This window comes from Notamacropus eugenii, chromosome 3 (genome assembly GCF_028372415.1).
Source record: "Notamacropus eugenii isolate mMacEug1 chromosome 3, mMacEug1.pri_v2, whole genome shotgun sequence".
Lineage (NCBI taxonomy): Eukaryota > Metazoa > Chordata > Mammalia > Diprotodontia > Macropodidae > Notamacropus > Notamacropus eugenii.
The window spans coordinates 310,738,905-310,810,993 of NC_092874.1; the positions used below are offsets into that span (position 1 = coordinate 310,738,905).

The 72,089-nt window shown below is 42.3% G+C and overlaps 1 protein-coding gene and 1 pseudogene across 5 annotated transcripts; both read right to left on the reverse strand.

Annotated features, from left to right (window-relative positions):
• Positions 1–9,800: 9,800 nt before the first annotated feature.
• LOC140496634 (uncharacterized) lies at positions 9,801–23,417 on the reverse strand. 5 transcript variants are annotated; one of them, XM_072596657.1, is made up of 6 exons: positions 23,327–23,417; positions 22,931–23,032; positions 22,590–22,672; positions 19,121–19,247; positions 18,641–18,736; positions 9,801–14,548 (listed from the first exon to the last, which is right to left on the reverse strand). In XM_072596657.1, the coding sequence occupies exons 2-6, from the start codon at positions 23,001–23,003 to the stop codon at positions 12,060–12,062; spliced, it is 2,868 nt and encodes a 955-aa protein (XP_072452758.1). In that variant the 5' UTR covers positions 23,004–23,032; positions 23,327–23,417; the 3' UTR covers positions 9,801–12,059. The 5 variants fall into 5 exon arrangements, with proteins under 5 accessions (XP_072452758.1, XP_072452760.1, XP_072452759.1 ...); XM_072596659.1 differs by having other exon boundaries at positions 23,354–23,410; XM_072596658.1 differs by having other exon boundaries at positions 23,258–23,341.
• Positions 23,418–34,611: 11,194 nt separating this feature from the next.
• LOC140531563 (vomeronasal type-1 receptor 3-like) lies at positions 34,612–35,527 on the reverse strand (annotated as a pseudogene).
• Between the last annotated feature and the right edge of the window lie 36,562 nt (positions 35,528–72,089).

Sequence of the window (72,089 nt, forward strand, 5' to 3'; positions counted from 1 at the left end):
AGCAGAAAAAGATATTGTTATTTGGCGTTTATGATTGTAAAGCGTAGGCAAGGATAGGCATATGTTAGATGCAATACTAATGTAATGTAATTATCTTGGATTTTATTATATATAGATGGAGGTTTTAAGAGGATGTGAGAGAAATTTGATAATTTGAAACATATTTGATTGTGAAACAAGGACATAAATCCATCAGCCTGTAAGGTTAACCATTTATCTTTTTGCTTTGTTTAAGCTGGAATGGGATTCCAGTGTAGAGAGTTAAAAAATAATAACTTATGAGCTATCTTGTCCTATGGTTAATTTGATTTAATAGTTAATAGCTCAATGAAATTGGAGATGACTCTATCTGAAAGGATGCCAAGCTATTTAAGACTTTATGGGACTGTAATTTACATTGTCCCTTTTTCTTTTATAGCAAATTTTTATAATAAAAAAATTATATTAAATGATTATCAGGTGATAGTGTGTGTCCACGTGGTAGGAAGGAGATGAATTTCTGTGCAAGTGATGTAGAAATGCATTCACCTGAATGGATAATGGGTTGCTTCAAGTTTTAAATATATAATGTACATTGCTGAAAAAGTAATTTATCTAAACATTGTTATATTATGAGTTGCATTGTTAAATTAATGACGAATTGGTTAAGAAGCTGTTATGAATGCTGTGTGAGAGTTTCTGTGTTGTAGAATTCCTATTGAAAAAATGAGAATCCTTGAAAATATAAGTATCTATATCTATATATCTATGTCTGTAAATCTCTACATATATTTTTATATATGCATGTGATTTTCAAGCCTGTTCCATCTAGGGATGTATTAAATATGTTAAAAGTTTATTTCTGCTATTATGAAGGAATTTTTAACTAAAATTGTTTTTGCTATAAATCAAGCATTTACAAAAGTATGTCTGTGAAAGGAAACTCGGTAATTATGCAAAGGCCTTGGTTTTAGATTTTTTCTTGTAAATTTTGTCAGTTAGGTTCAACAAGATTTTGTGATAAATCATAAATTGTTTTTAACAGAGCAAAATATTGTAAGAAATGTTTTGTTAAATCTTTTGTATGATTTTTGGAAGGACTGTGTTTGTAAGCTAATTTGTCATATAAAGGTTTTATGGGGGTTGGAAGATAAGGGACAAGATAAAGGAGACCAGGAATTTTACGGGTCCAGGAAGTTCTGTGATAAATTTAAGACACCCTCATGGTGGTCTCCTCATTCACCTTCAAAGTCCAGTCATTATTACAGAAGGACTTCTTAAGATCTAATCTGAACTCAGAGCTTCTCAGAGAAAAGATGTTAACGCTTTCCTATTGTCAAAGGAAAGGAGGGATGCCAGCCCCACCCTGGGCTCCTAAGACTAGAAAAGCCTGAAAGCATCACCCAAGTGACTATAGCGTCTGAGGCTAGAAAGCAGTGGCACACTTGCTTTGTTAAAACTATAATAGTCTCTATACAAAGTGTAAACTTTTTGTATGTAAAGCTCCTAAATAAGGAACTTGTTTTGGTGACAAATGATCTCTAGTGACTGGCTTTTAGGACAAATTTAAGATCTAAGATGTAAGTCCTAGTAACATTTTTGATTAGTAAACCTGCCATCATCAGCAAAGTCTCTGGGACCACTACTAATTGTGTTCTACTACTCAGAGAGGAATGTGACTGTTACAGGCAGAAGTTTGCCTCAGGGGACAATCCTGTCCTCAGCCTGGAATGGGATGCTACTGGCTTAGTTTCCCCATTGTGTTCCTCTGAAATGGAATGTTTTCACACTTGACTATTTCTGAGTCTGGCTATAAGGTGGAGATGATATCCAATTAGGTCCTTGCTTTTCATCTTCATCACATATTTCTATAATGAAAGCAGATAGTTTACGATGTAAGCACAATGCAAGTAGTGTAATTTTGCTCTTTTCAGTTAATTGGGTAAATGGGTACTCTGTTATGGTCTTGTGAAAGATAAAATCCCTGGGGGCGGAGCCAAGATGGTGGACTAGAAAGACCCACTTACACAGGGTCTCCCCACACAGCCCATAAAATACCTGCAGAGAGGGACTCTCAAAAAATTCTGGAGCAGCAGAAGTGGAGAACAACAGAGTGGAGGAGATTTCCAGCCCAGGGTGACTTGAAAGGCCCACGGGAAACATCAGTTGCACCAGACGCAGAGCAGAGTGCAGAGCCTAGTCCAGCCTTGGCTTCCTGGCATGCGAGACTCTGGTAGGAGGCCACCTCAGGGGTGGAATCTCCAGTCACAGCAGCTGGTCCTCAGATCCCTCAACCCACAGGTGCCAAAGGTCAGTGATGGGGTTTTTTCCGCTGGCCAGGAAGGCAGAAGGGCCTTCCCATAGCTCCGGCAGCAGGCAGCAGCCACAGAGGCTGCACAGCAGCCTGTACAGACTGCTCCATTGTTGGAGCATAAAACGCCCTGGGGGCATTGAAGAGCTGAGTCTTACCTCAGCCCTGTGTAGACACCCTGAGGCAACTGGTCTTTGTCTCACACTGAATGGTGGCCTTGCCCCCACAGCTTGACTGAATCCCAGCCCCCTAGTGCTGGCTTGGTGGAACTGGAGGCCAGGTGGCTGTGGAGAGGATATTCTGCTAAGATTCTGGGCACAAAAATCCTTCCCTACGCCTAGACCAGTACATGCTTCATTGTGCCACCTTGGAGGAACTGAGATTTTACAGATTCCCAGACTATACCCTACTCTTGACAAAGGACCCAAAAGTCATGTAACTGGTAGGGAAAATGCTCCCAAAAGGGAAAAAAATAAGACCATAGAAGGTTACTTTCTTGGTGAACAGATATCTCTTCCCATCCTTTCAGATGAGGAAGAACAATGCTTGCCATCAGGGAAAGACATAAAAGGCAAGGCTTCTGTATCCCAAACATCCAAAATAAAATTCAATGGTCTCAGGCCATGGAAGAGCTCAAAAAGGATTTTGAAAATCAAGTAAGAGAGGGGGAGGAAAAACTGGGAAGAGAAATGAGAGAGATGTAAGAAAAGCATGAAAAGCAAGTCAAGGGCAGAACCAAGATGGTGGAGTAGAAAGACGCATATACATATAGCTCTGAACCCACAACCCATAGAACATTGGTAAAAAGGAACTCACGGCGAATTCTGGAGTAGTAGAGGCCACAGCACAGTGGAGCAAAGGAGATTTCTGTTCCAGAGGGACCTGCAAACCTCTCGCAAAAGGTCCCTCGCACTGCCGACACGGAGCCCAGCCCAGCCTTGCCGCGGCCGCGGCACGGAGAGAGGCAGATCTGAGCGGGCTTCAGGGACGGGATCTCCAGCGGCCGTGCGGGTCCCTCCACCCACAGGTGATGGGGGTCAGTGAGAGGGTCATCTTGGCAGGTTGAGAGGGGAGTGGGGTGCCCCCATAACTCAGGCCCCCTCGGGACGCAGCGGCAGACCAGGGCTCCCCAAGCAGGCAGGAGCCTGGATCCATTGTTGAAGGTCTGTGCATAAACCCCCTCAGGGATCTGAGCCTGAGAGGCGGCCCTGCCCCGACCTGAGCACCTGAACTTAATCTCACACTGAATAGCAGCCCTGCCCCTGCCGAAGCCCTGAGGCTGGGGAGCAGCATTTGAATCTCAGACCCCAAACGCTGGCTGGGAGGATCAGGAGGCGAGGTGGGTGTGAGGAGAATATTCAGAGGCCAAGTCACTGGCTGGGAAAATGCCCAGAAAAGGGAAAAGAAATAAGACTATAGAAGGTTACTTTCTTGGTGAACAGGCATCTCCTCCCTTCCCTTCTGATGAAGAAGAACAATGCTAACCATTAGGCAAAGACATAGAAGTCAAGGCCTCTGTATCCCAAACATCCAGACTAAATATTCTGTGGGCTCAGGCCATGGAAGAGCTCAAAAAGGATTTTGAAAATCAACTTAGAGAGGTGGAGGAAAAGCTGGGAAGAGATATGAGAGATATGCAGTCAAAGCATGAACAGCAGGTCAGCACCCTGCTAAAGGAGACCCAAAAAAATGCTGAAGAAAATAACACCTTGAAAAACAGGCTAACTCAATTGGCAAAAGAGGTTCAAAAAGCCAATGAGGAGAAGAATGCTTTCAAAAGCAGAATTAGCCAAATGGAAAAGGAGATTCAAAAGCTCACTGAAGAAAATAGTTCTTTCAAAATTAGAATGGAACAGATGGAGGCTAATGACTTTATGAGAAACCAAGAAATCACAAAACAAAACCAAAAGAATGAAAAAATGGAAGATAATATGAAATATCTCATTGGAAAAACAACTGACCTGGAAAATAGATCCAGGAGAGACAATTTAAAAATTATGGGACTACCTGAAAGCCATGTTCAAAAAAAGAGCGTAGACATCATCTTTCATGAAATTATCAAGGAAAACTGCCCTGAGATTCTAGAACCAGAGGGCAAAATAAGTATTCAAGGAATCCACTGATCACCTCCTGAAAGAGATCCAAAAAGAGAAACTCCTAGGAACATTGTGGCCAAATTCCAGAGTTCCCTGATCAAGGAGAAAATATTGCAAGCAGCTAGAAAGAAACAATTCAAGTATTATGGAAATACAATCAGGATAATACAAGATCTAGCAGCTTCTACATTAAGGGATTGAAGGGCATGGAATAGGATATTCCAGAAGTCAAAGGAACTAGGACTAAAACCATGAAAAGCAGGTCAACACCTTGCTAAAGGAGACCCAAAAAATGCTGAAGAAAATAATACCTTGAAATATAGGCTAACTAAACTGGCAAAAGAGGTTCAAAAAGCCAATGAAGAGAAGAATGCTTTAAAAGGCAGAATTAGCCAAATGGAAAAGGAGATTCAAAAGCTCACTGAAGAAAATAGTTCTTTAACAATTAGAATGGAAAAGATGGAGCTAATGACTTTACGAGAACTAAGAAATCACAAAACAAAACCAAAAAAATGAAAAAATGGAAGAGAATGTGAAATATCTCATTGGAAAAACAACTGACCTGGAAAATAGATCCAGGAGAGACAATTTAAAAATTATGGGACTACCTGAAAGCCATGATCAAAAAAAGAGAGTAGACATCATCTTTCATGAAATTATCAAGGAAAACTGCCCTCATATTCCAGAACCAAGGGGCAAGATAAATATTGAAAAAATCCACTGATCACCTCCTGAAAGAGATCCAAAAAGAGAAATTCCTAGGAACAGTGTGGCCAAATTCCAGAGTTCCCTGGTCAAGGAGAAAATATTGCAAGCAGCTAGCAAGAAACAATTCAATATTTTGGAAATACAATCAGGATAACACAAGATCTAGCAGCTTCTACATTAAGGGACTGAAGGGCTTGGAATATGATATTCCCAACGTCAAAGGAACTAGGACTAAAACCAAGAATCACCTACCCAGCAAAACTGAGTATAATACTTCAGGGGAAAAAAAAAGTCATTCAATGAAATAGATGACTTTCAAGCATTCTTGATGAAAAGACCAGAGCTGAAAAGAAAATTTGACTTTCAGACATAAGAATGAAGAGAAGCATGAAAAGGTAAACAGCAAAGAAGTCATAAGGGTCTTACTAAAGTTGAACTGTTTACATTCCTACATGGAAAGACAATATTTGTAACTCTTGAAACTTTTTTCAGTATCTGGGTAGTTGGTGGGATTACACACACACACACACACACACACACACACACACACACAGAAAGAGAGCACAGAGTGAGTTGAATAGGATGGAATCGAATCTTGAAAAAATGAAATTAAGCGGTGAGAGAGAAATATATTGGGAGGAGAAAGGGAGAAATGGAATGGGGCAAATTATCTCTCATAAAAGAGGAAAGCAAAAGACTTTTCAGTGGAGGGAAAAAGAGGGGAGGTGAGAGAAAAACATGAAGTTTACTCTCATCACCTTCCACTAAAGGAAGGAATAAAATGCACACTCATTTTGGTACGAAAACCTATCTTACAATACAGGAAAGTGGGGGACAAGGGGATAAGCAGCATGGGGGGATGATGGAAGGGAGGGCAGTGGGAGGAGGAAGCAATTTGAAGGCAACACTCTTGGGGAGGGAGAGGAACAAAAGCGAGAATAGAAGCAACGGGGGGCAGGATAGGATGGAGGGAAATATAGTTAGTCTTACACAACGTGAGTATTATGGATGTCATTTGCAAAACTACACAGATATGGCCTATATTGAATTGCTTGCCTTCCCAAAGGGAATGGGTGGGGAGGGAGTGATGAAGAGAAGTTGAAACTCAAAGTTTTAGGGACAACTGTTGAGTATTGTTCTTGCAACTAGGCAATAAGAAATACAGGTAATGGGGTATAGAAAGTTATCTTGCCCTACAGGACAAAAGAGAAGATGGGGATAAGGAAAGGGAGGGATGTTAGGAGAGGGCAGACTGGTGATAGGGGCAATTAGAATGCTCGGTGTTTTGGGGTGGGGGGAGGAGAGAAATGGGGAGAAAATTTGGAACCCAACATTTTGTGAAAATGAATGTTAAAAGTTAAATAAACAAATAAAAATTAAAAAAAAAAACAAAGAAAGATAAAATCCTTGAAATAGAACATTCTTTCTGAATGTTATGGGAATAATTAAAGGAAAAGAAACCAATGTATATATGTGGTATTGAATCAGTGTTCCATAGAATAAGACTGCTATTTAAAGTTAACTCTAATTGTATGGAATTGTTGAGGTTAGGGGTGCTTGGGACCCAAATGTACTGACACACTGGGTTCTGCTAAAATGAATTCAACCTATACCGTCTTTCAACTAGAGAAGGTCAAAGTTTGTCAAGGTTTCTCAATATTGGGTAAACTTTTAGGGAAACTGAGCATTTGTATTGCTCATGTAAGTGGTTTGGATGGAATCTGAGCACTTTCATGGAAACAAGATGTATCTTATCTATAGAGGGACTGGGGAAGGAGTTCGGGGGTGACCCAAGGTGGTCTGTGGGTTCCAGGCATGGTCTTGATGAGAGTGGTGAGTAGCCTGGAAAATTGGATCGAAAGGACATAGTGATAGGAAAAAAGCTTATGGACCTCAAGAGAGCCAGTTCAAGTGGGGAAATCCAAGGAGCTTTCAGGGTGAGGTTTTCCAGGGTTCTTTTAGATAAATGGGACTAAAACTCAGTTGGGGTAAGGGACAAAGGTCCTGACTTGGGATAAGGTCTTTACATGTTACAAAGCGATGTAAACACAACTGCATATTAATACAATTGATTGAATTAGTTAGTGAGACTAAATCAGAGACATCTTCAGTTTCGGGAAAAGAATTTCAGTGTAGTTTCTTAGAGGCCGGTAAGCTCTGCCAATATTTTGTATTGATGGAAAAGTTAAATGTTTTTGTTTTGATTTTAATTCATTTCATGAACATGAGTTGAAATTAGTGTTCAAACTTATCATATGTATAATTCATTCTTTTAGACTACACATGGTTAGAAAGGGATAGAGAAGCTTGGGAAGCAGATGTAAATCTATTAGAGAAATAACTTATGGTTTTAATGGTAAATTTGATTTTATGATTGTTATTTAATCAGGAACTAGAACAAGTATAGAAAGGAATGCAAGCTACTTAAGACTTGCTTTAGAAGATGTTCCTCAGCCAATGTGAAATTATAGTCACATCTGAAATTGATTATTGGAGCCTAAGATTCTATGGGATTAGCTGACTGTTATTCTGAGTCTAACTTCAAGTGTGGATAGTAAGAAAAGCTGTCTGAGCCACTGATCAATGATACCAGTGAACTTATGAGATGCTGGTATGAATTGCAAAAAGGTAATCTCATTGGATGGTTGGGAGAATGGCTGCTCTGCCTGAGCTGGGGTAAGATTCTCCTGATTAAATTTCGCTACTGACACCTGGCAGACTTTAAGCTTGGCTAAATGCCAGTTGACAATCTACTCCTGTCTGGAATTGACATGAAGTTAGGGAGATATTGTTTTCCTGAAACGTCCCTACTCTTAATGGCAATTTCCTATTATCAAAAGTTTTGTAAGCATAATACCAGATCTATTAAATAATAGATTGTTGTTAGGGGAACATCTGGGGTTAAGTCTAAAATTAAGCTATTAGGATTAGGATTTTAGACCAACAGCAATAAGTTAGGGTCCTTTAATTCTTAGTAATAACAGAGGAACAGTTAGATTGAGGGCACATGAGGTTAGTATACTTAGTTAATATTATTTTTGTACCAGTTGGTTAATGTTAAAAGAAATGTAAATGCTTTAAAAAAAAAGCATCACATGACCAGAAGTTGGAATTTTATGATGTGATATATGCTATGTTAAAAATGATTACTTTGCTGAGTGAAAGGAGCAGAACCAGGAGAACTTTATGCACAGCAACGACCACAGTGTGTGAGAGTTTTTTCTGGTAGACTTAGATTTTTGTAATAACACAAGAACTTCTTACCAAAAAAAAAAAAAAAAAAATCCCAATGGAGGATCTCAAGGCAAAATGCCTGCCACACTCAGAGAGAGAAATATGGAAGTCACTCACATATTGTAGCAGATCATGTTTGTGTATGTGTATGTGTTTGTGCATCATGTTCTGATTTGTTATACGATTTCTTTCATTTATCTTAGTCTGACTACATAGCATGACTATCGTGGAAATATACTCAATAGGAAAGTATATGTAGAATCTATACAGAATTGTATGCAGTCGTGGGGAGGGAGGGGGGTAGTGGGGAGTAGGTGGGGAGGGATAAAATCGCAATTGTATGGCAGTGATTGTTAAACATTACAAAATAAAAAAAAAATGAGAGTAATAAAAAAAAATAAAAATGATTACTTGTATTTATGTATATACTGGAGCCTGTTATTAATTACTTAGTGAAATCTCATCCTCCTGATGGGGGAAATGAATGGTAAATTAATGTAAAATGTAAAAATTGGGTTCTAATGTGAATTTCTTAAACATGACAATTGGTCAAAGTTCCAAATTTGATTTTGTAAGAGTGGTAAGATTATAAAGCTCAGGAATGGTAATCTAAAATTGTATCAAGGTCAGTTTTGTAGGAGAGTGGATATCTGGATTTCCACAAGAAGATAAAGGGAAGAAAATAATGAGATGCTGTGTTGAAGACAGCTTGAATGAGCATCCAGACCAGAAAACTGCATCAGATGATGTTCCTCCTCAGACTGATGAATGAGATGAAACTTCTAAAATGACAATTTGTTGATTTGCCTTTTTCTTCTGAGTCTCTGTATCTGTACTTATGAAAGGGATCTGCCCCCTTGTAACTTGTCAATGCATGGGTCAACTCTGCTCCCTTCCCATATTCATATAGGGGAGATAGATGAAGGGAAGAATTCATACGGGAAAAAAAGTGAGGAGATATTGATTGGATTTAGATGTGAATACAGAAATGTTAATAAAGAGAAAAGGGGGAAGTTTGTAGGAAACAAGGAAGAGGTTCTGTTTCCACAGTTTTACGTGACCAGATTTGTGACCTAGCACAGTCAGCTTAGAGGTCAGAAACTTGTACACAGGCTTGACGAGGTATTTGAGGGAAAGCCTATCAGAGAGGAGAACATTAGTCATGTGGCAACAGATGGTGAGGTGGTAGGTCCAAAATTCGCAGCAGTAGAAGCTTCCATTAGTCTGAACATACTTGGAAGCCACGCGTTCATTCAAGGGGAACAAATGTAAAGATTAATCAAAGCTTTCCTGATTTCACAACAGGCACTGTTTTTTGTTTAAGGTAAGCATGTTTCTCCTTAACGTCTGTACATGTTACAACTTGTTAGTTGGACACATTTCTCACAGTCTCAGATGAAATCTTTTTGAATTATTAAACTTAATTGGAAATACTAATACAACTAATTGAATTTGCACAGAAACCTTTCACATTTAATTTTAAAATAATTTTATTGATTGTGTGCATTTATATCACTTACATTCCCCAATGTATCCTTCCCTGAACTACTCCCAGAGAACCACTCCTTATAACAAAGAGAAAAGGAAAAAAAGAAACAGTTCAGCAAAACCAACCAACAAATTGAAACCTGCCAGAGTTTATATACACCATTCCACACCCATAATACCCTAACTCTGCAAAGTGGTGGGTGTGTTGAAAGAAATAATCCTTAGTTGATACTGATTATTCTGTTGATTTATTTTAACATATAAGACTTAAATTCAGATAGCTTTTAGATTAAGAAATATATAATTGTCATCAGAGATCAAGTTCCTCGTTTTGGTAGAGCTGAGCAGTTGAGCTAAGCTCCTGCAGAATTGAGCTGGGATGAACATTTCCCCATTTCACGGAAGTCCAAGTTTCCTTTTGGAGTTAGCTAAGTCTCACCTGCACTTATTGCAAGTAACATCACTTTTCAGTTAGCAAAGTAATCCCATTGTAACAAGAGTGATTGATATAAAGCTATAACCAAATAGGCAGACTGACATTTATCACTCTCCGTTATGCTCCAACATGTCTACACCCCAAATATTGGCAATAGTCCCTAGCTAACCTCAGATTATTCCAGGATGTACCTAGCTTAACCTCAAGTCAAGTGTCAAGTGCACCATCCAATCAGAATTCAATCAAGTTTCCCAAGAATCTGTAATTTTTCCATTCCTTTTTTCATGATTATAAAAATAAACTCTATAAACACCCAGTTTGTCTACGGCTACTGAGAAGCCACTGACCTCATTTAATGGCAAATGTTAGCTTTGCTAATAAATTTATTTTGGGCAGAACTTTTTGCCCCAGTTTCTCTTTATTATAGATTTCCATCGCGACAGTGTATGAGTCTCAATTGACTTCTTTGGAGCCAAGCTTCGTCATTATACTTTCACAGCATTTAATTTTTTTTTAACATTTGGTTGTTGGGTTATTTCCATTTCCATTGCAGTTACTGTGAATCTGTGTTTTTTCCAGTTCTGCTTAATTAACTTTGCACCAGCTCATTTAAGTTTTCACATGCACCTCTGTATTCACCATACGTATTACTTCTTACAGAACAGTGACACTACACAGCCACTTACATTGAAAGAATCTGAATATGCGCTTTCCAGTTACTCCACAAATCTCCCTCACATTCTCATCCTTTCACTTCAATCATTCTTACATGTTAGTAGCTATTCTGACCTTTATTTTGTTTGTCACAAAGACCCTCATTAAATTTCATCATATTCCTCAGAGTTATCTGTTTTAATTACATAATGGGATTTCACTGTATGAATGTCTCACAATTTGCTTAACAAATACCTTACTGCTAAATACTTCAGGTGCTTGCTTCTAGCTCTTTTTTTTATACTATAAATGAATATAAAATATTAAAATTTTTGACCAGATGACTGTTTTGTTTTTGATAACACTTTCAGAGTATATAATTATCAATGCAATGACTAACAAAAGTATATGATTTTTTTTGGAGACATTTACTGTGTACTGAGAAATTGTGTTCTAAAAAGTCTGTAACTTTCTCCCATCAATATCTCTATCCAATTCCACAAATATGGTTTCTAATTTTTCTTGAAAATTTGATGAGTATCTCAATTATAATGTATATAATTTTGATTAAGACTGAACACTTTCTATGTAATTAGCAATTTGTTTCCTCATTTGAAAATGATCTCTTCACACCCACTGACCATTTCTCTATTATGGACTAAGAACTACCTTTGTAGATTTTTAGTAGTTCTTTTCACATTTATCATATTTGCTATCAATATTTTTTACTTTGATTATATTGCTTTCATACCTTTCCATTTTTTGTCCTTAAATACATCTTAACTTAACCCTTCTAATTATTAAATGCATTTTCTTAATTCAACAATTGAAATAGCTGTATAATCCCATCCCTTCCACTTTTAGCTCATTTTACAGATATATCTGAGGCTACAAATCAAGGGGAATCATGAGGTATGAGATACAATTCTATATCCATTTTCTGCCATTTTGCTAACCAATTTTCCCTAGTAAATTTCTTAAATACTTCTTTTGCTAGTTACCTTTTCTGTAAGTTTATAAATGATTAATATTTTGTTAGATAGATGGTATCCCTATTCTATCTCCTTACCCTCCTGCCAGTACCAGATTATTTTGATTAAAAGAAGTTTGTAATATATTTTAATGTCTAGGAATACACTTTTACTTTTAATTTCTAGGGTTTATTCCTAGTATGAATTTTCTGATGCTGAATAAGTGTTGTACACCGAGTGAAGGCCTTACCACATGTAGTGCATTCATAAGGTTTCTCACCACTATGTATTCTCTGATGTTGAGTTAGGTATAGTTTCCTGCCAAAAGCTTTTCCGCATTCTCCGCAATGATAGGGTTTTTCTCCACTATGAATTCTCTGATGTAGAGTAAGACAATGGCCATTTCGAAAGGCTTTGCTACATTCACTACATGGATAGCACTTTTCCCCAGTATGAACTGTTTGGTGACGGCTAAGGTACAAATTGCGGCTGAAGGCTTTTCCACATTCACTACATTTATAAGGTTTCTCTACAGAATGAGTTTTCTGATGTTCACTGAGGCTCCCTGGACGACTAAATGCTTGTTCACATTCGTTACATTTGTATGGTTTCTCTCCTGTATGTATTCTGTAATGAAGAGTGACCTGTGAGCTGTTGCTGAAGGCTTTACCACAGTCTTTACATTTGTATGGTTTCTCCCCACTATGGACTCTCTTATGTTCAGTAAGGTGTCCCCTTTGGGTGAAAGCTTTTCCACAATCACTACATTTATAAGGTTTCTCTCCATTATGAATTTTCTGATGTCGAGAAAGGTCTCCCCGCTGGCTGAAGGCTTTTTCACATATATCACATTTATATGGTTTTTCTCCAGTATGAATTCTCTGATGTAAACTAAGACCTATACCTTGGAGAAAGGCTTTCCCACATTCAAGACATACATGGGATTTCACACCACTATGAATTTTCTGATGTACATGGAGTGCTGAGCTATTGTTGAAGGCTTTCTCACATTCATTGCATTTATATGGTTTCTCTCCAGTATGAATTCTCTCATGCCGACTAAGATATGTAATTTGGCTGAAGGCCTTTCCACATTCAGTACATTTATGAGGCTTTTCTCCATTATGAATTCTGTAATGTTCAGTAAGACGTCCTTTCTGGATGAAGGCTTTTTCACATAGATTACATTTATAGGGCTTCTCTCCAGTATGAATTCTTTCATGCATATTGAGCTGTGAGCTGATGCTAAAGGCTTTACCACATTTATTACATTTATAAGGTTTCTCACCACTATGAATTCTTTGATGTTTGGTAAGGTCTCCCTTCTGGCTGAAAGCTTTTCCACATTCACTGCAATCATAAGGTTTCTCTCCATTATGAATTTTCTGATGTCGAAAAAGGTCTCCCCGTTGGCTAAAGGCCTTCTTGCATATATTACAGTTATAGGGCTTCTCTCTAGTATGAATTCTCTGATGTTCAGACAGATGGCCCTTCTGGCTGAAGGCTTTTTCACATACATTACATTTATAGGGCTTCTCACCAGTATGAATTCTCTGATGTACAATGAGGCCTGCATGATTACTGAAAGGCTTGCCACATTCAGGACATTCATAGGGTTTCTCTCCACTGTGAATTCTGTGATGCAGAATAAGGGATGAGCTATTGCTAAAGGCTTTTCCACATTCATTACATTTATATGGTTTGTCTCCATTATGAATTCGCTGATGTGCAGTAAGATGTCCTTGCTGGCTAAAAGTTTTTTCACATACATTACACTTATAAGGTTTCTCTCCTGTATGAATTTTCTGGTGTCGAGAAAGGTCTCCTTTTTGGCTAAAGGCTTTTTTACATATGTTACACTGAAAGGGTTTCTCTCCAGTATGAATTCTCAGATGTACAAATAGTCCTGTTCGATTGCTGAAGAGCTTCCTACATTCGTGACATTCATAGGGTTTCTCTCCACTGTGAATTATGTGATGTAGAATAAGTGATGAACTATTGGTGAAGGCTTTTCCACAGTCACTACATTTATAGGGTCTCTCCCCATCGTGAATTCCCTGATGTTGAATAAGGTATGTGATCTGGCTGAAGGTTTTTCCACAGTCTCTACAGATATATGGTTTCCCAGAGGAACGACTTCTGTGACATTGAGTAAGGTGTCGCCTGTGGTGGAAAGTATTGCCAAATTCAGTACATGGATAGGATTTCTCTTTAGTAGCTATTTTTTTATCTCCATTAAGGTCTGAGGGGTCACTGAAGGCTTTATTGCATCCGTGATCCTCATGGGATTTCATTCCTGGGGAGATTCCACTGTGATCACTCAGGTCTGAAGAAAGTATGAAGTTATTTCTATGTGTATCATATTTACAGAGACTCTTTTCTAAAGAAACATTGCTTTGTGTATCAAGGACTGACTTTGGATCAAAACTTTTCACAAACTGATTACCTTTATGGCCTTTGGCCTTATTAAAATTTTTATCCTTACTTCCTTGCATCAGATCTCTTGCCTGGATATTAGTTTGATGCCTGTCAGGGATGTTTCTACAACTTCCAACTTCTCCAAATTTACAGTCCCAGGGACCACCTTTTGTGAGTCTTTCCTGGGATGTGTCTTCCAGGGAAATGCACTGTATAAGGGTTGTATTCTTGGTTTCTGACTGAGTCTCCCAATCTGAAATACCGAGAAGAGAAAGGAAAAGAAAAGAGAAAAGGAGGAAAAATGAAAGAACAGAGAAAACATTTTTTTTTCCTATTTTCTGAGCAGGGAGGAAGGTATCAAATCCTCATTATTCTTTAAGGATCCATTTCATAGCATGAGAATTTTGAAATATACCAAACACTTTCTACCCAATCTAGAGGTTTCCAGTATAGCATCTCTTCTCCACTCAAGGGAAAGATTGAGGTTGGGTGGTTTGGGGGGTGGGTCCAGTAGGATTAGGGTTAGCAGAAGAAGATAAGCTCCTATCTCTACTTTGGAAACAGATACTGAGGGGGAATATAGATTCCTACCCTCTTTGTTTCCTCCACTAAGGGACATTACCCCTCAAATTTAGGAGCGATTTTTCTTCTTCCTTTGAAAGAGGTAGTGTTAATTTTCATGTCTGTCAATTTAAAGAGCATACAAAGCACTATGAGGAGCTAACATGTTCAAAGGGATATAAAGATCATTTGTTCCAGATGATGAAGTAGTCAAAGTATGAGATGAATGATTAAGGAAGGATCACAAATAGAGGGGATGGGACTGCGTAGCTACAGGCTGAGGAGCAGACAGAAGACACTGATATCACTAAACCCACTGTGATCATCACTGTTAACACAGACTCCTAACTAGTCTCCCTCCCTCAGCTTTTCCCCTTCCAGTTTGCTAAGAACACAATCATTGAATTAATGTCTGTGCCATGCATTCAGACCCTGTAATTCTACTGCTCTACACTTCACTCATCTGTTTCCTACTCTGAGGTTTCACCTTCCTAAACAGATCACAAATTCAAGAGGTCAGTGGATGGGTTTCACAATGACAGGTAGCCAAAGCCCTCAGTGAACAAAGTATAGAACTCCCTCTTCTATAGAACTCTGCTCCAGAACAGGGGAGGCCAACATCCAGCCTAGCACAAGGTGAAAACTTCTGGGGGGCCCAGGTCTTCCTGCCACAGTTCTGAGACAACACAGATGGCTGAACAGGTTTCCCAGGCACAAAAACATGAATCAAGGAAGCCCAAGAGGGCTAGAGAAATGGGGCATGGGAGTGAAATGCTTTGGGCAACTGAAACATGAGAAGCAAAAAGTAAAAGCTGTTGTTGCACACACTGGTAACTTAAAGAACTGATGACCACAGGTGGTAGCTGGATGGGCTTGTAGACAGACTACCAGCTTCTAGTCAGGAAGACACATATTCAGATCTTGCCTCAGATGTGTCCTAGCTGGGAGACCCTGGAAGGTCACTGAATATCTCTGCCTCAATTTCCTCTTCTGTAATAACATTATAGCTATCATTAACAGTGTGCTTTAGAGCTAGCAAAGTGCTGTACAGATGTTATCTTACAGAGGAGGAAATGAAGATGAACAGAGGTAAAGTTACTACTCAGGTCTTGCACCCTGCCCCACCATGCTTGTTTCTGTAAAACAAAGCCAAGTCAAAGCTATGATCCTATGGAGGCCTCTGTTGCAGAGTCATGATCACAGAATCAGTCTCCTCAAGCTGGAAGATTAATTACACCCATTAAGTGGAGCTGACTCCGAAGCTGGAATCATTCCAATGATGTCCCAGACCAGCTTCCCCATGACAAAGAATTGCACTAGAGTTAGACTACTCCCACCTGTAGGAAAGTTTTTACATTTCAAACTAAAATCTCCTTCTTCCAACAATAAGGACTACTTTTGTCCTACCAAACTGAACCAAATGTTCCAGGACATGAAGATGGCCCTCCACCTTCTCTTTTCCAAAGTCAACATCCCCAGTTCCTTGAACCCATCTGCCAGTCCCCAAGCCAGCCTGGGTCCTCTCCTCTCTGCATGGTCCACATTTACAAAATAGGGCACATAATTACTTAACAGAGCAGAGAGCAGAGCTGGGTCCAGCAGGGCTATCCTCACACATTTTATTTCATCCTCATTTTCCACTGACGTGCATTCACTGTGGACCTGGTTTCGCTTCTTCACTAAGCCTCCAGTAAACTTGTCATTGGGAAATTTCATCATCTCTCAAGATCCAGTCACCCTTTGTTCCTCTCATTAGAGGGGGAGCCATAACTCCTCCATTTCAGGGGACTGACAGCTCAGCTTTTGTGTAAGGACTTTCCTTTTCTGTATTTTTATCACCAGTACTTGAGGGGCAGCTAGGTGATGCAGTTGATAGAGCACCAATACAGGAGTCAGAAAGACCTGAGTTCAAATCTCACCTCAGACACTTGACACTTACTAGCTGTGTAACCTTGGCAAGTCACTTAACCCCAATTGCCTCATCCTGGGTCATCTCTAATCATCCTGATGAATATCTGGTCACTGGATTCAGATGGCTCTAGAGGAGAAGTGAGGCAGATAACCTACACAGCCCTGCCTCACTCAAAACAAAGTCAAGTACAAGTCATGTCATCATTTCTCTGATGGCATAGTCTTCTTTGGCAATGAAGAACGAATACACATCACCAGTACTTAGCACAGTACCTGGTACTTGGTGCTTAATAAATGTTTACTGCCGCTTGACTAGCCCCACTCTTTATTCTGGACCTTTGAACAAGGGTGCCCCTCCCCCCCCAAGTCTGGAATGTGCTACCTGCTCACACTTCCCTCAGGGAATCAGTTTCCTTTCAAAGCCCAGCACAGGTGCCCCCCTCTTTCCTGAGGCCTTTCTGGATACCTCCAGTTGACACTGCTCTCTCTTCCCTGCCCTCCCCCCTTCCTTCCTTTCTCAGAATGATCTTGGGTCTGAGTCTAGGTGGTAAACACCAGGACCTGATTCATTTTTGGTCTTTCTGACTCCATTGCCTTGCACGGAGAATAGACTTTACTTTTGTTTGTTCACTGTTTCCTGCTGGGCTTCTCTCTGTGTAGACCTAGAGCTATGTGCTGCTCTGGCTGCCCTGTCCCACTGCTGACTAGCTGCATCTGGAGCCCACTCACACTCAGATCATAAATCAAGGGAGACTTCCCTTGTGTCTGTGATCAAGATTAGGATCAAGTGAGAAAACATAGGCAAAGCACTTTGCAAACCTCAAACTTTCCTATGAAAATGCTCATCACTCTCATGGTTACCAGCCTCCTCCTCACCATCATCTTCCTCCTCACCATCATCCCTCTCATCCTCCTCCCTATCATCCTCACCATTCTCCTCATCCTCACCACGTTCACCCTAATGATCATCACCCTCTTCCTCACCACCATCATCCTCATCCTTACCATCCACAATGTCAGTTAGGGAAATGGGCAGAAGGTTCAGGCTGGATTTATGGCTCAGTGGTGGCCCTAGGACTGCTGTCCATAGAGTAAATGACCCAACACCATAAGAGAAGGGAGAGGCCAGGAGATGGGCACGAGTGTATCTCAGCCCAGTTCATCCAACCTTTCTAAGCACCTGCCACATGCAGGTATGACAGGTGCTAGGGACAAAAAGATAGTCTCTGGCCACAGCCCCTTATGTTCTTCTAGGGTGGGGAGAGATAAGGGTCCAATGGAGCAGGGAGATATGGGGGCAGAGGGCCTACACCAAGCACTTGGGAATATCTGTGGAAGGGAGAAAACAGTATCAGCTAGGGAGGCTGGAAAAGGCTTTGGGGATTCCTGGCAGTGTGTAGACTTTGTCAGGGCAGGGGTTATTTCCTTTCAGCCTTTCTATTTCCAGTGCCGAGGGCAGTGCTTGGTACCCATCTGGCATGGAACCTGAGCTGTGTCCTCCAGGAGCAGACAAGGGAGGGGAAAGGCCAAGGTGGCATCTTGTCACTGGGGAGTTGCAGGAAATCCAGGACCAAAGAGAGAGCAAAGCCTTGGAGGTGGAAGGGTATGGGGCTCAGAGCCCATCCCTCAGCTGTTGAGGGACCCTGGCCAACACCCTTCACCTTTTAGAGGTGCCTCCATTTCTTCCTCTGTATGTTGGGGATTAAAAACATGTGGAGATGTGAGGCAGGTAATGGCCCCTGTGTGTGAGCCACCTTTATACCTCACAGAGCCTGGGAGAAGGGGGGAAGCATGGAATAGTTTGAGGAGGCCCCTCAGTGCCAGCCTGGGATGGGCCAGGACACCTGCTTGCCTGCTGGTGACCCTCTCTCACCTGCATGGGGGCTTCTTGGCTCTTCCTCCAACACCTTCCATGGGCCTTCCCCACACTCCAGCTGAGAGATCAGCTCTGGCTTGGAAACTGGAAGTCCTGCTCATGGGAAAGAAGGGAGAGCACCCTCCTGAGTCCATCCCTGCTCCCTCCTCTTCAGGAAGAGGCTGGCACTCTGGCAGTGCCCATGGGGTGGGATGAGGTGAAGCCTCTGCTGGACACTGTCCTGGGACCAGAGGGAGTCAGTCTGGGGCTGCACGTACACTGTGAGAGCTTAATAAATGCTGGTCATGGGGACTGTGGGGCTGAATTTGGGAAGTCTCTACTTGCAGACCTTCTCCTAGGAAAAGGGGCACAAAGAGTCTCTCTGAAGGTCAGTCACATCCAGAATGAGGGGAGCAGCCCTTCAAAAGCCCACAAGTGAGGAACTCTGTCCCCGGGAAGGTCAGATTGTGAGACCCCATGCATGTTCTGACTTCTTACCCAGGGAGACAAAGTTCTCATAATTCTCCAGCATGACCTCCTGGTACAGGCTCTTCTGGGCATGGGTCAGCTGCCTCCATTCCCTCTGAGTAAAGTCTACAGTCACATCCTGAAACGTCACGGACTCCTGAAATAGCCAATCCATTTCTGCTTACACCTGGATCATCCTGTACTGGGTCCAGAGGCCAGGGAAGGGGGGCATAATGTGTGGAGTGGGCACAGATGATTCTGAACCCCAGTATCTGTCACCCCTTCTCCATCCTAACCCTCCTTTGATCCCTAGCTCCTTTGGGTCCTCTAGGTCACCCTCTCTGAAGTCTTCCCTTCCTGTATTTATTTCCTGGCTAGCCTGTTCCCTGTTGGACCACTCTGCTCCTTGGCCCTTGAAGTTTGAGTGGGTCCCAGGGCGCTGGGCCTGGGTCCTCTCCTCTTCACTCTCTATACATTTTCTTTGTGCCTCCAACATCTCTGGCAGGCTTCACTATTATCTACATCTCATCCCATTTATAGTCAGCTTGGTCACAGTTGTGCCCATGTCTTCACCCCTGCTACATTATGAGCTCCTAGTTTCTGCTTTTCTGTGTATCCCTAGTTCTTAGGACAGAGCCAGTACACATCAGGTACTTAATGGATGCTCACTGGCTTGACTTGAATATTCTCCTGATATCTGCTAGGTCAGTAGGCTAGTCCTGACCAAAGGGACAACAGAGCTGGATCAGGTCCCCAAGAAAAGGCAAAGAGGCTCATGAGAAGCCAGACTCAGAGGAAGATCAAGACATGGAGTTACTACTGTGTGCAGAATGCTGGTGGGATACCAGAAGGCCACTTTTTCTGCCTCTGGGAAGTTGAGAGTCTACCAGGTAGAACTGTGAGTCTACCAGGGGAGTGCTTTTACCTGGAGTGATGGTGCAAGGGAGTGATGCAGATCAAGGCTTCCAGGACACACTTAGGTGGGGGAATTACAGAGCCTCTCCCCAAGGAGGGAGCATGGGAGCCGGGTTGACAGGGCTAGGAAGATGGGGAGGCAGGGAAGCTGGCCTTGAACCTGAAATGTGTGACCATGGGTGACAGAGAGTCTGGAAACCAACTGTAGAGGACCTTCCCCAAGTCAGGCCATGGGATCTACATTTGATGGTCTAGAAAATGGGATCTTTGAATGTTTGTGAGCAGGGGAGTGGGGTGAAGGAGATGATGTCTGCAGCTCTGTGGAGGAGGAACTGCAGAGACCCAAAGGCTGGTCTAGTAATAACATTTTTAGACTTCAACTTACAAGACAATAGAGTTATCATCAAAACTATTTGGTCCTGGTTAAAGACCAGACCAGTAAAAGAGGTCATAGGAACAAAATGGATTAGGAAGAATCAGAAAAAAATCAAAGTCAATAACCCAGTATGTGATAAACCCCAAATTTCAAATTACCTTGTGAAATGGCCTCTATTTGGGGGAACTCCTGGGAAAACTGGGGAGCAGTTTAGTAAAAATTAGGGTTAGATAAAAGTCTGAAACCATATGCCAGAATAATATCAACATGGATATGAGACCTCAACGTTAAAGGTCACACTACTAAAAAATGAGAAGAGAGCCAGGTCAATTCACTTTCAAAGCTAGGGTTAGGGGGCAGTAGACTTCTGTTTGGCATTGTTGTTTTTGGTATCATCAACATTTCCACTGTTTCCCTTCTCCCAGATAGAGAATTGTAAGGCAAATAGAGACTACCAAAAAATAAAGTAGGTTATCTGACTACAGGAAATCCAAATGCTTCTATGCTTCGTGCCAAAATGGTGCAGCTACAACACAGCAGAAAATGTCAAGCTCAATACAAATGGGAGTCAGAAATCCTACATAGTGACCCCCAAGGCTAGGCGGTGACTTAGAAAACCCCAGATTACCATGATCTGTGATCTACTGTAGTTTTGTTCATTTTGTTAAACATTTCTCAATTATATTTTAATCTCACCACTGATAGCTAACAGACAAGTTATACTCGTATTGACACAGTATCTATGAAGAAAGTCATTCCCCAATGGAAAGGAGGCCAACTGCAAATGAATGACAAGCCAATCACAAATAATCAAAGATTTATGAATCAAAACAAGCCCCAGGGTTCACCTCAACACCCAAAAGATGGGAATAATCGCTACAAAGTGGTATAAACCATCCTGGGAAGGACAAGACATCCATATCCTGTGACCCAGAGATCTCATGGTCAAAGAGGTCAAAGGGAGACCAGGGCTCCTAGCTATACCAGAATATTCATAAGCTGGAGAAACTAGAAACAAAGTAGATGCCCATGGACAAACCAAGGCTCTTGACTGTAAAGAGAAGCCTGGGAAGACTTTCAGGATTGATGAGCAGAACCAGAAAAAGCAGAACCATGACTACCTGGTTCTGGAGAAGGGTTAGGCGCTGGGGGCAGGGATCAGCCTGAGAAAGGCCTCTCTCTCCTCTGTTCTCCTAGCTCATTGTTACAAGGGTGGCTCCTGATCTGAGAGGTAGGAGAGGAGGGGCATGGGTAGAAAGACCTGACACAACAAATCTATCCCAGCAATTGGGTGAAAGGTGATGAGTACTATAGACACAGAGAGACCTCATCTCAACGAGGGTTATGATTTGTCTCTGTGGGTGTGTGCATGTATGTGACTATATGTGCATGTGGGTGTAATGGGTGTCACTGTGTGAGCATGTCTATGTACATACGACTATATGTGTAAATTGTGCATGTGTGTGATTGCGTAAGGGAGTGTAACTGGATTGTACATATGTGCAATTTTGCATGTGTGTCTATGTACATGTGTGTGATTATGTAATTGAGTGTGACTGTGTGTACATGTCTATGTGTGTGGGATTTGTGTAACTGAGTATGCATATGTCCCTGGATGCCTGTGTGCATAAATGACTGTACATGTGTGAATGTGCATGTCTATATGTGTAACTGTGTAACTGTATATGTGTGATTGTGATTGTGTACACATATATAATTGTGTACCTGTCTATTCATGTGTATGACTATGTAGAACTGAGTGTGATTGTGTGTTTGTGTATAATTGTGTGTACATGTCCATGTATGTGTGTGTATGTCTCTGTATGTGCACATTAATGCATGTGACTGTATATGCCTGTGTGTGTGAGGTGGGGTGAGAGCATGCGGGTGTGCACATCCCTGGAGGCAGCTCTTGATCCCTTCACTCACTGGGGAGCTCACAGGGGACTTGAAGTTGGAGGGAAGATGGAAAGAATGAAGTGGGGGATGAAGGAGAGAAGGGAGGAGATAGGCAGACCTCCTGCTGTGGGTCCCAGGCTAGGCGACCCCGTTTCTGGTCCTGATCTGTCAGTGGGGTCTCCCTCGGCTGGCTGACCCCCGAGCACCCTCCCAGTTTCAGGGTGTTGTGGACTCTGTAGCCAGCCCACTTTGGGGCAGGGGCTCATGGACCCCAGGGGGCCCATGCTCCCCCAAGCACAGTCCACTCACCAGGGAACCGGGGGCCACCGCGAGCCTGGAGGTTGCTCCTTCCTGTCTCCGACTTCTGCTCATTTGTCGGTGGAGGGTAGCATCTGGGGGAACAGAAGGGGGTCAGGAGGGGATTCTGCACCCCGCCCCCTGCCCGGGGCCCTCCTGCCTCGAAGTGCACCCCCTTCCCTCCCCGCCCCCTCCGCCCCAGTCCCTGCAGACGGTGGGGCCCTGCAGGTGGGCCCAGAGGTCTGGACACCTGGTCTGAGTGGAGAGGATCACTACCTGGGAGGTCGCTCACATCTTCGTGTCTCAATTTCCCCCTCTGCCCAAGGCGGAGGGCGTTCGCCATCGTCTCTTACCTCGGTCCGCAGGCGTCCTGCAGGGCAGTCCCTTCCCTCTCTGCCACTGCGGGGTCGCTGAGGCCGGCTCCATCCCGGGGAGGGGGCCTCTGGCGCAGGACCCTAGGGAGAGAGCCAGAGTCATTCCCCACCCCCTTCCCAGATGAGTGCCCACCCAGGGGGAGGCAGGCGGTCCTGGGTTCAAGTCCCAACCTCCCCACTTCCCTTCCCCGGGACAGGGGCCACCACACCGGCCATCGCTCAGGTCTGGGGGCGGAGGCACCCCCGAGGGGGAGGTGAGGATGGGGCTGGGGTAGAGACAGCCGAGACAGAGACGTGCAGAGGCACCAAGGCAGGTTTGGGGAGACAAGCAGACGCAGAGGGAAAACAACCACGATGGCACACTCAAGCAGCGACCTGGGGCCCCGACTCTCGTTTACGCACGTTCCGGACCGCGCGCACGCGCACTCCTCCCGCGCGGCTAACTTGCCTGCCCCAGTAGGGCCTGTGCAGCCCGAGTCTCGGAACTACCTTTCCCATAATGCAGCGGGCGGCGCAGATAGGTGGGGTTCCCCGGCTCAAAGAATTCTGGGAAGGGAAGGGAGTGCGTGACCTTCCGTTCCGAACGCCCAGGCCCCTCCCTCCAGGCCCCTCCCTGTCCCACGTGACCTAAGCCGCAACCCCCGTACTTGTTGACCTTCTGGAGTCCAAGACGTGATCCTTGGGGTGGCTCGGCCTGCTGTCTCTCCGCCTCAGACTCTGAGACCGGAGGGGAGCAGGGGCAGACACAGGGACTCCAAGAAGCTTCATGGCGGCGAGGTGTTGTACAGTTACCACTGACCTTACTCTGGCCCAACCTCTCCAGTCTCGCTCCTGCCGCCCGGGGAAGACCCTTCTTCGCAGCAATTTGATATGGAGGAAGCCTCGGAGTAGGGAGGGTAGGGGGTCTGACCTAGGGAGCTTGGTCTGGGACCTGTGCTCAGGAAGGGAAACTAAGGCAGGAGGTGAAGCTGTCAATCGACGTTGAGTGTGCCAGTAAACACAGGATGTGCAAATTTGAGATATCCACCGCAAATATTCACAGGGACTATCTGTACCCAACCTGTGGTAGAGCATTCCAGGCCTATTGATGAGGGTCAAGAAAGGTACAGGAAACACTAGACAGCCCAGGCAGCCTAATCTGGAAAGAATTCACTGGACTCAAGCAATTTTAAGACAAGTAGGCAAAAAAGTTTATTATTATGCTTTTCAGCAGACAAGAGTTCCTGCAATTTAAAAGAGTTATAGCTAAAGTTTATATAGATTATTCTATAGTAAGAAGTGTGCCAAATATGCTAAGTAGGTGCTTTGGGGTATGATTAGGGAGTGGTTTAGGAGTGGTCACTTCTTTTTTTTTATTTAACTTTTAACATTCATTTTCACAAAATTTTGGGTTACAAATTTTCTCCCCTTTTATCCCCTCCCCCCCCAAACACCAAGCATTCTAATTGCCCCTATGACCAATCTGCTCTCTCTTCTGTCATCCCTCTCTGCCCTTGTCTCTGTCTTCTCTTTTGTTCTGTAGGGCCAGATAGTTTTCTATACCCCTTTACGTGTATTTCTTATTTCCTAGTGGCAAGAACAGTACTTGACAGTTGATCCTAACACTTTGAGTTCCACCTTCTTTACCTCCCTCCCTCTCCACCCCTTCCCTTTGGAAAGCAAGCAATTCAATATAGGCCAAATCTGTGTAGTTTTGCAAATGACTTCCATAATAGTCGTGTTGTATAAGACTAACTATATTTCCCTCCATCCTATCCTGTCCCCCATTACTTCTATTCTCTTTTGATCCTATCCCTCCCCATGAGTGTTGACCTCAAATTGCACTCTCCTCCCCATGCCCTCCCTTCTATCATCCCCCCCACCCTGCTTATCCCCTTCTCCCCCACTTTCCTGTATTGTAAGATAGGTTTTCATACCAAAATGAGTGTGCATTTTATTCTTTCCTTTAGTGGAATGTGATGAGAGTAGACTTCATGTTTTTCTCTCACCTCCTCTCTTTATCCCTCCACTAATGAGTCTTTTGCTTGCCTCTTTTATGAGAGATAATTTGCCCCATTCAATTTCTCCCTTTCTCCTCCCAATATCTTTCTCTCTCACTGCTTGATTTCATTTTTTTTTAAGATATGATCCCATCCTCTTCAATTCACTCTGTGCAATCTGTCTCTATGTATGTGTGCATGTGTGTGTGTGTAATCCCACCCAGTACCCAGATACTGAAATGTTTCAAGAGTTACAAATATTGTCTTTCCATGTAGGAAAGTAAATAGTTCAACTTTAGTAAGTCCCTTATGACTTCTCCTTGCTGTTCACCTTTTCATGGTTCTCTTCATTCTTGTGTTTGAAAGTCAAATTTTCTTTTCAGCTCTGGTCTTTTCATCAAGAATGCTTGAAAATCCTCTATTTCATTGAAAGACCAATTTTTCCCCTGAAGTATTATACTCAGTTTTGCTGGGCAGGTGATTCTTGGTTTTAGTCCTAGTTCCTTTGACTTTGGGAATATCATATTCCAAGCCCTTCAATCCCTTAATGTAGAAGCTGCTAGATCTTGTGTTATCCTGTTTGTATTTCCACAGTACTTGAATTATTTCTTTCTAGCTGCTTGCAATATTTTCTCCTTGACCTGGGAACTCTGGAGTTTGGCCACAATGTTCCTAGGAGTTTCTCTTTTTGGATCCCTTTCAGGTGGTGTTCTGTGGATTCCTTGAATATTTATTTTGCCCTCTGGTTCTAGAATCTCAGGGCAGTTTTCCTTGATAATTTCATGAAAGATGATGTCTAGGCTCTTTTTTTGATCATGGCTTTCAGGTAGGCCCAGAAATTTTAAATTGTCTCTCCTGGATCTATTTTCCAGGTCAGTTGTTTTTCCAATGAGATATTTCACATTATCTTCCATTTTTCCATTCTTCTCTCTTTGTTCTGTGATATCTTGCTTTCTCATAAAGTCATTAGCCTCCATCTGTGCCATTTTAATTTTGAAAGAACTATTTTCTTCAGTGAGCTTTTGAATTTCCTTTTCCAGTTGGCTAATTCTGCCTTTGAAAGCATTCTTCTCCTCATTGGCTCTTTGAACCTCTTTTGCCAATTGAGTTAGGCTAGTTTTCAAGGTGTTATTTTCTTCAACATTTTTTTGGGTCTCCTTTAGCAGGGAGCTGATTTGCTGTTCATGCTTTGACTTCATGTCTCTCATTTCTCTTCCCAGCTTTTCCTCCACCTCTCTAACTTGATTTTCAAAATTCTTTTTGAGCTCTTCCATGGCCTGAGCCCATTGGGTGGGCTGGGACACAGAAGCCTTGATTTCTGTGTCTTTGCCTGATGGTAAGCATTGTTTTTCCTCATCAGAAAGGCAGGGAGGAAATGCCTGTTCACCAAGAAAGTAACCTTCTATAGTCTTATTTCTTTTCCCTTTTCTGGGCGTTTTCCCAGCCAGTGACTTGGCCTCTGAATATTCTCCTCACACCCACCTCGCCTCCTGATCCTCCCAGCCAGCGTTTGGGGTCTGAGATTCAAATGCTGCTCCCCAGCCTCAGGGCTTTGGGCGGGGGCAGGGCTGCTATTCAGTGTGAGATTAAGTTCAGGTGCTCAGGTCGGGGGCAGGGCCGCCTCTCAGGCTCAGTTCCCTCAGGGAGTTTATGCACAGACCTTCAACAATGGATCCAGGCTCCTGCCTGCTTGGGGAGCCCTGGTCTGCCGCTGCCCCTCAGCTTCTGTCTCCCGAGGGGGCCCAAGCCATGGGGGCACCCCACTCCCCCCTCGACCTGCCAAAGAGACTCTCTCACTGACCCCCGTCACCTGTGGGTGGAGGGACTTGTGCGGCCGCTGGAGATCCCGTCCCTGAAGCCCGCTCAGATCTTTTCCTCTCGGTGCCGCGGCAGATCTGGGCTGGGCTCCACGTTGGCAGTGCGAGGGACCTTTTGCGAGAGGTTTGCAGGTCCCTCTGTGGGTGGAGGGACTTGTGCGGCCGGCCGCTGGAGATCCTGTCCCTGAAGCCCGCTCGGATCTGTTCCTCTCAGTGCTGCGGCCATGGCAGGGCTGCATTCAGCTCCCAGTCCTGGCGCCCAGTCCGCAGCGCGAAGGACCTTTTATGAGAGGTTTGCAGGTCTCTCTGGAACAGAAATCTCCCTCGCTCCAATGTTCTGTGGCCTCTGGGTGCAGAATTCGCCGTGAGTTACTTCTTTGTAGTTGTTCTATGGGTTGTGGGTTCGGAGCTATGTGTATGTGTGTCTTTCTATTCCGCCATCTTGGCTCCGCCCTGGAGTGGTCTGTTCTTAAAGGAACACGCACTTTTGGTATCTACTGCACAGGTATTTTACCCAAAATTCATCGGGAAATAACCCAAGGAGGGCTACATGGGGGTGTGGTTTTAGGCCTGAAAGTCACTAAGTCAACCAATGGTCAGGGTTGACCAGAAAAAATCAAACTTCTCTCATCAATGTCTTGTTAGACAAGATGAATGTAAGGGAGTACACATACATCTAAGCAGAAGATACATATGATTGGTCAGTTACTAGTAAATGTCATTATGACCCAGTGCACAGCTAGCTTAGTCAGTATGCAGCTGGCTCTAAGTGATAAATTCTATAGGTGCAGCTGGTTACTATGGCAGGAAGGGAGATAACAGTTCCTGTTGGGGCAGGCTGTCCTTGAGCTGGAGGGAGACTGCCTGAGATAGTGTTTGGAGGTTAGAGAGAAATGTGACTTTTAAGAGACATGTTATTTTAGAATTGAGGTCCAAACACATGCACCCAAGCACCCCATCAGTATTGCTCTAATCAGCCACAGTTGGACCCACTGAAATTTCGCTTTGTCATGGTGATGTCATTTTGGTCCTCTTCGAAGATGAAGGAGAACAACTGTGTGGCAGCTTGACTAGGTGCTTGGGATCCAGAGGGAGGTGAAGGCCAGGACAGCCCAGGAGGTGCCTCCAGTCCAGTGCAGGACAGAGCCCACTCCAGATAGGCCAAACAGAGAGGATACCTGCAGGAAGCCACCCCCTCCAAGCTGCTGGCCCAGATGTCGTTTTCTGCCCCCTCCCTGTCCCCCCTTCCCCAACCTTGGCATTTCTTGGAGTCCATGTCTGCCCCTGTTGCCCTCCGGTCTCAGAGTCTGAGGCAGAGAGACAGCACGCCGAACCAATGAAAGACACATGTCTAAGACTCCAGATGGGCGAAAAGGCAGCCCTCGAACCAAAGTCCATCCCTCTGATTCTCCAGGTGAGCCCCCTTGGAGTCTCCCTTCCTGACGGTTCTGAAGCATGGACTGTCTTCAGGTGGATCCAGGACTCCCTCCACCCAAGTAGAGCTCCAGGCTCCACTAACATTCCAAGAAAGAGGCACTACTGCCTTCCATTCTACAAGGCCTCCTGGGGTTCCAGGGGTGCCTAGGGCTGTTTCACTTACTGACATCAAACAGCTTTTACAAAGGGATGTTAACTGTGAATCCTAAACATTACCAGAGGGCACACTCACCCTTCCACCTCTTTGGTGACTGGGGAGCCTCAAACTTAATACAGTTGTTTCTACATATCATTTGCCCTGTCAGGTAATCTTCCAAATGTGGCATCATGGATCATTCTTAGCCATCTTCGGCACTACTGGGTTTGCCCTGGGCATTCGTTAGACTGGACAGTCACAAAAGCTGGCATCAACTTCATTTTGCAGTGGCTACAGAAGAATGAAGACCTACCCCAAAAAAGTTGGACATGGAATCATGGGAACACAGAGCCTACTGAGTCCTCTCCTCATCTCCCTTCCTCCCCCCTCCCCCATCCTGCTCCATAGGGGATGTGGCTCCTATCATCAGGGATGAAGTAGGATAACTAGACTCTCTCTGTCTCTAAGGAGAAACTCTAGCAATTGAGGCCCCAAAGCCTCCAAACCTAGCAGTGATTCCCTTTGGGTTGAAGGCCCAGGTGTGCACCCCACTCTTCCTAGACCTACATGGGGCCATCACCACTCCTTAACTGTGTTTTCTCTGCTTCTGTGAATTTACCACCATCAGGATCTCAGGAGAGGAAATGTCAGGGTAAGAAGCCTTCTGAGATAAGCAAAAACTAATTAGGTAAGTGAAGGACTGGAGTGGTGTTTTCACTCAAGTTCGCAAGCCTTTATTAAGCACTTACTTAATACATAGGGTACCATGCTAAGCATTAGGGGCACAAAGGCATAGCCCTCAAACCCCACCACCTACCACAGTGCCTGCCTTTGATGAGCTCTTAAACCAGTGAGGGAGACAATGTGCCAACACTTAGGTAGGAACAAGCTAGAGATGGGGAATTAGAGATGACTGAAAAAGGGGAGGGCCAGACTAAATGACTTGGGGAGTCAGAAAAGGCCTCTAGGACGAGGCTGTGCTTGAGCTGAACCTTGAAGAGAGCTAAGGTTCCCAGGAGGTTGTGTTAAGGCACAAGGGTGCTCCAGATACAGGATATGGCCTGTACAAAGGTACATAGATGAGACAATTGAAGAGTGACTGAGGCTTTGTCAGTCCCAGGGAAATCATGCTGAGCTCAGGGTTGGAAGATAAAATCCTGACTCTGCTCCTTCTTTACTGTGACCTGGGTCAGTGACTCCATCTTGATGAGGCTTAGTTTCTTCTTCATCTGTAAAAATCAGTTAGGATCTTTCAGCTTTAAATCTATGATCATAAGTTGGCCAGTTTGATCAGAGGGTTACAGCGTGTAAGGGAGAGTGGGCAGTCACCTTGCAGAGATTGGCCAAAGCCAGAGGATTAAGAACTGTAAATTCCAAGCAGAGGACAATGTATTCAAGACTGGGGGAACTGAAATGAAGTCTATCAGGAAGGGAGCTTGGTGAACAGGCAAGTGGTGTGTGTGTTGGCTCCCATAAACAGAGAAACACATGGAGCATTCATGTGGACCACAAAACCTGCCCTTGGAAGGGATGAGTAGTAATGTCCTGTGCTTATACTTCCCACAAAAGTCAGAGGTACTGTGGGAACTGATGACCAGGCAAATGTCTTCCCGTTGGACCTGCACTTGGACCAGACATTCAGGCAATGTGGCCAGAAGCAGTGCGAAGAGTGGTAGTGGAGGGAGATCCAGCAGGGAGGCCAGAGATGGAACTGGTGACTGGGGAGTCATTGACCCAGAAGCAAAAAGTGAATTAATTAGAGTGACTGGAATCTAGCTGGGTCATCTCATTACATTCGCTGTAGCAAAATTAAACAGATAATTTCTCATAACCTCCAAAATGTCATAAAGACACCCCAATTCTTCAAGAAAGATGTGGAGAGAAGACAGATATGTGCTGTGGAAGGAGAGATCGGTAGGGTCAATTAGTAAGGATAGGTCAAGGTGGAGAATGAAGACTGAGATAAAAGCATTGGGTCTGGGTACCAGCAACTGTGGGAGAAGTATTTTCAGGAGAGTAGTGGGATGAGAGAAGGGGAAGGGAGAGGGGAGATAGAAGAGACAGAGAAAAACAGGGAGACAGAGAAAATGTCCAAGAGTGGACAAATTTGTACAAATGAGCATGTGATCTGTATGTCAAGGAGTGCCTTCCAAGATATGTAAAGGACGGGATCCCTGTGCTTTGGCTCTGTAAGTCTGGACAAAGGACAGAGCTGGACTGGTCTCCATTGGTCCTCTCCATCCTGATCCATTGATTCTAAGGGGCTACTCATTGGGAGAGAGGGCACTACCCCCCGCTTGCTCTGAGTTGGTTCTGTTACTCCCATCCCTCCATTTCTGTCACCGTTCCCCTTCAGGGTCATGAGCAGAATAAATTGGACCAGTGCTTCTGAGGTCCTCCTCCTGGGGCTCTATGAGAAGCTCATTCACCAACCATTGCTCTTTGGCCTATTTTTGTCCATGTACATGGTCACAATGACTGTCAACATCCTCATGGTCCTGGCTATCACCTCCAGTGCTCGCCTCCACACTCCCATGTATTTCTTCCTTACCAACCTCTCCTTGACTGACATAGCCTGTATCTCTACCATGGTTCCCAAGATGCTAGAATATATTTGGTCTGAGAATCAGAATATCTCCTACACTGAGTGCTTAATTTCTTAATTTCTCTATTGTCTTTGTCATGGTGGATAACTTCCTTTTGGCCAAGATGGCCTATGACTGTTATGCCTCTGACTGCCAGCCTCTCCACTATGTCATAGCCATGAGCTCGGGTCTTTGTGCTCTACTGGCTGCCATAGCTTGGGCCTCACCAACTTGATTGTTTTGGTTCACATTCTGTGGCTGGCCCAGCTGCAGTTCCTTAGGGGTCATACTGTCCCCCATTTCTTCTGTGACATACCCCTGCACAGTTTGCCTGCTGTGAGACCTCAATTAGCACTTGATCTTGGTCTTGGGAGGCTCTGCCATCCTTCTCCCATTTGGACTCATTCTGGCATCCTGTGTCCACATCATCATGGTGATCTTCAAGATCCCAAAAGCCAACAGCCAAAGGAAAGTTCTGTTCTGTGGGACCATCATTAGCATTTAGATCATTGACACACTTTGCTGGGGAGACAGAGTAACCACTGTGACGTTCACTGTGGTGACTCCCATGCAGAATCTCTTCATATGCAGTCTTAGAAACCAGGATATAAAGAGGGCCCTGGGGACAGTGAGATGCTAGAGGAGGCTGTTTACCTTGGGCAGGTGTAATGTTAATTAGAGTTAAAGATCATCCCCATCCATTAATATACCTCAGATACCTTTTGTTAATTTCTAATAAGGCACTGGGTCAGGCGGGTCATAATGCCCACCAGCTCTGAAAAGTGTATATATACCCTGAGGTATATATTCTCTGGTGCTTGCTCTTTGGAATAAGGTTTATGTTCCAGATGAGATTCTGTGTAGCCATTAAGAAGCTCCCTGACTTTGAAAACTCAGATGTTGGTGATTTTCTCTCTGGTAACTATGTATGTATGTAATGGTCAGGCAGTTGAATCTGTCTGTTGATCTGTGATGTATGTACTGCTTATGGTCAGACAGTTAGAAGCCCTGTCTTCTGGTCTTTATTTCTCTGCTGGTATGTAATGAAAGAAGATTGTTGACTCCTCAAAAGTTGATTTCCTTTTAAAAAAATCAGATCTAAGAACTTGTACAGCAGGTCCTCCTGTGTATGCTGGAGCCCTTGCTGTTACTGTAGGAAATACTGTGAACTGGGCAACGACTAGTGTTGGTGCATGCCCATCATCAGGGACAACTTTCCTGAAGCGGCATCTCCAGGTGATAGAATCTAGGACTTATGCTAACTCTAGAAGCTGCTATAAAGATTTCTTGGTTTGATCTTCCCCCTGCCAGATGATCTGTGTTCTCTAATCTCAATGGGCCTTCCCTTCAGAAAGGTAACCCTCTTCCTTCTCCTTTCTGATAGATTCTCTATCCTCTCACCCCATGAATGTTCCCAGCTTTCTCCCATCTCCTTAAGCCTGCCACCCTCTCGGCTGAGGAATCTGCCTCAAATAGCATTGAAAAAAATGAAAGGAGTATGTATTTGAAGCTATTGCCTTTTGTGACAGGATTATTAACCTTGTCGATGAAGAGAATGCTATGAACAAAATTTGCCTAGACTTTAGCAAAACTTTTGATAAAGCATTTCTTACTCTTCTAGTGGAGAAGATGGAGAAATGTGGAGTAGGAGATAGTATTATTGAAGTTGGATGGCTGGACTTCAAGAGTTATTGTAAATGGTTCAATGTCAGTGTGGCAGGAGGTCTCTAGGGGAGTGCCACAGGGATTTAGATGTGGTCCTGCACTCTTTAATATTTGTATCAATGACATTGATATTATTTTCATAACATTTGCAGTTGACTCAAAGCAAGTTGAGACACTAAATGGTGGAGTGCCCTTGGTAGGCAGGTATTGGACCACATTTGATATCATGATATTCAGTAGAAACAAATATAAAATCTTGCATTTGGACACAAAAGCATCAACTTCAGGAGTACCAGATGGTTTAGGCATCATTAAACAAACACCAGTTGTTCTGTAAAAGATCCAGGGGTTTCAGGGAACTTCAAGCTCAACATGCATTAGCACTGTGATGTGGTAGTCAGAGAGCTAAGGCATCTTAGGCTGGAGTAAGAGAGAGTCATGAGAATCCCATGGTATTCCACCCTGTTTGGACCTGATGTCTTCCTCCTTCTGGCCTTGTTCCTGATTTCCCCTGCTTTCAAAACCACACCTCCTCTACTGCTGCCTCATCCTAGCATTTTCCTCAGTGTTTGGGACCTCTGGGGCCTGGAATGACTTCCAATGCCCTTGGCTCCCTATTCCTGAATATCCCTCTGCAAGACCTGCCCCATTGATGAACTCCTCCTGCAGCCTTAATTTTGTGGCTGACCTCACTCCATACTCCTCCTGGCCTCATTCCTGACTGCTCCAAGGCTTCAGTCATGCCCCCATGGAGCCAAGTTCCTTCATCTCCCATTCCCTACTCTCTCTGCTTTTCACTTCCCTTTCATATATTGTTTCCTCTCATTAGAAAGTAAGCTATTGGAGTCTAGACCGGTCCTTCTTTTGGTCTATATCTGGATCCCTAGCACCTATCAAAGTGGCCAGCACACAGGAAGAACACCATGAATTTAGAAGAGAAGACTTTTAAAGGAGAAACTAGCAGCTATTTTCAGATATGTGAAGAGTACAAGTTAGGAGGAGGAATTGTCCTGGTTCTAGTTATCACCAGAGGCCAGGACCAGGATCAATGAAGGAAAGGGGGAAGGAGAGAAACGGAGGTTTATGTGATGAAAATCTTCCCGAGCCAAAGAGCTCTGTGGGGACTTTCTCTCCTTGTGGTTCTTTAAGCAGAGATCGAATGACTATTGGTCAAAGTAAGGTATAAGGGTGAACTTTTACATGTATGGGATGGAGCATATGGTTACGAAGGCCCATTCCAGTGCTTTAATTCTGTACATTATTAACTACTCTGCTTATGAGGGGTGGTGTGGGGAGAAAGAGAGACAGAGACAGGCAGAGACAGAGAGACAGACAGTGAAAAAAGGAGATAGAGACAGGCAGAGAGAGAGACAGAGACAGAGAGAGATAGAGATGACTACAGCAGATGTTGATATATTTAAAACTTCCTCTCAGAACAGAACTTTACCACTGTAATGTTCCACTGTGATTGTTGTTGCTCAGTCATTTTTCAGTCATGTCTGACCCTATGATCCTATTTGGGTTTTTCTTGGGAGAGACACTGGAACGGTTTGCTATTTCCTTCTCTAGCTTGAGGCAGATAGGATTAAGTGACTTGCCCAGGGTCAAACAGAGAAGCAGTAAGAACTGCACGGAGGGGACACCATGTCATGTTTCTTGAGGGGGTGTTCCCAGATGACACAAGACTTCTGGACTGAGCTCCAGGCTCTTGCCATTCTGGGATGCTATCTGTAAACAGCAAGTCTGTTCCACTATTGATTATGAGGGTAAGAAAAGTGTTGTGGGGAGGATGGCAGAAGGAAGTGACCTTTGAAATTTAGTCCTGGAACTTGGATCCACAGGGGCCATGGGCCCCCTTGGAGTCCCAGTTTCCCTTTGTTCCCTAAATCATAAAGGGTTTTGGGCAATGATCACCAGCCTCAGATCCTGGTATATTTTGGTACCTTTGTGTGGGGTCCATCAGGCACTGTCTTCCCTGGACCTCATCAAGAAGGATCCTTATTAAATATGAGCCTAAGGCTGGGTTCCTCAACTCTCAACATTAAGCGGGAGGTCAGGGCTTGTGTCTGCCTCTGGTAGGACAACAGGCCCTACCTACTTCGCTGTTCTTAGAGATCAGGAAGAAGGGGCTGATGGTTGGGAAACATAGCACCAGAAATGCAGACACATTTATCAGCCAGGAACTGGAATGAAGAAAGTAGTTTTGGTAGAAAGTAAGGATGCCATTGACCAAGTAAAAGGAGACAAAGGTGCTCACCAACAGCAGGATGGACACAGTGACCCGGATCTCTGGGGAGGCTCTGGGATAATGGTTGGTCCTATGCAGATATTGGACTTGCTGGTGGTGTTTCCTGAGAAGAATCACCTTGTAGCCACTCATGCATACCATCAGTGCCACACAGGCCACATCTCGGAAGGTAGTTAACAACACAAAATTGCTACTTGGCTCTTTCCAGGTACAGATCATGAAGTCAATTGTTACCATGAAGTTGGTATTGTGGTTCCATAGGCCTGTTATGCCTATAGCTGTGCCAACTTCTATAAGCAGATTGAAGAGCCAGCAGAAGAGACAGGAAGAGATGACATAGTTGGAGACTCTGACTTTCACCCCTTCCCATGGAGAGCTGATGGGGCTGATGATAATTGCCTGGAAGCCACTCAGCAGGCACGTATTACAGAGAGAAAGACCCCGGCCCTACTCTCTGAAGGTAAAAATCAATTTTACATGAGGTGTCATCTAGAAAATCTTTCACCCCAAATGCAGATATTGTCATTGGGATGCCCCTGGAGAGCAGGAAAATGAAGTTGCCTAAAGTCAGCTGGCTAACGATTTGGTCTGTGGGCCTCAGCTTGCGGCTAGTGAAGATGAAAAAGGACAGGAGGATGGAGTTCCCCAGGACACCAAGCCCTGTCTGAGAAAGGCAAAGAGTTCCCAGGATCACATCATGTGGAATCATTCCCTCAGTGTTTAGGGTAGAAGAATGATGATCAGTGTCAGGAGGACCTTCATAGAAAAGAAGATATATAAAACTTTAGTGTAGCAAATGTTCTGAGGGGACTTTTTTACTTTCCACTTGCACTGGCAAATTCATGCTGGGTCCCTAGAATGTGACTACTACATCTGCTCACAGATCCAGAAGTAATCCTGAGATTTTGGAAGGGTTTTTGTAATGTTACAGCTCATGAGACACCACTAGTGATCTTCTTGTCATGATATTTAGTCATCAAATAAGTAGCTTTCAGAAAAGGGCATCTATTTATTTATCTATCTGTCTGTGTATTAACATTGTATTGTTTTTATTCTGAATTTAACGTACCCTAAACAAAATGGGTATTGCCATATGCATAGTAGAAAATTGGCAGAAGCAGCTAGGTGGCTCAATGGAGAAAACATGGGTATTGAAGTCAGGAAGATCTGAGTTCACATCTGTCCTCAGACACATATTAGCAGTGTGGCACTGGGCAAGTCGCTGAAGTTCTTGAGGTATAGTGTGGTGCATCCAGCCTATCCTTGCACTTACAGCAGATGCTACAATTAACTGATCTGGGTCTGCTACTAGGGTGCTAATGGGGAGATGGGAAGTTTGCAAGACACACCTTGGGTCAAGGCATGGGAGCGAGGAGGCCATCAAAGCAAGGCTGAAGCCACTCCTGCTCATCATCCTTTTCAGTCATTCTCTTCCTTTCTCCCACCAGCTGATCACTTGACTGTATCTTTGAATCTATCAATAAACATTTACTAAGCACCTACTATGTGGCAGGCACTGTGCTAAGAGCTGAGGATACAAAAAGAGGGAAAAGACAGTTGTTGCCCTCAAGCACCTCAAGATGTTTACAGTCTACTGGGAGAGACAACATGGAAACATATAGACAAAGCAAGTTCTAGATGGGATAAATGAGAAATAATTGACTGAGATAAGGGAACGCTTCCTGTAGAAGGCAGGGGATTTTAGTTGAGATTTAAAGTAGTCAGAGAGGAGGAGGGAAAGTGTTCCAGACATGGGGGACAGCAAAAGAAAAAGCCTGGAGCCAAGAGGTAGAGGGTTTTGTTCCTGGAACAGCCAGGAGTCCCTGAATCAAAGTCAATATTTCAGGGAATAGGGTGTCAGAGGACTGGAAATGTAGGAGGGGTCAGGTAAGGAGGGGCTTTGGATGGCAAGTAAAGCTTTTTTATTTGCTCTTGGAGGCACCTGTGAGTATATGAATAGATGCTGAAAAGATATTTGCCAAAATCTAATTCCTACTTTTCTTAAAATCTCTGAAAGGCACAGGAGTAAATGAATCTTTACTTAGTATAGTAAACACTATCTAAATACAAGAGCAAATCTTGTATGCAATGGAGAAAACTTAGAAGCTCTTCCAATAAGATGAGGGGTGAAACGAGAATGCCCATTATTATCATTGGTACTTCACATACTTCTGAAAGTGCACAGTATAGCAATGAGACAATATAGGGGAATATAGGGGATAAGCATAAGCAAAGAGGAAATAGCATTCATTCTTTTTCAGGTGATATGATGATTTACTTAGAAAACCCCAAAGAGTCAAAATGAATTGAAATAATAAATAAATAATAAATGCCCTGAACTTGCGGGCTATAAAATGTATATATATATGTTTATATAACTATATTTAATACATATAAATATATTTATATATGATTCTTTGGCATTCCTATATGTTACCAAAATCTAGTGAGAAAAACTGGAAAGAGAAATTCTATTCAGAATGAGTACAGATGATATAAAACATTTAGAAACATCTACCAGTAGGCACACAGTAAGAGCTTTATGGATCCAAATACACAACACTTTTCAGAAACAAAGATAGATGTGAATAATTGGAGAAACGTGGATAGCCAGACAGAGATAAGGAGCAGCTTGTAAGGAAGTGGGAACTACAGAGTGAAGTTTCTTGACATAAGGAGGTGAGAGCTCATGTGCTTTATCTACATAAGCTTCACCCAGAGGATGCAGAAAGGGGGCAAACTCATCCTTATGAGAATAAGGGCTAAGATACTAAATGGAATAGCTATCTAGCCATGTCAGGTGCCCTCATGTTGAGAACTGAGATGATCATTACTGTGGACAAACTCAGCCAACATCATCTATTACAAATGATTGTCAGGCACTCCTGCCAGACTCAGTAGATAATTTAAGCCTGTTCTGTACTATCATTCATTGCTGGGATACCTTAGCAGAACTAGCACAACCTTTATGAGAATATCAGTGCCATATAGGAGAGACTGGGGAAGTGGACAATAGGTAAGGTTTGGAGAAAGTAGGAGGGACTTGACTTGAATGGTCTTGGACTTGGTCAGTCTTCCTTTTTTGGGGGTGGCTCTAGTTGTACGCATGAGAAGGCATGTGGTTAGCTTAAATGGTGTGTCTACATTTCCTTGAGAGTGCTATGTTTTCTGCAGTCAAATCTGATGTTAATTCAGAGTACATCAAAGATATGATCTGAGCCTTTAGATTCAGCTCCAGAGAGTCAAATTGGGTTTCTCATGATTGAACTTGAGTTCAATCTTATTTCATTGGGATAGACTGGTGACATATCTGTGACAGGTTGTGCTCATCAGATGCCAGATATGACTCTCCTCAAATGACCTAGACACCAGGAGACCCTCTAGGCAATTGATAGTCCCCATTTCTGTAACTCAGCTAAGTAAGTGCTATGACTTGCTTATTCCAAAGCTGCCTCATCTGTAACTGGTTTTCGTCATAATCTCAAACTATGTCTCGAATCCTTGACCTCTACCACTACTTGCTGAAGGACAGCAACAATTAATTGTTTAGAGCACCCTTGACTCACAGGGATAATGGTTCTGTCTCCATTAGCTAGTCAACTGTTCAGGGCAGGGATCTGAGTAAAGGATGTGGGGAAGAGCCCACAACGTGTAAAATCCAGATTTAGTAGAGTCCTTCCACTAGTGCCATTCCACCACGTCTTTGTCCTTGACATTTGGGGAGATATTCTTCACCCACCAGAGATGGATGTTGCATAGTTGCACATTCTGGTGGACTTTGCCCCTAATAAATGTGTTGAAATTGGTGTTGGATGGAGGGGAAGAAGCTTCAGCAGGAATCATACCTGAACTGAACTTTTTTGGAGACCAGTTGGTCAAGAAAAATGATTATCTTTTCAATACTATTTTTGTTTCCAGTTCACAAAGGGACATCTTTTCTCTGTCATGTTTCATTATTGGTTTTCTGGAATTATGGATAGCTATTGCATTGATCAAATTTCTCACAGTTTTTAATTTGTTTTTAAAGTGTTAGTATTTTAGAAATTGTTCTTCCAGCTCTGCTCATTTCATTCATCATCAATTTATGTAAGCCTGACAAAGTTTCCACTTTTATAATATTGATTCTATACCCCATCTTTTTCTGGTTCTGCTCATTTCATGCTCTATCAGTTCTTGCAGGTAATTTCAAGGTTTTTCTCTAGTCATCTATTTCATAATTTCTTACATCACAATAACTCCCCATTACATTCATTCATGACCATTCCACTATTGTTATGCATCCTCTGACATTTTCAGTGTTGGTTTTTGTTGCTGTTATGCTTCCATAAATACTTTTATATATCAATGACCTTTTCCCCCTTCTGTGATTTCTTTTTGGGTAAAAACAAGCAGGTTACTAATATGAATAAACATTTCAGTCATGCCTGGTGATCCACAATTTTCCACACCCATAGCTCCTTACCTCTGCAAAGAAGGTTAGGAGGTACATTTTTTCAGTTCTTCTCTAGGTTCAGCCTTAGTCATTATAATTAAAATGTTCAGTTTCTGTGTTTTGATCTTCTCCTTTAGGAAACATCCTACACATGTGTATATGATAGTACAGGATTCAATCAATTCAAGGTTCCCAGTTACTGGGGGAAAGACTCATTTGACAAAAATTCCTCAGAAACCTGCATAGCAGGATAGAAATTAGAAGCATCTTGTGTGCGTTCGTCCTTTGTTGCCAAAGAAGACCATGCCATCAGAGAAATAATGACATGACTTCCACTTGACTTTGTTTTGAGTGAGCGAGGACTGAAGGCAATTGGGATTAAGTGACTTTCCCAAGGTCACACAGCTAGTAACAGTCAAGTGTCTGAGGCTGGATTTGAACTCAGTTCCTTCTGACTCTAGGGCTGGTGCTCTACTGACTGTACCACCTATCTGCCCCTAAGAGCAGCTTGTATGAAAGTGGGAACAGCAGAATTAAGTTTCTTGACAGAAGGAGGTATGATCTCATGTGTTTTAACTGCATAAGCTTCACCCAGAGAATGCAGAAAGGGGGCAGACTCATCCTTACGAGAATGAGGGCTATGATACTAAATGGAATAGCAATCTTGGCATGTCAACTGCCCTCGTGTTGAGAACTGAGATGATCATTACTGTGGACAAACTCAGCCAACATCATCCATTAGAAATGATTGTCAGACACTCTTGCTAAACTCAATAGATATTTAAGCCTATTTTGTACTACCTTATCAGAACTATCCCAATCCTCATGAGAATGTCAGTGCCATATTGCTATAGTCATTTTGTCTGTTGGTTCCCTGGCTCTGCTGACTTCGCTCTGCATTAAGTCATGTAAATATTCCCACATTTCTCTGATTTTTTCATAGTTACTTTTTCTTAAAATCTATTAATATTTTTTTTGGCAATATCCCACCATTTATTTATCCATTCCCCAACTGATAGGCAGCTATTTTATTGTTGTCTGTTTCCATCAAAGTGTTGCTGTAAATACTTTGTTGTATATGGGACCTTTCTTTCTGTCTTTGACTACTATGAGTTATCTGCCTAGAAAGAGGATCTTTGAGTGAGAGAGTCTAGTCATTTTAGTAACTTTGAAAAACAATTCCCAAACTGCTTTCTGGAGTGGTTTGACTATTTCACTGTGCTAGCTACAGTCTATCAGTATACTTAACTTCTGGTTGTCCCTCCCACACTCAATATTTCCATGTTTTGCTTATTTGAGAATGTAGTAGGCATGAGGTATAATCTCAGAGATTCAGTTTTCAGTTCTCATATTATTAGTGACATGCCTCAGTCTTTTATAGGGTCATTAATAGTTTCTTCTTTTGAGAATTGTTTGTACCCTTTGATCACTTATCCTTTGGGAATGAAGCTTGTTCTTATATGTCACCCCTTTTAAAGGCTATTTGATAGAAAGATTTCCCTTTCCCCCTAAGCTCTCTCCAGTTTTCCTTTCAGTAAAAAGGACATGACTTTGTTCATGCAAGAGATGTTCAAATTCATGTGATCAAACATCTCTTTTGCCTTTTCTAACTACTTCATTCCTTTATTTGGTTCAGAACTCTCTCCCTAGACATGAATGTAAATGGCATCTGATCATGACTCATTTTCAAGCTGTGTATCTGTTTTGAGCTTCTACTGTATGGCCTGAGTTATATGCTATTAGTCTAAAAATAATTTCTACCAAACTATTTTAAGGTTTTTCCAGAACTTCATATCAAATAAAAGAAGTTTCCAAGTAATTTATGTTTTCACATTTTTTGAACACAGAGCTATCCAGTTAAAGAACTTAAATGAATCCAATTCATCTTTACAGCCTGACTTCAACTGTCTTTTTAGTCTTCCTGTGCATTGCTCCCTTCACCCCTCTGTGATCCAGCCAAAATAACTTGTTTGCTAGCCTCTGAACTTCATACTGGCTGTGTCTCATACCTGAAGTGCCCTCCCTCCTTACCTCTGTCTTTAGAATCCCTGCCTTCCTTCCAAACTCAACTCCAAGGCCACCATCTATGTGAAGCTTTTCCTCATCTTTCCAGGATCTCTTCCTCCCCAAATAGCATGTATAGATTTTATAGGTAAATGTTTCCTTCTCTAAATAACTGGAAGCCCCATGAGGAGAGGAACAGCTTCATCAGAAGCTGCCTGATGGGCAGTCCGTTCTGAAGCAGTGGTTGCCAATTGATTGCTTTTTTCTAATTCTTCCTGTTTTTGACTTAACCCTGAGCAGCCTGGCAGTTCAGTCTCAGGGGCAGAGTAGGATGATGCCCTCTTGGACCATGAAATATGGAAGAAAGGGAAGTTTCCTCAACCTTGAAAAGGATTGAGAAGGATCCAGCTCACTTGTTCCAATGGGGGTTACTCTCCTTGACTTCTCCTCATGGTGGCAAAGACATCCATCCCACAGAGCAGTAGGATAGCAAACCCTAAATATGCCCCTAATGGTCCATGTGAAAACTCATAAACATTCCAGAAAGTCATTCCAAAGGTTGAGATAAGATCTGTAAAGCACTTGGTAGGGTGCCTGGCACTAGTAAACATTTATTAAAGCCTTGTTCCCACTCTTTTATCAATGGTGTATGTCTTTATACTGAGGCACCACCAAATTCTGAGGATCATCTACTTGTTCTCTTTAAAGGAAACCAGCTCAGTCTGGAATACAAGCTCTGTTCCTACTACATCTCATTCCTTGGTGGGAGGATCTCACAATCCTCCATTGTTGTTCACTCATATCCAACTGCTTGTGACCCCATTTGGGGTTTTCTTGGCAGAGGTACTGGAATGGTTTGCCATTTCCTTCTCCAGATCATTTAACAGATGAAGAATCTGAGACAGACAGGGTGAAGTGACTTGTTCAGGGTCACAGAGCTAGTACGTGTCTGAGGATGTATTTGAAGTCAGGTCTTCCTGGACCTCAGGCCCAGAGCTCTATCCCTGAATCACTCAGCAGTCCCTCAGAATCTTCCTGGGTACCTTAATCCACTTATATTACTTTAAGACTCTACATAAACAACTCTCGCCTTGGGGATGTGAGTAGCCATATAGGTAGAGGACATGAGTACCAATAAAAGAATGATACAAACATCAGACAATATAGAAGTACTCTAAAAGGGCACAGTGCATTCAGTGGGGGTAATATCAGGGGCAGTACACAGTGGGTCTCCCAATGTGCAACAGCATTGATGAACAGGAGCATTGCCAGGAACATCAGGACCACAGAGCAGATGATGACACCTCCAACACAGTCACCAATCCTCAACCTGGGTCAGGATTACCTGTAGCAAGGTAACCAAGAGGTCATGGGCCTCTTGAGTGCAGCCTACCTCTGAACCACTTCCCACTTGGCATTCCCCAGTCTGATGGCAAGAATTTCCCCTGTATTTTTCCCGATAACCCCATTCTTTGATTCCAGAAACCATTCCTAGGATGAGTTGTGTTAATCATCCCTGGGGAAAGGGGATTTGATAATTTCTGGGGTCTAAGTGTAGAGGTGAAGTAGAAGTTTCTGGAGCCATCCAGGAGGCCTGGGTGACTCTGTATAGAGCATGGAATAAGGAAGGGTGAGAGAAGACCCACTGGAACTCAGTCTAAAAACAGCCCATGCCTAAGTCTTTGTGGAGGCTGGAGGCAAGTAATCACTAGACTTCCACACTCTTACTAGAGTGGTGGCACCACTAAATCAGGAGATAATCTCCTTACCTCTCCCTCTGGCCTAGGGCTACAACCTATTGATGACCATGACTGGCAACTCTACCTAATCCTAATCTCTTTAAATTACTCTACTGAGCCTGTCCTGTTATGGTGCCCATCATCCTCTCTTCAGAGTCTGTTTTGGGGTGGAGCTTTTGCCCTCTCCTAGCACCTGCTTCCAGGACCCATGATGCTGCTCACTTTCTTAAAGCCTACATTGCTACTAGGGCTCATTTCTGTGGTCTCCCATGTGATGGTTCCAGGTTATACCTAGAAGTATCTGAGATCTCCCCACCCATAGTACTCTCCCAAATGAACCATGGAGTTGGGCCCTGGGCTTTCTTAGGTATGATTTCTTACCCTTTGTTACTCTTATGGGCGGTCATCTGACCCAGGGCCTCTGGCCTGTGTCTTGGTCTACATTCCACCATCAATATAATGGTGGACATAATGCCCTTAGGAAGTGAGGCCTCCTTTAGGCATATCAGAAACCACCTTCCAGACTGTGGCAAGATAGAGGAAATCTCAAGTAACACTAAGGAGGGACAGTGAAGGTAGACTGAAAGCCTTGCTTGTGAAGGCCAGTTGCTCCTGACTAGTCTCAGCCATGAGAATGGATTAAAAAAATAAAGCAGCGATGGAACCACTATCTCTGTGACCCTTCTCTGGTCAGTCCCCTTTGTCACTAAATATCCTCTGTATTACATACTAGTCACACAATATTGGTTTTAATGCATTTAGGGTTAAGAAAACATAAAGAAAACTAGACTAGTGAAGAGCTCCAGCTCCCTTCATCACCATGACTAAGCAGGAAATCCTTCCTGGGAGCAGGCCTTACTTGATGTCAACAACATCAGATGGCATAACCAACTTCCAAGGTTCCCATTTGACTTTGCCCACAGGAAACTGCATAGCAGTGATGACAAACCGCACCCCCTCCTGCCCCCCTGCCCCTGCAGCTAACTTCTAAGAGCTCATAGTGTTCCTTGTCCCAGTGGGCTACATTTCCAGATTCACCATAGAAACTGGGTACCCTTGTGAACCCAACAGGGATCCCCTGAATAATGACTGGCATTATTCAGAAGTCTTTTTTTATCTGTATAGGTGTCACCTTTAGAGGGTACCTTAGGTTCACCTGGGGCAGCATGTACTCTTACATGGTTTTGTTATTACTGTTACTAGACTGTTGATGACTCAGACAGAGGTGGTGATTTTGATGGATGCTGAGATATCTAGTCCCACCCTCAGTACTTTGCCTCGTCTGCAAGTCCAGTGACTTCAACAAGAGGCACTCTCCTCCACTTGCCTACCTACTCCCAATGACAGAGATGTGCAAACTGGACCTTGGTGGGGTGGGGGAGCATAAATCCAGTAACTAGAGCCAAATAACCTGAGATATAGAGGACCAAGTTCAAGTCTTGGTCCCAGGGACCAATGAAATCCTGAGTGTGACCTCCTTGTGTCATTAAATGAAAACCAGCCCAACCTATGCTAAGCAAATCCTATTCCTACCACACTTCCCTCCCTACTCTGCTGATCTCTTTTGCTATTTTTATTTTATTTTTTCTTTTTTAAAATTTTTATTTATTTATTTATTTTATTTTCAATTTATTTATTTAACTTTTAGCATTTATTTTCACAAAATTTTGGGTTCCAATTTTTCTCCCCATTTCTCTCCTCCCCCCACCCCAAAACACCGAGCATTCTAATTGCCCCTATTACCAGTCTGCCCTCTCCTAACATCCCTCCCTTCCCTTATCCCCATCTTCTCTTTTGTCCTGTAGGGCAAGATAACTTTCTATACCCCATTACCTGTATTTCTTATTGCCTAGTTGCAAGAACAATACTCAACAGTTGTCCCTAAAACTTTGAGTTTCAACTTCTCTTCATTCCTCCCTCCCCACCCATTCCCTTTGGGAAGGCAAGCAATTCAATATAGGCCATATCTTTGTAGTTTTACAAATGACTTCCATAATGGTCATGTTGTTTAAGACTAACTATATTTCCCTCCATCCTATCCTGCCCCTCATTGCTTCTATTTTCTCTTTTGATCCTGTCCCTCCCCAAAAGTGCTGACTTCAAATTGCTCCCTCCTCCCATTGCCCTCCCTTCCATCATCCTCCCCACCCTGCTTATCCCCTTCTCCTCCACTTTCCTGTATTGTAAGATAGGTTTTCGTACCAAAATGAGTGTGCATTTTATTCCTTCCTTTAGTGGAAGGTGATGAGAGTAAACTTCATGTTTTTCTCTCACCTCCCCTCTTTTTCCCTCCACTGAAAAGTCTTTTGCTTTCCTCTTTTATGAGAGATAATTTGCCCCATTCCATTTCTCCCTTTCTCCTCCCAATATATTTCTCTCTCACCGCTTAATTTCATTTTTTCAAGATTCGATTCCATCCTATTCAACTCACTCTGTGCTCTCTTTCTGTGTGTGTGTGTGTGTGTGTGTGTGTGTGTGTGTGTGTGTGTAATCCCACCCAGTACCCAGATACTGAAAAGTTTCAGGAGTTACAAATATTGTCTTTCCATGTAGGAATGTAAACAGTTCAACTTTAGTAAGTCCCTTATGACTTCTCTTTGCTGTTTACCTTTTCATGCTTCTCTTCATTCTTGTGTTTGAAAGTCAAATTTTCTTTTCAGCTCTGGTCTTTTCATCAAGGATGCTTGAAAGTCCTTGATTTTGTTGAAAGACCATTTTCCCCCCTGAAATATTATACTCAGTTGTGCTGGGTAGGTGATTCTTGGTTTTAGTCCTAGTTCCTTTGACTTCTGGAATATCATATTCCACACCCTTTCATCCCTTAATGTAGAAGTTGCTAGATCTTGTGTTATCCTGATTGTATTTCCACAATACTTGCATTGTTTCTTTCTAGCTGCTTGCAATATTTTCTCCTTGACCTGGGAACTCTGGAATTTGGCCACAATGTTCCTAGGAGTTTCTCTTTTTGGATCTCTTTCAGGTGGTGATCAGTGGATTCCCTGAATACTTATTTTGCCCTCTGATTCTAGAATCTCAGGGCAGTTTTCCTTGATAATTTCATGAAAGATGATGTCTAGGCTCTCTTTTTGATCATGGCTTTCAGGTAGTCCCATAATTTTTAAATTGTCTCTCCTGGATCTATTCTCCAGGTCAGTTTTTCCAATGAGATATTTCACATTATCTTCCATTTTTTCATTCTTTTGGTTTTGTTTTGTGATATCTTGGTTTCTCATAAAGTCATTGGCCTCCATCTGTTCCATTCTAATTTTGAAAGAACTATTTTCTTCAGTGAGCTTTTGAACCTCCTTTTCCATTTGGCTAATTCTGCTTTTGAAAGCATTCTTCTCCTCATTGGCTTTTTGAACCTCTTTTTCCAATTGAGTTAGCCTATTTTTCAAGGTGTTATTTTCTTCAGCATTTTTTTGGGTCTCCTTTAGCAAGGTGTTGACCTGCTTTTCATGCTTTTCTTGCATCTCTCTCATTTCTCTTCCCAGTTTTTCCTCCACCTTTCTAACTTGATTTTCAAAATCGTTTTTGAGCTCTTCCATGGCCTGAGCCTATTGAATATTTATTTTGGATGTTTGGGATACAGAAGCCTTGACGTTTATGTCTTTCCCTGATGGTAAGCAGTGTTCTTCCTCATCAGAAAGGATGGGAGGAGATATCTGTTCATCAAGAAAGTAACCTTCTATAGTCTTATTTTTTTTCCCTTTTCTGGGCATTTTCCCAGCCTTGACTTCTGAGTTTCCTCCCCACACCCACCTGGCCTCCAGATCTGCCCAGCTAGCACTTAGGGGCTGAGATTCAAGTGCTGCTTCCCAGCCTCAGAGCTTTTGGCAGGGGTGGGGCTGCTATTCAGTGTGAGATTAAGTTCATGTGCTCAGGTGGGGACAGGGCTGCCACTTGGGGCTTAGTTCCCTCAGGGGGTTTATGTGGAGACCTTCAACAATGGATCTGGGCTCCTTCCTGCTCTGGGAGCCCTTGTCTGCTCCTGCCTCCGCTGCTGCCTCCTGAGGGGTTATGGAGTTATGGAGACACCCCGCACCCCCCTCAGCGAACTAAAAAGCCCCTCTCACTGACCTTTGGCACCTGTGGGTGGAGGGACCTGCATGGCTGCTGAAGATTCTTTCCCTGAAGCCTGCTCGGATCTGCTCCTCTCAGTGCTGCGAGGCCAAGGCAGGGCTGAGCTCTGCTCCTGGGTCCGGTGTTTGATGGACCTTTCGTGTCAGTTTTTCAGGTCTCTCTGGAACGGAAATCTCCACCAGTCCATTGTTCTGTGTCTTCTGCTGCTCCAGAATTTGTTGGGAGTTCTTCTTTACAGGTATTTTATGGGTTGTGGGTTTGGAGCTAGCATACGTGTATCTTTCTACTCTGCCATCTTGGCTCCTCCCCCCTCTTTTGCTCTTTTTAACAACTCCAAAATCATTTTTGATGATCATGGCTTTAAAAAAGTTTGAGCTTTACAAGTGTCTTCCTCCCTCCTCCTCCTCACCCATTCCTATTTTTCACTTTATTTCCCTTGAGACTTTTCACTTTAGTTCCTCCAAATCTGTTTTGTCATTCTTTTGTCTACCTGAATAAAATATCCCCTTGGTAGTGTGACTGCTGTGGTCTCCATTTTGTTTATTCATTTACTTAATATCACCTCTTTCCTTGTATTTGTTTAACTCAAATATAGGCAGTGAATAGTCCACCAGTGGTAAAGGTTCTTATTCTTGAAGGAGCATTTTGTCATTGTATTCATCCATTTGAAGGGTTTTGGTAGATTGACTTTCACATATTTTGTACATTATAGTCTTTTTGAATAGAAATTTTCTTTGTGTTTTTCAATTGATTGTATTCCTTTTTTTACTTTTTTACAGAAATGCTGCTGATTTTTTCTTAATTTATTTTGTATGTAAATATTGTAGGGAAACTAATTATCTCAGTTATTTTTCCTGATTCTTTGGGAATTGTCTGGTAAACCACGACATTATCAACAATTAAGGAGAATTCGGTCTTCAATTTGCCAATTTTTATATCTTTAATTTCTTGAACTTTTGTCAAAACTGTACTTAAACCATATTTCTAAAATTAAGCAAAATTGTAGAATGGAAAGACAGCAGTTATCACTTTATATAGTCATTGGGAAAGCTTCTGGTGTTTTGCTTCTAGGAATAGTTCTCATTTTTAATAGATAAGTACTTATGGATATGTACGTTTAGCATATTAAAAAGTACATCTTTTGATTTCTTGCTTTGCTTTGTGGGTTTTTTTTTAAAACACAAATGAGCATTGGACTATGTCAACAGTTTTTTGAGCATCAATTTAATCATGTGGTTAGGAATCTTTTTACATGATTATTTTAAATTGCTTTTCTAATGTTGAATGATCCTTGCATCTGTTGTGATAAATCCAACTTGGCCATGGGGAATAATTGGAGATATTATCATTTTGTTCCTAATATTTTGTTTAAAATAATTGCCTTTCATGAGTGATTGTGGGTTGAGTGATATTGGTATGTAGTTCTCTTTCATTGCTTTATCCTTCTCTGGTATGGACTTATATCTAATCCTTGAGTCATTTTTTCCAGCCCAGTCTAGTTTAATTGTCTTCTGACAGTTTGATGGCATGTACCTCAATATGTAAACACGAGAGACACTGGCACAGGATCACTGAGCATGGTGTGCCCACATCAGAAAGGGTGTTGTGCTCTATGAGCAAAGCAGTATTGAGACAGCACAAGGTAAACATAAGATGCGCAAATTTGGAGTATCCACTCCAAATGTTCATATGGCCTATATGTGCCCAACCTGTGTGGTAGAGCATTCTGAGCTCATATTGGTCTGATAAGGCACATTCAGACAGACTGAAACTTCACTTTAACATGGTGATGTCATTTTGGTCCTCTTCGAAAATGAAGGACAACAACCAACCAGTTTTATTCTCTGCCCTCAGAGACCAGCTTGTTTGTATGAGGATACAGACAAACAGACAGGCAGGCAGGCAGATGGGTAGGTAGACAGACAGGCAAGCTGACAGGTATACAAGCAGAAAGACAGGCAGTTAGACAGACTGGCAGGTAGACAACAGATCCAAATGGCAGATAGACAAGCAGGTAGATTTGTGGGCAAACATCTATACAGACAGACAGACTGGTAGGCAGACAGAAAGATGGGTAGGCAGACAAGTAAGCAGACAGATGGGCAAACAGACAGGATGACAGAAAGCAGACAGATAGACAAGCAGTGAAACAGACTGAAATGTAGGCAGAGAGATGTGCAGACAGACAGAGAAGTAGGAAAACAGGAATCAAATGGGTAAGCAAACAAGGAGACAGGCACACAGATGAGGAACTAGGTAGATAGCCAAGGAGGCAGAAATATGGAAAGGCAGACTGGTTGGCAGGCAGGCAAGCAGACAGGCAGCTAGACAGGCTGGCAGACAGGTGACTAGACTTGAGCCATTGTAAGGTACAGCAGACTCAGAAACCTGAAGCATCACCTTGAAGAAGAAACATCAGGACCTAGCAATATTCCACAACATATGCACCTAGAGACACACGCAAAGTTTATATCATAAGTTTTTAAACCTCTTAATGTCCCTGGACTTGGAAGAGAGAGGGAACTCCGTATTGCATTAGGAACAGCCTGAGTGAGTTTGGTTTCTCACCATGAACAGGTCAGACAACTGAGGAGTCCAGACACTCAATCTCAACTCCAAGCCACAAGCATACTGTGGACCCAGCCAAGTAAAAGTCCTTACCTGCTCTCCTTTGGGCTTGGACTGACTGGAAAATCCTCCCTGGCCACTGGATATTGTAAACGATAAGATCCCTCCTTCCCCAGATAACTGCCCCTGTCTCAAACAAGGCCCCCTGTAGTATGGTGTGGTACATGCAGTTTGTCCTTGGCACTTAAGGCAGATGCTGCCTTTGGCTGGCCTGTGTCTGCTGCTAGGATGGTGATGGTGAGATGGGAAGTTTGCAAGACATTGGGAGTGAGGATGCCAGCATGGCAAGCCTGAATCCACTCCTCTTCCTCACCGTTTTCAGTCATTCTCTTCCTTTCTACCCCCAAATGATCACTTAACTCCAAATTTCTAAATCAGTCAATAAACATTTACTAAGCACCTACTATGTGCCAGGCAAGAGCTGAGGATAGAAAAAGAAGGAAAAGAGAGTTCTTGCCCTCAAGGACCTTACAATCTACTGGGGGAGACAACATGGAAACATATACAAACAAGTTCTAGATAGGTTAAATGAGAAATAATTGACTGAGAGAAGGCCTTGGAATTGAGAGGAGTTGGGGGATGCTTCCTGAAGAAGGCAGGGGATTTTGGTTGGGATTTAAAGGAGGATAGGGAGGTGAGTAATCAGAGAGGAGGAGGGAAAGTGTTCCAGACATGGTGGACAGTCAAAGAAAATGCCTGGAGCCAAGAGATGGATGGTTTTGTTCCTGGAACAGCCAGGAGTTCCTGAATTGAAGAGAATATATCAGGGAGTAGGGTGAGAGAGGACCAGAAAGGTAGGAGTGTGCAGGTTAGGAGGGACTTTGAATCGTAAGTACAGCACTTTTACCTGCACTTGGAGGTACCTGTGAGTATATCAACAGATGCTGAAAATATAATTTGCCAAAATCTGATACCTATGTTTCTTAAAAACTCTATAAGGCATAGAAATAAATGAATCCTTAATATATTATATATATAGACTATATAATAATATGCATTATATATAATGTATTATAACATTTTATATTTATTATTAATTATATATAAATATAGTATATATGATATATTATATAATATAATAAAATATATTATCATATATAAATGTATATTTCTATATGATAATATAATAATTATAATATATATAATATAGTAAATACTATCTAAATACAAGAGTAAGCCTTATATCAATGGAGAAAACTTAGAAGCTCTTACAATAAGATGAGGGGTAAAACAAGAATACCCGTTATCGTCATTAGTATTTAACATACTTCTAGATATGCTAGCTATAGCAACAAGACAATAAAGATCAACATAGGGCATAAGTATAAGCAAAGAGGGAATAGAATTCATTCTTTTTCAGGTGATATGAGGATTTACTTAGAAAACCCTAAAGAGTTAAAATTAATTAAAATAATAAATGCTTGTGTGGAGCCAGGATGGTGGAGAGAAGCTAGGAAGTTTTCTGATCTGTCCAGTTTCCTTTAGAAACAACATTAAATAAAGCTTATCAAAGAAGTCTGCTGTGACAGAATGCAAAAAAAGACAGAGTGAAACAATTTTTCCAGCCCAAGAGAACTTAGCTTGACTTCAGGAAAGGTGTAGCTCACTTGTGTAAAGAGGGAACAGAGCCCAGAGCATGCAGTGTCTGGGCAAACTAGCGGGAGCCTCTTAACTACAGCACAGATCAGCAGTTGGGGCCCCCCAGTACTAGCTCAGTAGGCCAGTGGCACAGCAGGCTAGGTGTGAGATCTCCAGCCCCAGTAGTGTAGGCAAATTGCCAGGCTTCAAACCCAGGACACAAAAGGCAGGACTAGGCTTGCCTACTTCAGTGCAGTGGCCAAGCCAACAGCAACCTCAGGTCTGGCAGCAGAAGGTCAATGACCAGTCCCCTGGCCCACAGAGCAAGAAGCTTGGGTCAGTCCCCTCTATGACCCAGGAGCAGAGCTCACTTTTTTTTAATGAGCAAAAAATAGAAAAAAATTGTGACCATAGAAAGGTACTTTAATGAGAGGGAAAATCAAAACACAAGCTCAGAAGAGGACAAGAACGTCAAAATGCCTGAGTGAGAAACCTCAGGGAGGAAGATGAGCTGTTCTGAAGTTCACAAAGCCTTCCTGGAAGGGCTCAAGAGGGATTTAAAAATCAAATAAGAGAAGAGACAAAAATTGGACAAAGAAATGAGAGATATCCAAGAGAGAGTCAACAACTTGGAAAGGGAAGGACAAAAATTGACTGAAGAAAGCAATTCCTTAAGAAATTCAGTTGGCAAAATGGGGGAAAAATTCACTTACGTAAAAAGTAGAATTGGCCAAATGGAAAAAGAGGTCCAAAAGCTAACTGAAGAAAATAATTTCTTAAAAATTAGAATCTGGCCAAAAGAACCTAATGAATCTATGAGACATTAACCTAACCCTAACATAATTCTAATCCTAAATCAGTCCAAAGGACTGAATCGAAGGAATGAAAAAAAAATAGAAGAAAATGTAAAATACCTCATTGGAAAAAACTACTGACCTGGAAAATGGATCCAGAAGAGAGAATTCAAGAATTATTGGGCTAGCTAAAAGCCATGATCAGAAGAAAAGCCTGGACAGCATCTTTCAAGAAGTTATCGAGAACAACTGCTCTGATATCCTAGAACCAGAGGGTTACTGAAAAAATTCACTGATCACCTCCTGAAAGAGATCCCCAAAGGAAAACTCCAGGGAATATTATAGTCAAATTCTAGAATTGAGGTCTTGGCTTCTCATCACTGTTCTAGAATTGAGTGGCATCAGGACACCACAAGCTCCATTCTCTGTCTTCAAAGCCCACCTTATCATGGCCGGAATTTGTATGAGATCGCTGAGAAACAGGCATGCAGAAAGGTAGACAGACAGGCTTACAGATGAGTAGGCAGACAGATAGGAAGGCAGGCAGGCAGATGAGCAAACAGACAGTCGGATAGGTAGGTAGGCAGATGGGCAGGTAAACAAACAAGCAGGGAAAAAAAGACAGATGGGCAGGCAAACAAGCAGGCAGCCACACAGATGGCCAGACAGGCAGATAGGCAGGCAGAAAGATGAGCAGTCAGATAGACTGGCAGGTAGACAAGAAGGCAGGGAGATGGGGAGGCAGGCACACTGGCACATGGGCAGACAGACTGGCAGGCAGGCAAACAGATGAGTAAGCATACAGGAGACAGACAGATGGGTAGGCAGACAGGCAGGCAGACGGGCAGACAGACAGGTTATCAGATAGACAGATGGGCAGAAAGACAAATGGGTAGACAGGCAGATGGGTAGACTGGCAGGCAAGCACACAGGCAGACAGACAGATGGGTAGGCAAACAGGCAATTAGGCAGACAAATGGGCAGACAGATGAGTAAGCAAACAGGCAGGCAGGCAGGTAGCCAGACTAGAGCCATGGTAAGGTAGAGTAGACTCAGAGATCTGAAGAAGAAACAGCAAGATCTAGCAAGATTCCACAACACATGCACCTAGAGACACATGCAAAGTTTATATCATAATTTTTTAAACCTCTAAGTGCCTCTGGACTTGGAAGAGAGGGAATTCCATGCTGTATTAGGAACAGCCTGAGTGAGTTTGGTTTCTCACCATGAACAGGTCAGAGAACTAAGGAGTCTGGACACCCAATCTCAACTCCAAGCCATAAACATACTGTAGACCCAGCCAAGTAAAAGTCCTTCCCTGGTCTTCTTTGGTCTTGGACTGACTGGAAAATCATCCCTGGAAACTGGATATTATAAACATCAAGATCCCTCCTTCCCCCAGACAGTTGCCCCTGAGCTCATCCTGCCTCAAACAAGGCCCCTTGTCCTTGTGAGGGAAAGGAGAGTGGTGGGTGCCTGTCTCAGAGCAGGAACAGCACTGTTCCCAGGGTGTCCACAGGTCTTGGGTTCATGTATTTGCCCCATCACCAGCTCCATCAGTCTTTGGTCAAGGTTCCATCCTCCCCTCCCCTATAATAGAGAAGGAAGGGTTTTTGTCCAAGTTCCTACCAAAGATACTGAGAGAGGAGGGAGAACTTACCAGGATTGCCTCTGCTTCTGAGAAGGGTATTAGTCCTTAGCAGCTAGGCCCCCAGTGTCAGGATCCAGGAACAATTATAGGGGCTGCTGGATGGCTGAGTTGGAGCTGTCATACTCAATGGTCATGTCACCTAGAAGTAACACTGTCTGCCAGGGGAGATAGGACTGTCTCCCCAGGAGTCCCCCACCACCTCCCTACCTTCAGTCAATTACCAGCAGCAATTACCATGGAGTAATGAGCTAGGCCAAGACAAACATCTGGGAGCAGGTGACAGCAAAAACTTTTTGGTGCTTCCTGGGAGATGGAGTCAGTCATAATGTGTGAGTCACACAAGTAATGAATGAGGCTTGGGGAATGAAGCTCTCAGGTTATGCAAGTCTGTGGCCTGGACTAGTGCCAGGTGGTTGGACCTGGCCACTAGAGGCTCACTCTGGGCAAGCTGCCAAAAGGGTGTCCCAAGGAGGATGATAGATACCTTCTGGTCATATTCATCCTTCACCTTCCCTTGAAAGTCTGTAAGCTAATACCCACAGTGATGGTGGAAATCAAAATTGAGTAAACAGACATGAAAGTCACAATGTTTTGTTTTAAATTAACTTAATTGTTTTTATCTTTCAACATTAATTTTCACAAGATTTTGAGTTGTAAACTTTATCCCCATCTCTTCCCTCCATCCAGCCCAAGACAACATGTATTCTAATTACCCCTTACTCCAAGCTGCCCTCTCTTCTATCATACCTCTCCCTTCCCTTATCCCCATCTGTTCTATTTTCTTGTGGGGCAAGATAGATTTCTATACCCCATTACTATATACCTTATTTCCCAGTCGCATGTAAAAACAATGTTTAACATTCATTTTTAAAATATTGAGTTCCAGCTTCTCTCCCTTTCTCCCTCACCACTCATCCCCACTGAGAAGACAAGCAATTCAATATATGTTATACATGTGTAGTTATGCAAAAGACTTCCTTGTAAGTCATGTTGTGAAAGACTAATTATATTTCCCTCTATCCCATCCTGCCCCCTATTTATTCTATTTTCTCTTTTGACCCTATCCCTCCTCAAAAGTGTTTACTTCTAATTACTCCCTCCTCCCATTTGCCCTCCCTTCTATCATCCCCCACCCCACTTATCCCCTTCTCCTCTACTTTCCTGTAGTGTAAGATTTTCATAACAAATTGAGTCTGTATGTTATTCTTTCCTTAAGCCAAATGTGATGAGAGTAAGGTTCACTTTTTCCCATCACCTCCCTCCTCTTCCCCTCCATTGAAAAAGCTTTTTTCTTACCTCTTTTATGTGAGAGATAATTTTCCCCATTCTATTTCTCCCTTTCTTCTCCCAACATATTCCTCACTCACACCTTAATTTTAATTTTTAAATATCATCCCTTTCTATTCAACTCACCCTGAGCCTTGTCCATATGTGTGTGTGTGTGTGTGTGTGTGTGTGTATGTGTATTCCCTCCAACTACCGTAATATTGAGAAAACTCTGAAGAGTTACAAATATTTTCTTTCCATGTAGGAATGTAAACAGTTGAATTTTAGTGAGTCCCTTATGATTTCTCTTTCCTGTGTACCTTTTCATTTCTTGATTCTTGTGTTAAAAAGTCAAATTTTCTATTCACTTCTGGTCTTTTTATCAAGAATGCTTGAAAATCCTCTATTTCACTGAACAACCACTTTTTGCCCTGAAGCATTATACCCAGTTTTTCTGAGTAGGTGATTCTTAGTTTTAATCCTAGTTCCTTTGACTTCTGAAATTTCAAGCCCATTCAATCCCTTAATGTAGAAGCTGCTAGATCTTGTGTTATCCTGATTGTATTTCCAAAGTACTTGAATTGCTTTTTTCTGCTGCTTGCAATATTTTCTCCTTGACCTGAGAATTCTGGAATTTGGCTACAATATTCCTAGCAGTTTTCCCTTTGGGATCAATTTAAAGAGGTGATGGTGGATTCTTTTAATTTTTATTTTACCTTCTGGTTCTAGAATATCAGGGCAGCTTTCCTTGATAATTTCTTGAAAGATGATGTCTAGGCTCTTTTTTGATCATGGTTTTCAGGTAGACCAATAATTTTTAAATTATTTCTCCTGGATCTATTTTCCAGATCAGTTGTTTTCCAGTGAGATATATCGCACTGTCTTCTATTTTTTCATTATTTTGGTTTTGTTTTATAATTTCTTGGTTTCTCATAAAATCATTAGCTTTCATCTGCTTCATTCTAATTTTTAAAGAATTGTTTTGTTCAGTGAGCTTTTGAAACTCCTTTTCTGTTTGGATAATTCTGCTTTTTAAAGCATTCTTCTCGTCATTGGCTTTTTGAACCTCTTTTCCCAATTAAGTTAGCCTATTTTTAAAGATGTTATTTTCTTCAGCATTTTTTTGGGTCTCCTTTAGTAAGTTGTTGACTTGGTTTTCATGATTTTCTTGCATCTCTCTCATTTCTCTTCCCAATTTTTCCTCCACCTCTCTTACTTGATTTTCAAAATCCTTTTTGAGCTCTTCCATGGCCTGAAGACCACTGAATATTTATTTTGGATGTTTGGGATACAGAAGCCTTGTCTTTTCTGTCTTTCCCTGATTGTAAGCATTGTTCTTTCTCATCCAAAAGGATGAGAGAAGATATCTGTTCACCAAGAAAGTAACCTTCTATAGCCTTATTTTTTCCCCTTTTTGGGGCATTTTCTCAACCAATTACTTGACCTTTGGGTCCTTTGTCAAGAGTAGGGTATAATCTGGGGATCTGTAAAATGTCAGTTCCTCCACAGTGGCACAGTCAAGTGGGTACACTGGTCTGGGAGCAATCAGAACCTTTTGTGCCTAGAATGTGTGAGTAGTAGACTTCCCTCTCCACAGCTACCTGGCCTCCAGTTCCACCAATCTAGCACTGGGAGCTGAGATTCACATAAGCTGCTCAATTCCTCCAGGCACATTAGGTGGGGGCAGGGCCACCACACAGGGTTGAGGTAGAGATCAGCTGCTCAGTTCCCCCAGGGGTTTTATGATTCAACAGTGGATGTGGGCTGCTGTGGGGGCTGCTGTGGGAGCCGCTGCCACCAAATGCCACCTCTACTGCCACTGCCTGAGGCCAGAGCTATGGGAAGGCCCTGCTCCCTTCTCGATCAGTTGAAAAAACCCTCTCAATGATCTGTGGCACTTGTGGGTTGAGGTATCTGCAAACCTCCACTACTTCCACTCTAGATTCCGTCCCCGAGGCCTGCTCTGGTCCTGCTCCCAGCACCATGCCACTCAGTCGAGGCTGGGCTGGGCTCTGCTCCAAGTCCGGTGCAACAGACCTTTCCTGTCAGCCTTTCAGGTCACCCTGGGTTGCAAATCTCCTCCACTTCATTGTTCTGTGGCTTCTGCTGCTCTAGAATTCGTTGAGAGTCTTTCTTCACAGGTATTTTATGGGCTGTGGGGGAAGAGCTAGTGTATGTGTGTCTTTCTACTCCATCATCTTGGCTCCAGCCCAAAAACAAATCTTAAAAAACTGCAGAAATGTTCATTGCTCATGGATAGGTCAACACAACAAAATACCAATAACAATACTACCTAAATAAATATGTTTATTCAGTGCTATTTCAATAAAAGTACCGAAGAATTAATTTGTAGAGCTAGAAAAAATCATTTGGAGGAAGGAAAGTCAAGAAAATCTAGGGAATCAATAAAAAAATGCAAGGAAAGGGGGCCTAAGCAAGAGCAGATCTCCAAATATACTATAAAACTGTAAGCATAAAAACAATTTGATACCACATAGGGAAAAGAGTGGAAGAGACTGGGTACACAATTGATAGAAGCAAATGCGAATAGTAAGTTAGTGCTTGATAAACCTAAGGGTAAACCTATTGGGGCAAGTATTCACTATTTGGCAAAATGATTAGGAAAATTGTAAAGAAATCTAACAGAAGCCAGTTACAGACCAACTTCTCACACCATATACAAAGATAAGCTCAAAATGGGTATATGATTTAAACAAAAAGGGCAATTTCATAAGCAAATTAATGGAGCATGGAAGATATTATCTTCAGGCCTATGGATAGAGGAAGAGTTCATGATAGAACAAGAGAAAGAGAAGGTCATGGGAAGTAAAATAGATAATTTTTATTACATTAAATTAAAATTTAAAAGATTTTAATGCAGTTAAAATTAAAAGAAAAGCAAGAAACTGGAAAAAATATCTTCACAGCAAGTCTTTGTGATAAAAGACAAATTTTTAAGAATAAGAGCCACCATCCCATTGACAGGTGAACAAGCAGTTTTCAGAGGAAGATATCAAAGTTACCAAGTAATATTTTCAAAAATACTGTCTCTGAATTACTAATAATTAGAGAAATGTAAGTTAAAACAACTCTGAGGAATCAACTCACACTTATCAGATTGGCTAACGTGACAGAAAAGCAAAATGACAAATGCTGGAAGGGATGTGGGAAAATAAGCATGTTATGTATTGTTGGTAGAGATGTGAACTAGTCCAACCATTCTGGAGAACAATTTAGAAAAATGCTTAAAAGCTAGTAAACAGTGCACAGCCTTTAACTCAGCAATACCTCTACTACATCTACATATTCAAAAGGTCAAAGAATAGATATATATATATATATATATGTATATATATATATATATACTATTTATAGCAGCTCTTTTGTCAGGACAAAGAATTGAAAGCAGAGGTGATGCCTATTAACTGGTGAATAGCTGAACAAGTTATGGTATAAAAATGTGATATGTTTCCAAAAAACCTCAGAAGACTTATATGACCTGATGCAAAGTGAGGTTAGCAGAATGAGGAAAACCATTTACACAGTCACAATAATGTAAATATTGTTGTTGTTTGTCCTTCATTTTTTGAAGAGGACAATGACATCACAAGGTCATATTTTGACTTGCTTGTGAATTGATTTTATGAGGCAGAATTGTGCAAAGTCCTCAGTCTCACTCGCTCCTCCAGATTTCCCCAAGTCCAGTGACAGGACAGAAGCCAAGATGATTGGTCTTGGCCCAGGATGCAGTGGATAACCGTGGTGTCTTTGATGTCTGAACAAGCTCTAAGTGCTCTACAGCACATGCTTCAGTTATTTTCATGGTCTTTGAAACTGCCCATGCTTCATATTCTTGAGGTATATGTCCCTCTAACTCACTGACAGGTTTGAGGCCTATCAGTTACCCTCAACCTGGTTTAGCCAGTCTGGGAGATGGTTTTATCAGAGTATGGCAGCTGGGCATGCTGCAGCTTCTTGAAACCAAAGATGAGAGTCACTCATCTATGGCACTGTAAATATGACTATGAAAGACTTATTAACTCTGATCAACACAATGACCTACCAAATTCCAAAGGACTTATAATGAAAAACACTATTTACCTCCAATTAGAGAACTGATAGATTCAGAGTTTAGATTGAAGCATATTATTTCTCATTCTTTTTCTTCTCGATTGCAGAAATTTGTTTTGCATGACTTCATATTTATAATGGGTTTTATATTTCTCACTAGGTGGGAGAAAGGATAGAATTTCCACTGAAAATAGAATTTAAATATGTTTATATATAATTTTATGCATTATACACTTAAATTTCATTTAATTTTTGATTTTTAAAAATTTAATCTTTTTTCATAAAAAGAAAGTATACTCATATAATGAAATCTAGGAACCAAAGCAGGAGAAAAATAGGGGAAACAAAATATTTGGGAGACAGTCAATAGAGGGAAAAACAAAAGTGATGTTATTATTATTGGATCTAGTCTGACAAGTGTCTTAGATTAAGTGAAAGTAGATTTCAAAGGATTCAGAGGAAACACAGGATAGTAGGATCCCATGGAGTAAAATTTTTTAGTGGAATTCTGCTTGGGAGGGAGAAGAGATGTTAAAGAATGAAATTCTGAAGAAAAGGGGAAACAATGCCAATGAGAGGAAAATCAGATTTATTTGAAGAGAGTGATGTGGATGCATAGGGAGCTCAGTGTACAATTTTGGCTTTATAAAGAAATGAACAGAAAATGGAAAGTTAGGTAATGAGAATGAATATGAGTGGTCTTGTAAAAATGTGCTTTTTCATGTTCTGATATGACAAGAAGGCAAAATACTCCAGTACTAAATTGGTAATACCATTTTAGTAATGTTTCAGTATAAATAATGCTGACCCCTAAATTTTTAATACAAAATTTGTATTAAATGGACTGAATATTTCATAGAAATTGACTGAAAATGTCATGCCGATTGACATGACATGGACTGGATTCATGAATTATTTTGTTATTTACCCATATTACATCATAATTTTGTAAAGAAATCTCACCAGTTATAGGTGATAATAGGCAAGGGTTTTGTACTGCCCCTTTTTCTAAGCTTAGAAGGCAGATGCAAGTAGAAAGACATTCCTAACCCTTAAGGTGCTTAGGGAGACAGAAAAGGAAGCTAAAGGACCTGGAAGAGTAATACTAAATGGGGGAGAAAATCCAGGGGATGCAGCCTGGAATGGAATGAAGACATGCTTGACCTGGTCAACTTCCTTCAAATGGAAATCCTAGAAGGAACCAGCCAATCTGAGAACGACCTAGGGTCCTTGCCCTGTGACAAGTTCAGAGGTGAAGTGGAGTTGGCTTCCAGTGTGTAGAGCTTTTTGTGGCAATGGGTAGCTGGGGTAAAGGAAAGGCAAGCAAACGGTTGGTCTGCATCCCCAGGACCACCACTGCTCACCAGCCTTGGGTCATGGAGTCACAGAATGGGGATAGACTAACCTCACCAGAGCCTGCTTGGAAGGAGTCTTTTCTAAACCAGGATGAGAGGAAAGTGTGGTGCCCAGGAGATGGCCACCTCCAAAGCCTTGGGTTAAGCTCTGCTGAGCATCTGGGTGGTATAAAGGGCCTGGACTGTGAATGTGTCCTTTGGGTCCGGGTGTAGCTGACCAATTAGCCTGGTCAAGTCGAAGCTCTCATCCCCCACCCTCCTTTTGCTTTTCTGCCTTCACTTCCTTGACAGCTTACAGGACAGCTCCAACACACCTGCCTGAAGCAACTACCTCTTTCAGTGAGGCCATCATTTTGGGCATGCGCAGAGAGCGTCCCTGTTCCCCGCACTACATTTCCCAAAAGGTCACGGGGCTTACTTTTGTAAGATTTCATGCTGTAGGCTAATTGAATAGAACTAGGCATGCGCGGCCAGAAGCTACTCTGTTGAGTCTGGAAGCTGTACAGTGTCTCAGGCTTCATGAGGTTTGCGTGGTCCCTGTACTGTCCTCTCCATGAGAGTCCCTGGCCTCGCCCCTCTGTCCTGAGGGCCCTCCTGCTTGGGATGGAGGCACGGCCCTATCCCCTGCCAGCCTTAGAGCCCTGTGGGGCAAGCACGAGGACAGGCGGGGCCGGGGCTGAGGGTCCCTTGGGGTCTGCTCCCAGGCCTAGGGCTAGGTGGAAGCAGTCTGGCCAGCCCTGGTGTGGCAGGTGAAGGGATCCCCAGGAGAGCGGGCAGCGCCCCAGGGATGAAGGGGACCCTTCCCTGCACTCTGTCATTCTCTCGTTCTTTCCCCCAGGGGTTCACCAGTTTATTTATTCCTGTAATCACTCTCCTTTTCGCCGAACTTTCACTTGTTCGGTCCCTGGGGTGTCAGCTTCATTGTGTATGACGTCAGCTTCATTGTGTATGACGTCAGCTTCATTGTGGTTGACATTGGCTTCACCGTGTATGATGTCAGCAGCTCTGAAGGCAGCACCAAGCATCGGAGAAGGCATTCATTCCCCAGGTTTCAGTGGCATTGCAGAACCAATCCCACGCCTAACCTGAATGGTTTATCGTGCATTGTGTTTTCTCACCTTTGAAAATAAAGAAATACGTTTCGGTATCTTGCGCTTCTCCATCATCTCCATTCCCCAACATCAGCCTTCCTCTCCTCCTTGATAGCCATCCCTGACACACGTGAGGGAGAGGCTGACTGACACAATGACACGGTCAGACATGGGCAGAGACCTACACCCACAAAGCGCTGACCTGGAGGCTCTTTCTAGGTTCTGTTCTGTTTTCCCAGCATGGAGTTTGAATCGCCTTGTTTTCAGCATTGATGTAGGAATTATACATGCCGTTTTGCTTCCCTCTGCATAGTTCAGAGAAGTCTTTCACCCTAGTCTAGTCGTCATACTTAGCATTTTTATGGATGAATACTCTCTTACATTTGTGTACTTCCCCCAGTCCTTCGGTATTTACTTATTCAAACTCTTTGATATTACAGAAAGTACTGCTTCGAATATTGTGATGCATGTAAGTCCTTTATTTTGTCATTGACTTCGTTGGGGTAGATTCCTAGCAGTGGAGTCTTGGAGGTCACAGGGCACGGACATTTTCATTGTTTTCCTTGCAGAATTCCAAATTGGTTTTCCAGAATGGTTGGATCAGTTCACCACCACGAATTAGTTCATCCAACCCCTGAAATACTGACTGCTGCCCTGTCTGATTTTTTCTGCCTGTTTATCTTATTAGTGATTTGAAATATTCTTTCATATGGTCGTTAATAGTTTGCGATTCTTCTTTTGAGAATAATCATATACTTTGACCTTTTATATAAGAGGAATACCTTTTGGACTTATATTTCCATTGCTCACATTAGACTTCTGAAATATCTGATATGCATTGTTTTTTTCGTTTGATGAGTCTCCTTAATATTATTAGTTCAAAAGTTTTTTTACCATGCAGTTGAAATTTTTTATTTTATCTTTTGTAATTGCCTCTATTTCTTGTTTGTTTAAGAATTCATCCCTTAATCAAACTATGAAATCATGTGATTCCCTCCTCTTTTTTTTGTTTTGATCATTAATATTCAGGTCACGTGTCCATTTGAGTAAGTTATATGAAGTAAAATGTTGATCGAACTAAATTACTGATCACTTTCCTTTTCCTATTCTTGTCAAATACATGCTTTTCCCTCAGATAACTTATGTTTTTTTCTTTTTTTAAATTTTTTTTATTTAACTTTTACGTTCATTTTCACAAAATTTTGGGTTCCAAATTTTCTCCCCTTTTGTCCCCTCCCCCCACCCCAAAACACCGAGCCTTCTAATTGCCCCTGTCTGCCAATCTGCCTTCTCTTCTATCATCCCTCTCTGCCCTTGTCTCCATCCTATACCCCTTTACCTGTATTTCTTATTTCCTAGTGACAAGAACAGTACTCGACAGTTGTTCCTAAAACTTTGAGTCCCAACTTCTTTTCCTCCCTCCCTCCCCACCCCTTCCCTTTGGAAGACAAGCAATTCAATATAGGCCAAATCTGTGTAGTTTTGCAAATGACTTCCATAATAGTAGTGTTGTGTAAGAACTAATTATATTTCCCTCCATCCTATCCTGTCCCCCATTACTTCTGTTCTCTCTTTTGATCCTGTCCCTCCCCATGAGTGTTGACCTCAAATTGCTCCCTCTTCCCCATGCCCTCCCTTCCATCATCCCCCCAACCCTGCTTATCCCCTTCTCCCCCACTTTCCTGTATTGTAAGATAGGTTTTCATACCAAAATGAGTGTGCATTTTATTCCTTCCTTTAGTGGAATGTGATGAGAGTAAACTTCATGTTTTTCTCTCACCTCCCCTCTTTATCCCTCCACTAATAAGTCTTTTGCTTGCCTCTTTTATGAGAGATAATTTGCCCCATTCCATTTCTCCCTTTCCTCTCCCAATATATTTCTCTCTCACTACTTGATTTCATTTTGTTAAGACATGATCCCATCCTCTTCAATTCACTCTGTGCACTCTGTCTCTATGTGTGTGTGCGTGTGCATGTGCGTATGGATGTGTGTGTGTGTGTGTGTGTGTGTGTGTGTGTAATCCCACCCAGTACCCAGACACTGAATAGTTTCAAGCGTTACAAATGTTGTCTTTCCATGTAGGAATGTAAACAGTTCAACTTTAGTAAGTCCCTTATGACTTCTCTTTGCTATTTATTTTTTCATGCTTCTCTTCATTCTTGTGTTTGAAAGTCAGATTTTCTTTTCAGCTCTGGTCTTTTCATCAGGAATGCTTGAAAGTCCTCTATTTCATTGAAAGACCAATTTTTCCCCCTGAAGTATTATACTCAGTTTTGCTAGGTAGGTGATTCTTGGTTTTAGTCCTAGTTCCTTTGACTTCTGGAATATCCTATTCCACGCCCTTCGATCCCTTAATGTAGAAGCTGCTAGATCTATCCTGTTTGTATTTCCACAGTACTTGAATTGTTTCTTTCTAGCTGCTTGCAATATTTTCTCCTTGACCTGGGAACTCTGGAATTTGGCCACGATGTTCCTAGGAGTTTCTTTTTTTGGATCTCTTTCAGGAGGTGATCAGTGGATTCTTTCAATATTTATTTTGCCCTCTGATTCTAGAATATCAGGGCAGTTTTCCTTGATCATTTCATGAAAGATGATGTCTAGGCTCTTTTTTGATCATGGCTTTCAGGTAGGCCCATAATTTTTAAATTGTCTCTCCTGGATCTATTCTCCAGGTCAGTTGTTTTTCCAATGAGATATTTCACATTATCTTCCATTTTTTCATTCTTTTGGTTTTATTTTGTGATTTCTTGGTTTCTCATAAAGTCATTAGCCTCTATCTGTTCCATTCTAATTTTGAAAGAACTATTTTCTTCAGTGAGCTTTTGAATCTCCCTTTCCATTTGGCTAATTCTGCTTTTGAAAGCATTCTTCTCCTCATTGGCTTTTTGAACCTCTTTTGCCAATTGAGTTAGCCTGTTTTTCAAGGTGTTATTTTCTTCAGCATTTTTTTGAGTCTCCTTTAGCAGGGTGCTGACCTGCTGTTCATGCTTTGCTTGCATGTCACTCATTTCTCTTCCCAGTTTTTCCTTCACCTCTCTAACTTGATTTTCAAAATCCTTTTTGAGCTCTTCCATGTCCTGAGCCCATTGAGTGGGCTGGGATACAGAAGCCTTGACTTCTGTGTCTTTCCCTGATGGTAAGCATTGTTCTTCCTCATCAGAAAGGAAGGGAGGAAATGCCTGTTCACCAAGAAAGTAACCTTCTAGAGTCTTATTTTTTTTCCCTTTTCTGGGCATTTTCCCAGCCAGTGACTTGCCTTGTGAATATTCTCTTCACACCCACCTTGCCTCCAGATCCTCCCAGCCAGCGCTTGGTTGGGGTCTGAGATTCAAATGCTGCTTCCCAGCCTTAGGGCTTTGGGAGAGGGCAGGGCTGCTATTCAGTGTGGGATTAAGTTCTGGTGCTCAGGTGGGGCCGGGGCCGCCTCACATTCGCAGTTCCCTCAGGGGGTTTATGGAGAGACCTTCAACAATGGATCCTGGCTCCTGCCTGCTTGGGGAGCCCTGGTTTGCTCCCGCCTCCGCTGCTGCCTCCCGAGGGGGCCTGAGTTATGGGGGCACCCCACTCCCCTCTCGACCCGCCGAAGACACCCTCTCCCCAACCCTTGTCAGCTGTGGGTGGAGGGACCCACGCGGCTGCTGGAGATTCCATCCCTGAAGTCTGCTCGGATCTGCTCTTCTCAGTGCCATGACGCCAAGGCAGGGCTGGGCTCTGCTCCAGGTCCGGGGCTCGGGACCTTTTGTGAGAGGTTTTCAGGCTCTCTGGAGCAGAAATCTCCTCTGTTCCATTGTTCTGTGGCTTCTGTTGCTCCAGAACTCGCCAGTGGTTCTTTTTTTACAGATATTTTATGGGCAGTGGGTTCGGAGGTAGCGTATGTGCGTCTTTCTGCTCTGCCATCTTGGCTCAGATAACTTATGTTTTATGGTTTCTTGAACACTGGGCTGCTATGAGTTATTTCTCATTATACTGATCTTTTTATTTTTTAACCAGTACCAAATACTTTTATTGATTACTGTTATAATTTGATGTTTTCAAGTGCTCTTTCTCCATTCCTATTACTATTTTTCTTCATAACTTCCTTTGGTATTTTAGATGTTTTGTTTCTCCAAATGAATTTTATTACTTTTTCTAGCTCTGTGAAGTATTCCTCTGAGGGGGGAGTGGGAAGAAGATTACAAGCATTTATTAAGCACCTCCTACTGCAAGGCACTGTGCTAAGCATTTTACAAATATCCCATTTGATCTTTACAACAATTCAAGGAGATAGGTGCTGTTTTTGTTCCCACCTTACACTTGAGAAAACTGAGGCAGAAGTTTTAAAAATTCCATTTTCAGTTCATTAAAATGCCACTTTTTAAATTTTGTTAATGTATGTTCTCAGGGATAGAATTTTTCGTCTGAGAGCAGCCTTAGCTGTAACCCATTTGGTAAATTGCTTGATTACGTTCTTTCATATTTTTTGTTGTTTTTCTGCCCTTTCAGTTGTGTCTGATTCTTCATGATCTCATTAGGGTTTTCTTGGTGGAGATGCTGGAGTGGTTTGTTATTTCCTTCGGTAGCTCATTTTTCAGATCAGAAACTGAGGCAAACAGAATTTAGTGACTTGCCCAGAGTCACACAGCCAGTAAGTTTGTGAGGTCAGATTTGAACTCAAGAAGATGAGTCTTCCTGACTTCAGGCCCAGCACTCTATCCACTATGCCACTTAGGTGTCCTGTTTTTCATATAGTTATTGCTTTGATTTGTTTTGTGACCCACTTTCTGTGCAGAACATCATTATTAACTCTCCATTTAGGTCTGTGTCATTTCTTCTTCACTCAATGTTAATTACTATTTATTGAATTATCTTATGTAGAGAATAGTTTCTTCAAGTATAAATAACACTTATCTGTAATTTCTCTATGCCATATTACATAGTCTGTTTTCTGTGGAGATGCCATGTAGTGCTGAGAAAAATGCATTTTCTTTAATGTTTTCAATCAATAGATGTCAAATCTTTCACTTCTAAAATGTGCACCATTCTGCTTAGTTTTTTATTTTTCCTTTTTGTGTTAGGTTTGCCCACCTTTGAGAAAGCAATTTACTATTATGTGTTACTATCAATATCTTTTGCAGTTCATCTAACTATGAAGTTAGATCCCATGCGATTTGGTGCATATATGTTTGGTATTGATATATCGGTTAATTGTCTGTGGTTCCTTTAAGCATAATATAATTTCTTTGTTTATCTCTTGATAGTGCTAACCATATTTTTTATGCTTTTTAAACATTAATAATGGGTTGGTAGAGGCATAGGGAGTTATATTTCTTCTAAGAAATTAGATTTTGATGTTAGAATAAAAAATGAATTCGTAGAGGTTGGTTTTAGTTGTTGCTCAAGTGCTGTATTCTAAGATTTTGATGTGGGTTAAAATGACCGGCGAAAATTTCATGGTGTAGGTGAAATTTTAGTTGGTGTTAAAGATTGGTTAGAATTTGGTTGGTTCTGTAGGTGGGAGAAAGGGATTTAAGGTAGGAGGAACTTTATGTGTAGGGACATCCTTCAGAGGCATTGTGGTGTGGTGGGAAAAAACCCCACTAGATTCTGAATCAGAGGACCTTGGTCAGAATCCTTGTTTGCTTAATTTCTGTGTGACCCCTCATAAATCATTTAACCTCACTGTGTCTCATTTTCCTATTTGACTCATATATGTGTGTATATATTGGGGAAGGAGGGGATAAGAAAGCCAGAAGGAAAATTGAATATCCTTCTCTTCAGTCTTTCATGGCGTACCTGCGAGCCAGCATGGAGGCTGAGCTGGCTGTACAAAGCAGTTATTTGTTAGCCAATAACAGGACATATTTTAGGATTAATTTAGATTGTAAAGAGTTATGAATAATAAGAAACTTTTCATTCCTGAGTCAGCAAAGTTGGAAACATTTCACCTGGGAATGGTAAACAAAAAAAGACCTGTCTGAAAGGAAATGTCTTCTTCAGTCATTTTTTGTCACATGCAATTCTTGGTGACCCCATTTGGGGTTAATACTGGCATGGTTTGCCATTTCCTTCTCCAGCTTATTTTATTGATAAGTAAACTGAGAGGGTAACGTGACTTGCTTGGGATCACACAACTAAATTTGTGACCAGATTTGAATCAGGAAGTTGAGTCTTCGACACTCTAGAGCCAGCACTCTATCCACTGTACCACTTAGATGCCTATCCTACCCTACCCCAATCTGGTTTGCAACCTTGTTCTGGACTACCCCTCCCCTCTCTCCCTCATCCTTATTTGCCTGCTACCTCCTGGTTAAATTCTTACTGTGCCTACTAACAGTCCTCTACTTATCTACATATTGTTGAGTCTGGGAGTTGCAGCAGGGCCTAACTACAGCCCACAGCAGCTTGTTTATATAGAACAAATACTGTATATAGAACATGTTTATATAGAACAAAGCAAATACTAGTTACTTCTGGGAAGGAGGATAGTAGCAGTTAAGGGGACCAGTAATAGCTTTATGTAAAAGGTTGTACTTGAGGAAGAAAATAAGAAAGGTAAACAGACAAGCAGAGCAGTGTTAGATGTATCAGGAAATATATTTAAAAAGTCAGCCTGTATATAGTAGAGATTTGTGGTTTCAAATGTAGTCTTCTTTTTCTGTTCTTTGTATGGGGAAGTGTTCATTTGCTGGTGATTGTCAAGTTCACAGTAACAAAAGGAATCATTTTAAATGTGATGTTTGAGCTGAGTAGGAGTAAAGGAAATTGGTAGTATTGGTCCAGCTAGCAGAAAGAGAACCATAACAGGTATGTCATGTAAACCTGGGAAAACTTGACTATCCAGAAGTAAAGGGCTCTCAGGAGTGCCAAACAATGCAGAAAGGTTGCAAATAGTGAGGACAGAGGAAAAACCATCATTTTCAGCTACAGAGAGAGTGCTGGTAATAGGGTAGACAGCAATTTCAGAAGTCATAGGATGGGAACCAGATGCATGGCTCTGAAGAGTGGACACAATGAATACTGATAGCTTTTTCTGGGAGGGCCAAGTCATGAGTTTTGTTGGGATAGGGATATGCATGTTTGCAGGCAAGAGGGAAGGTGAAAGGACTGGCCTTCTCCACCACCTGCCAGTCATTTGCCACACACAAGACTGGTAAGACAGCCCCACAGGAGTGTCTCTCCCTGAAGGAGACAGGATGCAACACATTGCTGGGTAAGACAAGCCACTCGTTGGTTTTCTTCCATGCTTCCTGTGACCCAGTAGAGTCATGCAACAGATTGGAGACTAGATCCCCATCTTTTCACTTCACCCTGTTGCTTTTGATAGAGATCGTGTCATTATGAAGGGAAAGGAAGTAACAAGTTAGGTATTCATTAGAAAGAATTGCTTAGTAATGTAGAAAGATTGCTATGCTATACATACCAAATAAGTCCAGAGAGTGTGATTGCTGCTAGTTCTGTGAATTCTAAGAGATGCTTTTTATATTGTATGATTTGAAAGTTGAGGAGGAACCTGCACCATGTGCTTGCACTCCCTTCAGAAGCAATCTGCAAACTCCTTGTCTTGTTCAAGGGCTGTGCAAGGGGTGAGCAGAAATGTGTTTGATATTCCAACAGTTTATGACCTTCAGAGATGTCACTGTGAACTTTACCCAAGAGGAGTGGGATCACATGGGCCCTACTCAGACAGTGCTGTACAAGGATGTGATGCTGGAGAACTATCAAAATTTTATCTTCCTGGGTAAGGACTGTTTTCCCTCCATGTTTCCGAATTGATCTATATATAAGGATGGAACTTGTCAGGGGTTTTTGCATGTACTTCACAGCTAGCAAGACTGAAGAAACTTACTGAGTTTATTCTTGGTTTGCCAGTATGTTCAAGAATACTTTGAAAGTGAAGTTGTTCCTAATCCCTTTTTGTTTAGAGACAAAGTGTTTCTGGGCCTAGATGAAAGGCCTTTCCTTCTACAGTGGAAATCCATGGCGTCATTATCCTGCTCCAGAGGTTGATCCTCTCCATTCTCTGTTCCCCTTAGGCAGACATTCTCTTCTAAAGCCCAAAGTCCAATACCAGCCATGGAATGAGTGAAGTAGTTTTCTGTCTGAGCCAAAAGAACTCCTTGGTTTCATTTCACACTTCCTGTGACCCTGTACAGAGGGTTCCTTCAAAGGTGCTTGGTTATCACTCCTAGGACTTTCTAGGCTTCCTTGTCTCTTTCCCTGAAGATAAAGGGATGAGGATTGCATCTGAATTGACCCTTTGTACTCAGCACTTTCCCATTTCTTTTCCCATGAGCAAGGTTTCCAATTTCCAAATCAGAGGTGATTTCCCAGCTAGAAATAGGTGAAGTGCAATGGTTGATGTTGCTGAAAGAAGTTCCAAGAAGCTTCTCTCCAGGTGAGTAAGTGGACTTCAGGAAGACAAGAATTTTGCAAGCTATAGCTAAGCATTCAGGGACAAGACATCCCAATTATTAAACAATTGCTGTCATTAATTGCTTCCAGTTTTTTTTTTCCAGTGGGATGTCTGTAACATGAGCTCCCTTAGTCAGTCTCTTCAATTTAAAAAAAAATATTTTCCATTTAATATTACAGCTGCAGAAGGACTTCAAGGTGATCTAGTCCAAGTACTCCATTTTAGAGATCCAAACTGAAAACTTAGTAAAAACGCTTGATCAGGGTTCCATAATTAGAACAGAACTGGATCCCAGGTTATCTGACCCTCCGAGATCTAATGTATGCATTTGGGACATACACCATGAACCTCCCCCAGCTCTCTGTGATATTCTTTTTAATTCTTCAGAGGCCCTAGTATTCCATATTTCTGAGCTATGTAGCAACATTGGTAGAACGTTAAAAGACAGACCTTTACTTTCATGGGAAGTATGTAGCTTCGTAATTCCATGGTATGTAGCTTCATAATTCTCTGGAGGCAGTCCAGCTTGCTCTCTTGAATCCTAGGTCCAGTTCATTCTTCTGTACTATATGTTCCAGTTATATATACTGATGAACAAGATCTAAAAAGTGCCTGTTTGTGTGAGATGAACAGTTAAGCATTCTTCATTTACTTAGAGGGGATGATCAGGTCAATTCTGAATGAGGCTCTAACAATGTTCTGGAACTTAACCTTACAATGTCGTCAACAAAGAAGATATGGAGAGCCTCATAATACACAAGGGAACCCCCCTCTTCAACTTAGTCTCCATGCTAGATCTCTTCCATCACAGTGGAAATAACATTACCAAGCATGAATCACTCTCTTTTATGCCCCATCACATATTTATGACCAGAGGATCATTGTACAGTGTCATTTCTTTCTATATACTTTTTCAGATTTCTTGGATGATTTCAATGGAAATTAGACAATTGAAAATTCCTGTAAGATGACATTTTGCTTAGCCCAATCAAATACTTCTCCATAATCAACAGTAAGCACAGGTGGCATCTTAAATTCTCCATATCAGCCAACTTTAAAGTGCTAAACATGTGATCCGTTACTGAATATTGCTAAATCTTGCTTGTTTTCTTTTAATTCCGTCATAAAAGACATCCTTAGCTAATGCAGATGACTGATTTATGTAAGTGGGAGAGTAGTTAAGTGAAGCATTTGTAAAGTTCCTGCGATGTGCCAGGCTCTATGCAAAAATAATCTCTACTCTCAAGAAACTCAGTCTAGTGGGGAGATAGCATATAAACAATTATCTACAAGCACACACGGTGTGTATGTACACAAATATGTATGTATATCAATATGCATGCATGCATACACATACACAGAAATATAGAAGCAATCTCAGAGATAAGGCACTATTACTGAGGGGGATTAGGAATGGCTTCTTGCAGAAAATGAATTTTTCTTTCACACTTGAAGGAAGCCATGAAGTGGAGTCAAGGAGGGAGAGAATTCTGGACCTTTGCAAACAGAGTAGGGAGATGGAGTGTCATGTGTGAAGAACAGCAAGGAAACTAGTCAGTGTATTGGAGTGTCGAAGGAATATTTCATATTCCTTGAATAAAGTAAGTTCACTCTGTCCTTTAGGTGACCTCTCAAGGAGTATAGCATATGTGAGTTGGCCATGCATCAGTGTTCCGGGAACTAGCCATCCCCGGAACACATAAATAATACTTGGAGGATCTGGCTAGTCCTCCCAGTATATGATTAATTAACTTATATCTTGTGGCCCCCGTATCATATGTCCTTGACGAACAAACATCCGTACTCCCATGGCCATGTGCCCGACCAACTTGGAACGGTACACGGGACCATTGACAAAAAGCCTTCTTTGTCTAGATCCCTATAAAGTCCCCCCGCTTAGTGTAAGTCCTCGGAATCTCACCCATGGAGAGGACGCTCTGCCTGGGACTACTTGCTCCCAATTCAGACCCTGAAAGCTGTATCCCGAGATTCCCCAGCTGAGAAAATTCAGGTGTTGGTGCTTCCCTGAATTGGTGATGTTTTTCTATTTCCTCTTATATCTATATTAATGTTTCTATAATCATATTAGTATTAGGCTATATTAATTATTTCTGCTATAGCTCTAAACTGTTCATGCATTTGCCTTTTCTGTAAATCAATAAAATATCCAGCTTCTTATTCTCAAA

Coding starts and splice junctions, on each gene's coding strand:
- LOC140496634 (XM_072596656.1), bottom strand. CDS start 23,054: ATGACTCTGGCTCTCTCCCTAGGGTCCTGCGCCAGAGGCCCCCTCCCC. Junction 18,737..19,120: donor TGAGAACTTTGTCTCCCTGG/GTAAGAAGTCAG, acceptor TCCCATGAGCAG/GACTTCCAGTTTCCAAGCCA. Junction 14,549..18,640: donor GCCAAGAAGCCCCCATGCAG/GTGAGAGAGGGT, acceptor TCGGTATTTCAG/ATTGGGAGACTCAGTCAGAA.